At 39.4% G+C, this 72,089-nt stretch overlaps 2 protein-coding genes across 5 annotated transcripts; one reads left to right on the top strand and one right to left on the bottom strand.

The window, feature by feature from the left end:
- Positions 1-5,988: 5,988 nt before the first annotated feature.
- Positions 5,989-6,767, top strand: LOC140773076 (UBA domain-containing protein Mud1-like). The gene is made up of 2 exons (XM_073115437.1): positions 5,989-6,426; positions 6,594-6,767. Exons 1-2 carry the CDS (start codon positions 5,989-5,991, stop codon positions 6,765-6,767), a joined length of 612 nt encoding a protein of 203 aa, XP_072971538.1.
- A 19,455-nt stretch (positions 6,768-26,222) lies between these two features.
- On the bottom strand, positions 26,223-56,934 carry LOC140770521 (uncharacterized). Of its 4 annotated transcripts, none has more exons than XM_073111755.1 (6): positions 56,712-56,934; positions 56,087-56,141; positions 54,304-54,410; positions 29,132-29,327; positions 28,583-28,616; positions 26,223-26,532 (listed from the first exon to the last, which is right to left on the bottom strand). In XM_073111755.1, the coding sequence occupies exons 3-6, from the start codon at positions 54,381-54,383 to the stop codon at positions 26,477-26,479; spliced, it is 366 nt and encodes a 121-aa protein (XP_072967856.1). In that variant the 5' UTR covers positions 54,384-54,410; positions 56,087-56,141; positions 56,712-56,934; the 3' UTR covers positions 26,223-26,476. The 4 variants fall into 4 exon arrangements, with proteins under 4 accessions (XP_072967856.1, XP_072967848.1, XP_072967863.1 ...); XM_073111747.1 differs by having other exon boundaries at positions 56,755-56,934; XM_073111762.1 differs by having other exon boundaries at positions 56,087-56,136; positions 56,755-56,934.
- Positions 56,935-72,089: the final 15,155 nt, after the last annotated feature.

Genomic DNA, 72,089 nt, shown 5'->3' with positions numbered 1-72,089 from the left:
GATGCACTCTCGTGCCAACCTGATGCCGGCTAGCCACCCTATCGATTCCAACCCTCCCTTTGTTGGATCGAATTGAGGATGCCATCTTGAAGGACCCAAGCCTAGTGGAACTTGTGGCTCAAGTGACTCAAGATCCATCAAGTCAGATCGAGTACAGCAGGAGAGATGGACTAGTGCTCAAGGGCGACCGGATCCTAATCCCAACTATGTAGACTCACGAACCACCTTGATTAGCCACTTCCATGACTCTCCCCTCGCGGGCCACGAGGGCATCTTTCATACCCACAAGCAACTACGCCACTAGTCCAAGTAGGACTCGTTGTAACCGACTTCTATATATAGAGGGGTTGGGCTCCTGTTAAGCATCCTAGCATCGAGAAAGTATTCGAGCCTTGAGTTTATTTTAGAAGTAAGAGTAAGACAAACCTAAGAGTGCAAGTAAATTAATCTCCCTTCATCACCGCCAACGCCGCCTATCATCTTCATCACCATGACCACTACCATCATCCCTCCTTCCACCCTCTCCATCTACCTTCATTCACCCTAATCAAAGCATACATTCCCCTGTTGTGGATCATCTCTAGTCTTTCCGTAACATACCAAGGGACCCAAAACCACCAGAAGGTCCTAATAGCCTCATTCCACTTGGAGGATGTCGCGATGAGATGGACCCAAGCGGCACAACGAACTCAACCGTTTCCGTCTTGAGATGATTTTGCGTCTTTCATATGAACTCAGTTCAGTCCAACTGAGTATGAAAACTTTCAGCAATCTTGACTAAAGCTAACTCAACGGACCACAGTTTAAGCTTAACAAGAAGTGTTTGAGAGAATTTGCAATCATGTACCGGGTTGGTCACGCTCAGCCCTTCACAACACCTTCATCACTGGACTCAGGTCCAACATACAAGCGAAGGTCCAGGCCATGAGGCCTAGGTCATTGTTGGAGGCCTTTCCTATAGTAGTCATAATAGAGGAGATGGTCAAGGAGCTACAAAGAAGCTCCAAGGTGCCATGGAGCCCTAGGGATTGAAGGGGATCCTTGTTGGCTCCATCGAGCAATGCTGGATTTGGTCCTCCCACTCGATCGCAAGGGGGAAAGTCCCTACCACCTTGTGCTCCTCTCATCGACTTCAGAGGGCAATGGAAGAGCTCCCCTTCTCTCGATGGGCTAACTCGGGCACAAATCAAGAAAAGGACGGCCAAGGGTTTGTGCTTCTATTGCGATGAGAAGTTTGCTATGGGACACAAGTATGGAAAACAACTTGCGACGATCATGTTCCTTGGAGGAGATAAGGAGCGCGAAATGGAGCCCCTTGGGGTGATGAAGAGGAGGTAGCAGATTATGGAGGCCGCAGACCAAGAGGATGAGGTGCATGTTGAGTTTAGCTTACATCTTTTTCGGCTCGCAAGCACCTTAAACACTACAGGTAGAAGGTTCGATCAAGAAGCACCCTGTCAAGATACTAATTGACTCGGGAAGCATACATAATCTTATGCATGAGAAGTTGGTGCATGAAGTTGGGCTAGGGGTGACTCCGACCATCGGATTTGATGTAGCCATCGGAGATGGCACAGTCTTGCGATGGAGTTGAGGTGCAGATCCAAGGTGTGATGTTCTGCTTGGACCTACACCCTTTGCCGCTCAAGGGGGCCGACTTGGTCCTAGGAGTTCAATGGCTTCACGGCTTAGGCCTAATCCTAGTTTATTTTGGGATAATGAGGATGGCTGAACCGTAGGGCAGCCTTCAAGCCCTAACGAGTTACCACAAGCCGGCTACCATACCTTGTTAAAAATATCATGGTTTTATCGACAGCTGCACAGGATCAGAGCATTATCGTGGAATAGACGAGATGGAGGTTGTCGACAGATGGTGGAAGGCCTATGGGCACAAAAAAGGCCTTATGACGTGAAGGAGGTGTATGAGATGGTGTGGGCTAAGTTAGGGTCGAGTTAGAGAAGAGAAGGGAGGAGGACTAGTCGAATAGAGGAGAGAGGAACCTAACCATGATGAGTTAAGTCCAAGATTGATAGAAGTGGGCTCAAGCCAGAAGTTTTATAATAATTGATCCATGATGACCAGCCCTCTTATTTATAAGATATGGATACAAGTGTGCTTGGCTCCTAATGTGGGAGTAAACAAAAGCAAATGCATGTAAATGATCAAATAAATTGGATAATTGTATTGAGCTAGCCAAATGCCCCTTAGTGGGCCGACTTGGCCAAAGGCCCATTTTACTTATTTTATTCTGTAAAGTAAATTAGATAGCTTATAGCCCTTTCATGAGCATTAGAATATATCTATAGTTTTGTATTTTGGGGCTTATTGTGGCCTTTAGTATTATGGGTTTCTTCTTGTTTTGTATTATTTGTGGAAATATGAGATTTTCTCTTGTTTATTGTGTTAAAACATTGACCAACAAGTCACAAGGACATCACATGGATTCTACCTAGGTGAGGGCCACGTGTATTTGGTGGCAGGTGTTACAATCATCACAATAGTTACATTACTATCCTCGACATTGAGGCTTCTCTTGGGTCTCGAGATCCTTCTCGCACAATAAAGGGTCTAATAATTTATAGAAAAATTAAATAATACATAAGAAAGATGAACTTATAGAATAAATTAAGTTTGGCTTTCTAGGACCACATAGGTTTGACTTGGTCTTATGCTTATCCTTCCCTATTTGTAATATTATTTTATATTAATTACGTTGGGTCATTGATAGTAAATTTGAATTATACCTAGCTGCAATTTTCAAATGCATACAAAAATTATAAGAGTTTATAAGTCTAAACTTAGTTTATATATCTTCTAAAATTTAGGTTAATTAAATGATGTAGGAAAAATATAATTTATGTGGAAAAACTAATTACCTAAAATAACTAATAGGAGAAATGACATGATATGGACTGAGCGTTTGCTACTCGATCAAGCTCAGATGCAGGAAAGCAGTCCGCATAGTCGGAGGAAAATAATCTCAGAATATTCTATCGTAGATAGGAAATTACAAAGCCAATGGTGGTTGATCCGTGACTTCCTGATCTACATTTTTGGTATTCACGCCCTTCACAAATTCCGACTGCACTTGGGGTGAAAATACGCAAAAATTGGGTTGAAGGTGGAGGTGACCGGTGATGGTGATAATGGGGTAAGAGAGATGATAATGGTAATGTATTGGATTGGGTGGCACGGGGTGTTGAGATGGCACACGGCTAGGGCTTGACCGAGGAGGGAGAAGAATTAGAGTAGAGAAGGAAGGGAAGGGAAGGGAAGGAAAATCAATATTCATTCATAATAATCCTTTAGGTTGCCATCCACATCTTAAGTGGTTAACCTAACAAGCCAAAATGACAAATAACCCTAGAAACAATGAATTCTCGCCGAGCGCGTTCAAACGCGCAATTCATGTTCACTATCAATGTAAACGTATGCAAGCGTCTACACGCGGGCGTTCGAACGAGGTCGAGTGCGTTTGAACGGACAAATTGTGTTCCTTGTCGATGGGAACACCCATTTGCAAAGGGTGTTTGAACCGCGACTCCACATCCCGCCACCCCCCCAACCTGCCCTGCGTTCAAACGCGACATACATAATCCTTATTTTTTTGAAGAAAATAACTAGAACAAAATAAGAATAGATCCTCCACAGGTTGTATCCATGTTCGAGATGACTCAATGTGGTCCAAATCACATCATTCCACCATGCTTCCGCTCACTTTGTCCTCAAAGTATAAATTCAGGATAACTGTCCATCAATGTTGCTTCGGATTCCTAGGTGCCTTCCTCCTATGTCTGACTGACCCAGCTTACCAACACCCTTGTGACTATTCGTCCTTCACGTCTGACCTTCCTTCGTGCTAGAACCTTCTTTGTAACAAGCTCAACTGACTCCGATTCAGGCTTGGGTAGTTCTGCCGCAACTTGCTCAATCGGAACAACTCGGACTTTCAAGTTAGATACATGGAAAACCGGGTGAATTCAGGTAGATATATATGCAACCGCTCCCACCATCCCTAAAATCTGAAATGGACCAAAGAAGTGATGTGCTAGCTTTTGGTTCTGAATAGTTCGTACCGAGATTTGCTGGTACGGTTGAAGTCAAACATAGACCTAATTGCCAACTTCATAGCATCTTTCCTGGGGTTTCCGATCATACACTTGTTTCATTCAGTTCTGTTCCACTGCTAGGTAAAGCATGAGCCGCTTGAGTACTTCATCTTGTTCTACTAGCACTTTGTCTATGTTGGTTTGATCTGGTTGGCTTGGCTGCTGGTCATAGGATCAGAATGTTAGGGGCGCGCTGCTAGGACCGTTTTGTTCACTCTATTGTATTTACTACTTTTGAGTCTGTAAATGGGATGCCAACCCCATGTCTTTTGTATGCTTTTGAGTGTCTTTTGGTTTCTTTCAAGAGCTCCTTGCGAAGCAACCTTGGGATCGCAATGTTAGTGTCGTGGCAACACTAGATTGGAAATTTCCCTGCACATGCCTACAATACTCATGGACCAAAACCGAAATGGGGGCTTACTTTCAAAATGTAACACCCCACAAGACCTTTGCAGAATTGGGGATGCTCGTACTTAGTAGTAGAGGAGAAATATCAAGAAGCATTTAGTGAGCCAACTTTGTAACCGAAATGCCATTGGTTCAATGGTGTTTAATTTGCCCTCAATGGGTATCCTGCCCCTTTAAATTTCTTATCGTTGGCATGTCTTGTAACTTCTATTCTAATTAATAGAGAATGACAATCTTTATGCCAAACTATGTATTTTGCTTGTCTTTACTTTGTCGCAATCCAAAATAGGTGCATCGCTTGCGAAGTGATTGGCTGAGTTGACTTTGCAACTTGGAAGTAAAGTGCTGCGCGGTCTTTATCCCTCTCAAAAACTTAGTCCGTGATTAGTGGTATCATAATGGGTCAACAAGAAGAGCATCCTTGCGAAATGGGGCACCATAAGCAAGGTGGAGAGACAAGTCAAGCGGCAAATGCAGCAAGCAGATTTGGGCAAAGGACCAATAGTGCCAGTGCTGATTACAAGGCCACATCTGAGCAATTCTGAAAGGCATCGAAATAACAGGGAGCGGCTTGACTACATGGAGGCACATATCGAAATTAAATGCCAATTTGCTCAAATATGCACTCTTGGCGATAGGGTGGATCGCTTGGAGACGTATCAGCAACACATGGACGGCGAGGTCTAAACATTGCAAGACAATACCAAGGAAGCTGTCCAACATCTCATAGAGCAGCTAACAGACCTCTCCGCAAAGGTGATGGTACTCACGCAAGCCATGAGCACCATGCAACTAGCCTAACAAGCAGAGGGAAATTCTGAAAGGGTCAGAGTGTCAGAACCACGTTGCCATAAGGGCGCAAGGTATGCCAAAGAGTTGGAGAACTTTCTTTTCGTTGTTGAGCAATACTTTCGGGTGGTACGACTAGACTCGCAAGAAACAAAAGTCACCTTCACAACGATGTACCTCGACGGGGATGCCAAGCTATGATGGTGGACTCGTTACGAGGACATCCAAGATGCCTACTGCAACATCAATACTTGGGAGGATTTGAAACGGGAGCTAAAGGTGCAGTTCCTTTCTGAAAATGTGGAGTTCATTGCAAGGCAGAGTTTATGACATCTCACACCGATGGGATCGATTCAAGAATATGTCTAGCAATTCTCGATGCTCATACTGGACATTCGGGACATGTCGGAGAAGGACAAGCTTTTTCACTTCTTGAAAGGCTTGAAGCCTTTGGCACAAACAGAGTTACGATGTTGGGACATTCCTGACTTAGCGGCAGCCTAAGCTGCAGCGGAGTGCTTGACGGATTATTCAACCCCCGAAAACCCAAAGAAGAAAGGGTGATACAAAGTGAAAATAAGGGATCGCGGCAGAAAGGTGTGAAGCAGAGTCCCAAGAAGGACTGTTTCCTATGCGAAGGACCACATTTTGTGAAGAATTGCCTGCAACAGAAGTCACTCAATGCAACGCAAGCCCAAGAGCAAAATTCAAAGAGCGACGTTGAGAAGTCAACAGAGGGCCCTCCTATGGGGGGCATTGCAACTTCTAAACACCCTCAAGGCTCAAGTGGGGAAGAAGCAAAGATCCTTGCCTTCAAAGAATCGAAAGCCTAACAAGCTAATATTTGTCGATATTGAGATCAATGGAAAGTTGACCAAGGCGTTGGTTGACACTGGTGCAACTCATAACTTCGTAGCGGACCATGAACCACGACGACTTAGGTTGCTCCTTTCGAAGGACTCAAGTCTAATGAAGGCAATGAATTCGAAGTGTCAATTGATCGTCGGGCAAGCGAAGGTTGTGCATATTGCTGTTGGGTCTTGGAGAGGCAAAGCCAATTTCATGATGGTTCCCTTGGATGACTTCCAAGTCATACTTGGGATGGAATTCTTGCAAACGGCAAGAGTCAATGTCATTTCTTAACGCTCTTTGCATGATGGGGTTTGAGTCCCCTTGTGTCATCCTGGTGACGAAGACAATGACAAAGGAGACAAAGCAACTTTTAGCACTTCAGCTGAAGAAAGGTGTCAAGAAGGGTGAGGCAAACATTCTTGGTGGCATTGAAGCTTGAGGTGGAACCTTTGGAGAATGGCCCAATGCCACTTGGGATCACGAAGGTTTTGAAAGAGTTTGGGGATGTGATGCTTCCCGAATTGCTAAAGACCTTGCCTCCTTGCCAAGCGATGGATCACAAGATCGAATTGGAGCCAGAGACAAAGCCACCAGCTCGTGCGCCATAATGCATGCCTCCTCCGGAGTTGTTGGAATTTCAAAAGCAAGTGATGAGTTGCTTAACGATGGATTGATTCGCAGCTCAAAAGCATTGTTTCAGGCACCGGTGCTATTTCAGAAAAAGCATGATGGAAGTCTATGACTGTGTAGACTATCGCGCCTTGAACAAAGTGAGGATAAAAAACAAATACCTAATCCCTCTAATTGCTGACTTGTTTGATCAACTTGCAGGAGCGTGGTACTTCTCCGATTTAGACTTACGCTCGGGTTATTGGCAAGCCAAAGTTGCAGAAGGTGATGAAGCAAAGACAACGTGTGTGACATATTATGGCGCATGAATTCTTGGTGATGCCATTCGGCTTGACAAGTGCCCCTACAACCTTTTGCACACTCAAGAACTAGTTGTTCCATGAGTACCTTGGTAAGCTCGTGGTGGTCTACCTTGACGATATCGTGGTGTATAGCAAAACGTTGGAGGACCACATCCAACATCTCAAAGCCATCTTCAAGGTGCTACGGGACCACTCCATCTATGTAAAGAAGGAGAAGTGCTATTTCGCACAAGGGGAAATCATGTTCCTTGGAAACCAAGTTGGCAGAGGTCGCATTCGCATGGATGAGTTTGTGCCATTCGTGATTGGCGAGTCCCTTCAAAAGTTACAGAACTTCGCTCATTTTTGGGACTTGTCAATTACTATTGGCGGTTCATTGCAAGCTACTCGCGGAGAGCTGCGCTGCTGACAGATTTGCTGAAGATGGACCATTCATGGGAGTGGTCAAGCAAATGTCAAGAAGCCTTTGCTGATAAGAAGAGAGCGGTGATGGAAGAACCCGTGTTAGCAGTTGCCATACTACTCTCTTCCGTTTGAAGTTCACACGGTACCCGTGTTAGCAGTTGCCATACTACTCTCTTCCGTGTTAGCAGTTGCCATTGCTTATGAAAGTCGCAAGCTGAATGATACAGAGTGGAGGTATATGGTGCACGAAAAGGAGATGACAGCGGTTGTACATTGCCTTCATGTTTGGAGGCATTATCTCCTTGGGTCTTGCTTTGTCGTGAAGACCGACAATGTTGGCTGGAGTTATTTCCAAACTCAAAAGAAGCTCTCTCCAAAGCAAGCAAGATGGCAAGAGTTGGCTGAATTTGACATGGTTTTGGAGTACAAACCAGGTCGAACAAATCAGGTTGCGGATGCATTAAGCCACAAAGCTGAACTTGCTGCTCTCAAAGCGGCGGCGAACAAGAGTATGAACCAAGTGCAAGCATCGCTTCAAAAGAAGATTCACGAGGGAATGATCTGATGGCGGAGACCCTCAAGAAGCTTATAGACGAAGGGAAGACACGAGGTTTTTGGGTCCAGGATGGACTCATCATGACAAAAGGAAACTGCATGTATGTGCCTCGGGCAGACAAGTTGAGAAGAGAACTGCTCAAGGACTGTCATGACACCTTGTGGGCAGGTCATCTGGGCATACATCGGACCTTGGCTCTTGTGGAAAGAGCTTACTATTGGCCAAAGATGGGAGAAGACATTGAAGAGTATGTGCACACTTGTCTCATTTGCCAACAGCAAGGTGGAGTGAGCGAAGCCTTGTGGGTTGATAGAACCGCTCCTCGTTCCTGAGCGGCTATGGGAAAGTGTCTCTTTGGACTTCATTTCGAGCTTGCCAAAGGTCAGGGACATTGGCTTAGAGTTGTTTGTGGTGGATCGGTTCTCAAAGTATGTGTGACCTTTACTCTGGCTCCGCTGCATTGCACTGTTGATGAAGCAGCTCATTTGTTTCAAAGGCATCTGGCAAAGTATTGGGGAGTTCCACAAAACATCATGAGCGATGGGGATCCTCAGTTCTTAGGTCGGTTTTGGATGGAGTTGTTCAAACTCTTGGGGTCAAAACTCTTCTTCTCCACAAGCCTTCATCCCCAAACTGATGGCCAAACCGAAAGAATAAATGTTTTTCTTGAGCAATACTCGTGGCACTTTGTTACCGCCAATCAGCGAGATTGGGTCAAGCTACTTAACGTTGCCCAATTCTGGTAGAACTTGCCGAGGAGCTCTGCATCCACCAAAAGCCCCTTCGAAGTTATTATGGGACAACAATCTTCCACACCGCATAAGTGATGGGTGGGTTACACAGGCAGCAGCCCTTCCAAAGAATGGCATCGGAATGCGGAGATTGCCAAAGCCTATCTTGAGAAAGCAGCATAAAAGATGAAGAAGTGGGCAGACAAGAATCGAAGGCCGTGAACTTCAGGAAAGGCAATTTGTCGCTGGTCAAGCTTCAACCAGCATCGCTCAAGTTCTTTCTCAAGGTGCATAAAGGGCTTGCTCACAAATATGAAGCCCCCTTTCCTGTTATCGACAAAGTAGGCAACATGTCCTAGCGAGTGCAACTCTCAGCTTGGCTTAAAATCCATCTGGTCTTTCATGTGAGTTGCCTCAAACCATACATGCCTATCACGAAGACCCTTCTCACAATGTGTCAAGCCGGCCAAACCCTACAACAGTGTCGTTTGAAAGGCAGGTTGAATCTTAGCGGACAGAGTGCGGACTTTGCCCAATGGAGTTACGGAGACCGAATACTTGGACAAATGGAAGAATCTTCCAATGTCAGAAGCTAGTTGGGAACTTGAAGAAGCTCTGCGGGATGAAGAAGGTAGAGTTCAAGCATACTGGAAGAAGAACTTGGCGAGTACATCAAGATGAAGTCAAACATCACTTGGTAGCAGTCGAAGATCACCTCGACAGGGACGTCGAGAGTCTAAGCGGGGGAGTCTGTTAGGACTATTTTGTTCGCAATGTCGGTCCTTCCTATTGCACTTACTGCTTTTGATTCTACAAATGGGATGCCAAACCCATGTCTTTTGTATATTTTTGAGTGTCTTTTGGTTTCCTTCAAGAGCTCCTTGCGAAGCAACCTTGGAATCGTAATATTAGTGTCGTACTTCAAAACGAACGCCCCACAAGATCTTTGATGCCCCCAAGTTGCAGAATTGGGGATGCTCATACTTAAGTAGTATATGAGAACTATCGAGAAGCATTAAGTGATCCAGCTTTGCAACCGAAGTGCCACTGGTTCAATGGTGTTCATTTTGCCATCCATCTATCCTGCCCCTTTAAATTTCTTACCGTTGGCATACATTGTAACTTCTTTTTCAATCAATAGTGAATTGCAATCTTTATGCCAAACTCTGTATTTTGCTTGTCTTTACAAAGTGAATAACTAACTTGACTTTACAACTTGAAAGTTGAGTGCCGCACAGTCTTTGTCCATCTCAAAGACTTAATCTGTGATTGTGCACCCATAGACAGCCTCCGAATGGGGTCCTCCCAATAGCGGTGTGGTGAGCCGTGTTGTATGAATACTACACCTAGGGTAGGTAAGTTAGCCATCTCTTCGGTTGCGCCCCGGCGAAGCACTGCAAATATTGCTCGAGGCAGCAATTAATGACATCGGATTGCCCGTCGATTTGTGACTGATACGCCGAGCTAATTTTCAGTTCAGTACCTCGTTGTTTGAAGTACTCTTGCCAAAAGTGACTTATAAAGATCAGACACAATCTAAAACTATTGACTTCGGCATTCCATGCATCCGTGCTATTTCCTTCACAGAAATTTCTGCTACCTTGTTTGTAGTGTGTGGGTGCACTAGAGCTTAAAAGTGCACACTTTTCGTCAACTGGTCGACCACCACCATTAGCACCGTATGTCTTCTAACCTGGGGAAGTCCTTCAATGAAGTCCATCATCACATCTTCCCAAATTTGCTTCGGAATTGGTAGGGTTGCAGCAGCCCCTACCAATTTCACATGCTCAAACATAGGATAGCATGTTTTTTCTCTTTGAAGGTTCCTTCATGTCCCACCATAGGAGTGTCGTGGAAGTGGCGAATGAAAGTCACTCGCAGTTCAGGTTTGGCCAATACTCATACTCGCCCATAGTCTAGTAGTAGACCGTCCAATTAAGTCATGTAAATCTTTAAGGCAAATCCTAATTCAAGTCGTGTCAGCCTATAGGGATAGTACTAGTGGGACTCGTTGTAACCGACCTCTATATATAGAGGGATTGGGCTCCTTTTTAAGCATGCAAGCATTGAAAAAGTTTTCTAGCCTTGGGTTTATTCTAGAAGTAAGAGTAAGATAACCTAGGAGTACAAGTAAATTAATCTCCCTTCATCACCGCCATCGCTGCCCATCATTCTTCCTCACCATCACCACTTCCACCCTCTCCATCTATCAACATTCACCCTAATCAAAGCCTACACTCCCTTGTTGTGGATCATCTCTAGTGGTTCATAACAATTTGGTATCAAAGCCATCGTTATCCTCCTACCAGATGACAATCACACGAGCGATCGCAGCAAGAGTGACCACGGAGATTTCTACGGTCAGGGATCCACCACCGACGATGACTACCCAATTACCCGAGAACACAAGTCCACCAACGGAACTGTTGACCTCACCACCCTCAACAGCTCAACCGAAGGTTCTTCAATCCTTGCAATCAATACAAGCAATCATGGCTAAGAGAATCCGCTATTCACGAACTCTATGAGCACAAATAGAGAGGAGTGTTGCAGAGGAGGATATTGTAGGGTTAGGCACACAAGATGCAGTTCAGTGCACTAAAACTCCACCCCATCGAATGGCTAGGGCTTGGCGGTGCCTAGGGCTTGGCCCGAACCACCTGCGCTTAGGGCTTGGACCAAGCCACCTACGGCTAGGGTTTGGCCCAAAACAGACAAGGTAGACCCTGTCATGAATTGCTCGCACCAAGACCAGAGCTTGAGCGGCCTGTGGCTAGGGCGGGCAATAGTCCGAACCAATGGGTCATGGAGCCGATGCCACAGTGGGGCCCCACACCACGTAACAGAAAGGACCCATGTGGGGAACGAGGACATGCCATCCAAGAAGATGGGCCATTTGTAGGGGGCCAAGTTTGGACCACATGACTTGATTTCCCCAAGTTTGCGAGAGGCGATCCACTAGATTGGCCCTATCGAGCGGATCAGTTCTCAACCTACCAAGGGACCCCAGACCGCTAGAAGCTCCTAATAACCACATTCCACTTGGAGGAGGTCACAATCAGATGGTTCCAAGCGGAACAGTGAACTCAATCATTTCCGTCTTGGGATGAGTTTGCGACCACCCTATGTACAACGTTTGGTCCGACTAAGTATGAAGGCTTCCAAGCAACCTTGACTAAGCTAACTCAACGGACCACGGTTTGAGCTTATCAAGAAAGAGTTTGAGAGAATTTCCAACCGTGTACCAGGTTGGTTAGTGATACATCTAGTTAGAGTCTTTTCTTATTTTATTAGTTACTTGTTTTCATTAAAATAATTTTATTTGTAGGTCGCATTCAAACGTCTGCATTAGGTTCACAAAAATAGAGAATGTGAAATGCACGTTCGAACATGGTCAGTCACGTTCAAATGCCACATTCGAATGTCTACATCACGTTCACATCGACAAAACGTATTTTGTGCGTTCTAACGCAATCGGCGGGAGTCCACTAGAATTAGGGATAATAATTGTTATTTTGGCTTGTTGGCTAACCTCTATAAAGGAGTGGATGGTGGCCAAAATCATTATGCTATTGGAATATTGGTTTCTTGCCTCTCTATCTTCTCTCTAGTCTCTCTACCCTAATCTCCTTCCTCCCTCTTCACCAACCTACCACCTCCACCATTGACAAGGTTTTTCCTAACTTCTAATCTACCTCGTTTGTCGAATCCTCCCTCTTCCTTCGGATCTCGACCACTTCTTTCCCTTTGTCTTTATCCCTTAAACAACACTAACTATCCACTATCATCTCCATTATCATCCATAACCCTAACATCCACTCCACCCGTCACCACCACCATCATCTGCACTATATTGTGTTTTTGTCCCAGTTGAAGTTTGAATCTTTGAATAGAGTAAATACAAAAAACATAGATCAAGGAGTTAGGATCGATCCCAATTAGTTTCGTAATTTTTTGACTATGGGAGAATATTTCGTGAATATTTTTCCTCGGTTATGTAGATTGATTCCTACAATAAATCCAGATCTTGAAGGAATCGTTCCATAACCTATCATTGGTATCAAAGCCAGGCGAACCTCAAACCTCCACTAATGGTAGAAACAAGGAAGATGGCATCAACAAGGAGATTAATGGAGAACACACTGACAAGGGAAGACTCAATTCACAATAACCCTAACCATGAGGCCGATTCCTTTGTGCCAGCCACGGCAAACTGAGTCAACCAACGTCCATGGTAGAAACAACTCAAACCTGCACTAATGGTAGAAACAAGGAAGATGGCATCAACAAGGAGATTAATGGAGAACACACCGATAAGGGAAGACTCAATCCACAATAACCCTAACCATGAGACCGATTCCTTTGTGCCAGCCACGGCAAACTGAGTCAACCAACGTCCATGGTAGAAACAACTCAAACCTCCACTAATGGTAGAAACAAGGAAGATGGCAACAACAAGGAGATTAATGGAGAATACACCGACAAGGGAAGACTCAATCCACAATAACCCTAACCATGAGGCCGATTCCTTTGTGCCAGCCACGGCAAACTGAGTCAACCAACGTCCATGGTAGAAACAACTCAAACCTGCACTAATGGTAGAAACAAGGAAGATGGCATCAACAAGGAGATTAATGGAGAACACACCGATAAGGGAAGACTCAATCCACAATAACCCTAACCATGAGGCCGATTCCTTTGTGCCAGCCACGGCAAACTAAGTCAACCAACGTCCATGGGTGTGAACATAGGCATGGCGGATGAACATGGAGGCTGCATAGGGTTGACGCAATGCAAAATGATCATAATATTTTAAAGGAATATGTCATGAACCGATCAGCTTCATCATCTCCTCGACGTAGATCAGTGTCTCAAGAAGGACTAGCGGTGTGATCACACCGAACCAATATCCTACAAGTCTAGGTACGATATGTTAATGTCAATGATCCTCTTTTACCTATTCCTAGACATCATCACCCACCTTCGATACACAACCCAAGACCAGTGGTGGTGGAACCCGAGAGGCGTGCGACACCGATGCGCTTTGTCGATGAAGAGGATTGGCAGTTAGAGGATGATGTTAATCCCTTCAGAGATGGTGATGGACGTGCTCGAAGATTTAGAGAAGGAGATCAACAAGCACAAAGATTCAAACTTGAACCAAGGATCTTATGTGATCCCGACAATGTTGTTCGAGGGAGAACCGTAAGCTTGGACTTCCCAAAATTCTAAGGTGGTGATTCGACAAGTTGGGTGTTTCAAGTGGAATAGTACTTTGATTGTGATGGGACAGCGGAGGATGCAAAGGTTCATATGGCAAGCTTTCAACTCTAAGGAACAGCATTGCATTGGTATAGATCAACTATTCATGGTGGAGGATTTACTAGTTGGGCTGACTTTTGTGGGAGGATTACATGTAGATTTGGGACAACGTCATATGAAGATTTGGCTGCCATATTAAGTTAAACAAGATGGTTCAGAGAACGACCGTATTGGAGTACCAAGCAAAATTTGAAAGAGTTAGTAATCGTTGTGAGCCACCTTGGCTCGAACCGACATTGATGAGCACATTCATTTCAAGGCTGCGAGAAGAGATACAAGCAGAGGTCCATGCTCTTTGTCCTACCACTCTTGAGGAGGCCTTTGAGAAGGGCGTGAGGATGGAGTAAAAGCACAAGGCTCTCAAGATGGCAGCGAAACAAGTTAGGGCAATCGAGATGGGTGGTTTATACCTAAAACGCCAGCTGGAAATTCTGTGAACATAGACAACGGCTGCTAATACTAGACCACAACCACTTTTGAGACCTTCTTCCAAAGTTAGAGGAGGCACAAGACCCCCTCCCTCTCCCCCCTCCCCCCGCCCCGTTCAAAACTCTCACACCTACCCAAGTGGAGGAGCGAAGGGCCTTTGCTTTCGATGCGATGAACGTTTCACACCCGGTCATCGGTGTTCCAAACTTGAGGAAGATGATGAGGTTGTTGGGGATGGAGAGTGTTCAGAGGAAGTCTATGAGGAGGCCGTGGAGAAGGGCGCACAGAGGAAGATATCCAAGCTAAAATATCGATACATACATATTCAGGTACTTCCGCGCCGAAGACATTACAGGTGGACGAACTCGTTAGAAAGCATTATGTGCACATTCTCATTGATTTAAGGGAGTACACACAACTTTCTAGACGAGAGGTTAGTGAGGAAGTTGGCTTGGATGTTGAACTGACTACGGGGTTTGATGTTGCTATTGAAGACGGCATGAAGCTTACGGCGGAGAGCTTATGTCGCCAGGTTGATATACGAATGCAATGACATGATATCATTGTGGACTTGTATTCGTTAGTGCTACGAGGAGCAAACATTGTTCTTAACACTTAATGGTTGTAGAGCTTGGGGCCCATCACTTTTGATTTCTAGAACATGTGGATGAAATTTAAGCAAGGAACTAAAGATATGCAGCTTCATGGCATTCGGTCTCCGCCGATTCCGACGATGCAACCGATGGTGGGGCTGCCTTATTCGAGTGATTTGGCCTATCTTCTTCAGTTAAGACCAGCAGGAGACGAACCTCAAATGAGTCCAGATACTACCATTGAGTTGTCTAATTTATTAGATAAATTTGCTGGACTGTTTGAGGAACCAAAGGAGTTGCCACCAAGGCGAACGGTGGACTATCGCATAGAGATTGTACCTGGGGCTGCACTGGCGAACGTGAGGCCATATCAGTATCCACATGTGTAAAATGAAATTATCTCCAAGATGGTAGCTGAGATGTTGGAGCAAAGCCTCATACAACCAAGTCATAGCTCTTACTTATCTCCCGTGCTATTTGTGCGAATGAAGGATGGGATCTGGTGTTTTTGTGTCGACTACAGGGCATTAAATGCTATCCCCATCAAGGAGTGGTATCCCATTCCTGTTATAGAGGAGTTGTTGGACGATTTTGTAGGGCGACCATATTCAGCAAGCTTGACATGAGGGCGAAGTATCATCAAATTAGAGTTCACCCGGCGGATGTGCACAAAACTGTATTTAGGACTCTGGACTGACACTACGAGTTCCTAGTGATGCCCTTTGGTCTCACCAATACTCCAGCTAAGTTTCAAGGCCTCATGAATGATATTTTTCGTCCTATACTGTGAAGGTATGTCTTGGTATTCTTTGATGACATTTTAATGTATAGCACGATTAAAATGGAGCATTGGCGGCATTTGGAGGATGTGATGAATTTGTTGAAGCAAAACCAGTTGAAGATTAAGAAGTCTAGGTGCCTATGGGGAGTACCACAAGTGGAGTATTTAGGCTACATCATCTCAGCGAAAGGTGTTGCGACGGATCCTCAATAGGTAGCATGCATGACTGCTTGGCCGATCCCTACTGCCACCACAAGATTGCGAGGATTCTTAGGGCTGATTGAATATTATTGCCACTTCATCGCCGGGTATGGCAAGATCAGTGCTCCTCTCACTTCTTTGTTGAGAAAGGACTCATTTAGATGGACGGATGAAGCTATAGCTTTTGAAAAACTGAAAATAGTAATGACAACGGTTCCCGTTCTAGCTCTACTGGACTATACTAAAGAGTTCGTTGTGAAATGCGATACGTCGGGAGTTCGAATAGGAGCTATACTAATGCAAGGAGGACGTCACATAGCCTTTCTTAATAAGGCTTTATCACAAAATTGACCAGGTTGTTGAGGAAGGACAGCTTTGTCTAGAGTGAGAAGACTAGACAGCGTTTGAAGCCCTCAAGACTGCCATGCCAGCAGCTCCTGTACTCACATTGCCCGATTTCACCAAACAATTTGTGGTGGAGTGTGATGCTTCATGGGTTGAATAGGGGTAGTGGATGGCCTATTGCTTATCTTAGCTAGGCTTTATACGATTGCTCAAGGCATTTGTCAATGTATAAGCATGAGATGTCGGCGATTTGCATGTGATCACCAAGTGGCGATCTTACCTCATTGGTCGATGTGTTTTAATCCGAATGGACTAGTAGAGCTTACCCTACTTCTTAAAATAGCGAGTACATACACCCACACAGCAAAGATTGGTATCCAAACTCATGGGATACGATTACAAAATGGCGTATAAGAAGGGGACAGAAAATAGGGCCATCGATGCCCTATCGCACAACCTATGGAGTTGGCGGCATACTCCGCACCTGTTTTTCCTTTTTTAGAGGAGTTGAGACTTGCAGATATTACTGACCCTGCATATGTAGCAAAGTTACAAGAAATAAAGGTGGATCAAGGCAGCATGAAGAGACTGAAGAGAGAGATCGGTTGCTATTTTTTTGGGGTCACATACTTGTACCCGGTGATGCTGAGCTCGAACGGTGATTATTAGAGTACTTCCATGACACTTCTACAATTAGGCATGAAACAGTGTTGAGAACATACAAGTGGCTGTCCCGAAGTTGCACTTGCTAAGGGATGAAGGCTAAAGTGAGATACTAAGTCAACGAATGCGAAATTTGCCAATGTGCCAAAACAAAAGCCATGAAACCTGCTGGACTGCTCCAACCTCTTATTTTTCTAGAGAAGATTTGGGAGGACATATCTATGGATTTCATTAAGGGACTTCCAAAAGTTAAGGGATATTCTATGGTGTTGGTAGTGGTGGATCATCTTAACAAATATGCCACTTTTCTACCTTGGCACACCCCTTTTTAGCAAAGAGGGTCGCTGAAATTTTTATTTGGGATGTTGCTAAATTACATGGGATGCTAAGGACGATTGTATCCGATATAGATCATATATTCATCTGCAAATTCTGGTCAAATTTTTTCAAATTGCAAGGTACATGATTGGCACTCAGTTAGGCCTACCATCCGTAAATCAACGGCCAAACGAGGGTTGTTAATCGTGGATTGGGACAGTATTTGAGATGTTTTGTCGTGGAGAAACCAAAGGAGTGGTTGAAATGGGCGGAGTGGTCCTATAACACCGCATACTATCATTCTATTCATGAGGCGGTGTATGGATGGACGGCACTGACATTGCAAATATATGACATAGCAACGGTAACAGAACGATCGAAGGTGGAGTTAGAGTTAATTGACAAGGACGAGACATTGTGGAGATTGAAGGAGCATCTCATAGCAGCTCAAAACCGCATAAAACAGGTTTATGATCAAGGACATCGCGAGCAAGAGTTTGTTGTGGACGATTTGGTTTATGTACGGGCACAACCTTATCGGTAGATTACCATAAGACCCGTAATGAATAAAAAGCTATCTTTTTGGTATTTTAGACCCTATAGGGTCAAGATGAGCATTGTGCCTATTGCATATTTGTTGGACTTAACTAAGGAGACACGAGTTCATCCAGTGTTCCATGTGTTAGTTTTGAACGCGTAATTGGACCTGATATCGTTGTGGGGACTGACTTGCCTAAGACGATTGTAGAATAGGAAATTAATGAGCCAGTTTGGATCTTGGCCAAGCGTCGGTGACAATATATGATGGGTGCTTAGAGACAAAGGTTTTGGTGGAATGGATGGGTTGACCCACTAACGAGGCGACATGGGAATTGGACGATGAATTGATGGACAATTTTTCTCATTTGACACCTTGAGGACAAAGTAAGGAAAATGTGGTGAATTGTTGTGGTTCTTGATTTAGGTGCATAGTGAACACATGATTAATCGCTTCAATTTATATCAATTTATGTTTGTGTTTAGAAAAATAAAATAGTTTCTAGCAGGTGCGTTCGAACGCCTAATTCATGTTCGCACATATAAAAAACATATTTTGGCAGTTCAAACGCGATAAGGGTGCGTTTGAACGCATGATAGGTAAGTTGAGTCATAATAGGATTTGTTTAGAGTTTTTGGATGTCTAGCTAGCCTCCAAATATGTGAAAAGGTAGACTCTTTGGATAATGGAACATTGGAATTGGTTTTCATCTAGGCTTGAGCCATCTTCTCCCTCCTCCTTCCTCCCTCTCAGAATCCAACCCAAGTTCTTGTCTACGGCCGAGGTTAATCCTTCATCACTTCTCTCTCCTCCCTCTAGTGCCCAGCATATCTGGAAACTCCCTTCTCCCACGCCATCTAGTTCAAAGCACATTACATACACCAAACTATAGTCATTTCCCATAACCCTAACCACATATTCCACGTTCATCCCACTACCTCTTGAAATCCTATCACTGTTTCATACGTAACTTTCTATCTACTCATCCGATTGATGAGATTCTGATTGCGTTGGATTTCTAACTTACAGAGGAACAACATATTCAAATCTTATATCGTTCCAACAGTTGGATTGATCTCAGTTATTTTTGCAATTCCGTGCTGAGTTTTAGATTATTAAATCAGATAGAAAATCTTCACCAAAGGTGAACATAATATGGTGCGCCTCCTACACAAGCCCTCGGCCATCCACACTTGCTCAACAACCATAGCGGCCATCAAGGGAGGGTAGACCCTAGCAATAGAATCACCTGCCCGTAACCCGACGAGCAACATAACCGGTCATCTGCCTCTATAGAATAAAAACCCTAGTCATAAGCCCATCACCAAAGTCAATATTGCACATATTGCACAACAATATGACCATCTGAGCCTACGGCTCCACATCATCTCACCATGGTGAAGTGAGCTATCACTCAGGGACGCTTTTACCATGGGTGATGATCAACCACTAAGTCTACATCATCCTACCCCTACTCTCCAATTTAAATACCCTAAAGGGGTTGATTCTCATCGATCGCTAGTAAATCGGCCATCACTCGGCGAAATGGCTGTCTGATTGTCTAGTATCCACAAGTTGAAACCTCACGCTTATGCCCTACTATGTAATACTATAAATATCCCCTACCCCTAACCTTGGCTAGGAAGGTGTCGGAAACTATCAAGATGTATAAATCATCCCCTTTTAGGTCGTGCACGTGTGCAAGTGGCTTGGTAAGATGAACATGACTAGCATAATATGCTCATGTTGTCATTCATCACATCAAGTGATAATCCAGGAGTTGATAAACCACTTGCCTAGATTCGCTAAAATTCCTAGCGCTGAGTAGTCCCCCCACCTAATCACGACCGGCTCTGGGGTGAGTGATAGTCTCAAGGTGCTATGACATGATCACTAGGTCAGCACCAAAATCCTAAATTTATGAGGTACAAAAAGAGGGAATAATCAATATTAATGTTATAGATCATGATGAGGAAAAGAAAATCCAGTTCAATCTCTAACCAACCCAGAATGAGTGAAGCAAAATCCCAAAAGGCTCGGCCTGACAAGCGTGGTTAAACTGACCCCAAAACAGAGCTTGTCGGGCTAGGCCAAGCCCAGCCCGTAGCCAAGTGCTCAGGCTGGCCCAATCCGAGGCCGGTAAGCTCGGGCTGGCTACCCAGCTCGAGCCTGACATGCTTAAGCGTGCTTGGGTTAAGCACCAACATGCTCGAGCCCGATGCGCTCAAGCATGCATCGGGTGCGCTCGAGCTGGGAATGACCTAGCTTGAGCCCAGCACACTCGGACGCACACATGAGCACTCGAGTTCCATCGCACTTGGGCTAGGCATCCCTATCCCAAGCTCAGTAGTCCCTAACTGGGGGCACTACCCTAGAGGGGAGGCACCACCTCCCCTCCCCCCCCTCCCCCCCCCCCCCCCCACATACCACCACCCCCATGAGCGGGGAGGAGTACCGAAGTCGACGGCCAATCGCCGCTACCCCGCCGGGTAAGGAGGGATGGTGACGACGCACAACTCGAAGCGCCACATCGTCACTACCTAGAAAAGAAAGGACAAGACACGACACACGGGGCACACGCGTAGGATGGGCAGGGCTCGCTATGCATAGATACACCCGTGTGCACACATAATCCATCATAAAATAAATCATGACATCGTCAAGATAAACTTATAACATATCTATATTTAAATCCACAACAATCATACTAGACAGCTATATAATCTGGTAGGGCCCATATAGGCCATGACAAACCATCAAGATACAACTTAAAATCACTACACACGAGTACACTATAATCCAATCTGTATTATACAATTCATCATCTATACAAAGGATTATAAATATTAAATAATGGTACAACTCAATATTTAGATAGCTATCTTTTATACCATCTCACGTCTATAAGCTCTCCTCATCATTCTAAAATATCTTCTCAGGATATCTCAAGTCGCTATCACGTACCACATATCTAAGGGGGTTAGAAAAGAAATAAAGAGAGTCATGAGTAAAAACTTTAGCGAATAGACTTTACTCTAAATCAGTGATGCTAAACAAAGAGTAAATCATGTATTAGATAATATGAATCACATATGAGCATTATGTCATGAATGAGTATATGAATATATAAATGAAAGGTAGATATCATATCATAACTGATCAAGTATACAATTCTCGATAAAATATAAATAAACTTCCATGTCATACTATTATCATATCACTCTCAAATATAACACATATGATTTATGCCAACTATGACCATGTCATGATGTCAAATGCAATGGTACTTGAAGCATGATAACTACTCGATAATTATATATAATTCTTAGTATCGCAATTATTATCAACATCTCGATATAAACATCATCATACTAGACCACTATGCATGGTCAACACTCAATACCCGGTCTCATAATCTAGCTCGAAGGCTCATAGCATACCTTGCTAACCGTTAAGGGTATCTCAATCATATAATCATACTCTACCAACCGTTAAGGGTATCATCATCATCCAGACTCGGGTACTCAACTAGCTGATAGAAACCACATGAGGATAACTTGCCACATATGCCTTGGTGAACGGTATGTACAGAATGTCTGCTGCGCATACAGACTACTGACCTTAGATGTAAGGCCAGAGGAAATCGCAATTGTATCGAGCGATCAATCACTCTAGGCACACCCTAACCCTCGGGCCCACTCGGGTATCGTTATGCTTTCTACCATATCAATGAGATTTTATACTTTCATTCTAAATGACAGATCATATGCATTTTGTTTAGTACAATAACAAGTCATACATACTAAGAATTTAGGTGGTAAGAGAATCAAAAGAAGTATATGATGCTATGAAATCACTAATGGTACGTGTATCACATGCATATTCATGCTAGTCTATCACATGTATACTCATGCTAGAGATCTTCTCTGACATAAAATCATAACAGTATAGTCATCTCCAATTATAGATAAAAATCTAATTATAATTAAGTTGTGGTTCTCACTCTATCTTGAGTAATTAGGTACTATGTAGTCTTTACTTTGTAAAATAATAAATAAATAAATAAGCCTAGTATTTCATATGTTACAAACATATATTTGAATTACTTAAAATGTATATCATAAGAATATTAGTACATAAATCTAATAATTGTAATTTACAAATCTATCTATTAATCTAATAGAAATATAAATAACTAAATAAATAAATATAAGTATTACCTTATAAATAGCTTATAGCCTAATTAATCATTAATTTTACTAATTATAATTAATAATAATCATATTGAAGAATATATATTACTGTTAAAATAATTAATATCTAAATAATCCATTTGCATTAATTAAAAAAGGAATACCTAAATAAATAAACAAAATAAATAAATAAATAAAAATATTGTCACTAGTGCTTGGCTCGACCTAGCACTGTTGTAGAAATAGGAGAAGAAGCTGAGAGAGAAGAAGAAGAGAGTAGGAGAAGAAAGGAAAGAAGGGGAGGAGCCAGGCTAGCAGGGAGGGCCTCATCCTCTGCTGGCCAACCAGCGGTTGTCCTCTCGCCAGCGGCTCGATTGTGGCGAACCTAAGAGGGAAAGAGAAAGAAAGGGGGGGGGGGGAGAGAGAGAGAGAGAGAGAGAGAGAGAGAGAGAGAGAGAGGAGGGAAGAGGCTCACCGATGTTAGTGGAGGTGGTGGCGATAGTGGTAGTAGAGAGAGAGAATGTTTGAGAAAGAGAGAGGAGAGTGAGACCAAAAGAAAGAGAGGGAAGAGAAGAAAATGAGAGAGGCAGTGCTAGGGGAGGAAGGCGGCGACGCGAGAGCCAATTGCGACATTGCTAGGGGAGGAAGGCGGCGGCGCCGGGGCCCACCATGACATTACTAGGGGAAAAAGGCGGTAGCGCCAGGGCTCGCCGCTGCCAGTTGGCTACAACCAGTTGGCTACGGCAGTCGTAGTGGGGCGCATGGTGTCCCCCATGCAAGCTGCCTCATGTAGTTGTAAGGGCATGAGGCTAGCCACACTGTGGTCGGCCACGTTGTGCGCATGAATTAATTTTTTTTAAGGTTGGGTTGTTACAATAATAGAATCATATGTAATTCTCAATATCACAATCATCATCGTCATCTCGATATAATATCATTATACTAGACCACTGTGTATGGTCAACACCTGGTACTTGGACTCATTGTAACACCTCCCTAAAAAGAATAATGGACCCCCGTCTCTCTCTCCCCTTATTTCTTCTCCTCCTCGAGGAGAACTCGGCGCATCATCCCTCTCCCTCCACTATTCTCCTGTCCTTTTCGATTGTTGTCGTGATCATTGTTGCCATAGTCGGGCTAGTGAAGTCATCGTCATCATCGGTGAATCCCCCTTGGGCGTGCACGTGCCTGTGCTGGGTGGGGTTGTTACAATTATCATTATATATATATAGGTGTATGTCATGCTTTAAATATGGTTGATTACATTTGACATTATAGCATAGTTATGGTCGGCATACATCATATGTGTTATATTTAAGAGTGTTACGATGATAATATGATATGGAGATTTATTTATATATTGGCGAGGATTGTATTCTTAGTCACTCATGATATGATATCTACCATACATCTAATGTTATCGAGGACATGCTTATATGCTCATTCATAGCATATTACTTATTTTTTATTCATAGTATCTATTATATAGTTTACTCTAATACATATTTTAGGGTTTGTTGTAACCTATAGTGTTATAAGCTCTTTTATTTGTATTATTGTGGAAATATAGGAATATTAACCAACAATTTACGTGGAAATCATATGGATTCTACCAACGTGAGGAACACGTGTATTTGGCGGCAAGTGTTACACCTTTAGTTGAGATCGAAAAAAGTGGGAGAGAGAACGTTGTGGGAAGGATGAGAATGGAGAGTGGTGTGTTTTTTCTTTCTAATGCTTAGGTTTGGTTTCAAAGTTACATAGAGAGAAAGCAGAAAGAAGCCTCCAAAAAATGCTATTCTAGAAAGGAGACAAATAATTGAAATTATATATTAAAAATAAATGATTACCTATTGAACGGGTAAAACTTTTTAATTTTTTTTGCATTTCTAAAACCTTTTAATTTTTTTTGCATTTCTATTATACCCTTAAGGATCTTAACCATTAGATCTCTATCATACCAATTGATATGCACGTACCCCATACTCAATTGATCTATAAGTTTAAATTTATTATGAGTTTTAGAAATATAATTAAGATGATATGGTTTTAAATGTGTGGAAGCCCTTACCACAATTGATGAGCTTGTGACAATAAAGCTTATTGTATTGTGATCCCTAAGGGTGGTTTTAATAAATATATATTTTCAGTTCGTGTAACCCATCAGTGTGAAATTACAAAATGTGAAAACCATCCCTTGGAAGTTCCCAACCATCTTCTACATCTTCATTCTGACGTCAACGGCAATGACGGTCAATTTAGATTAGTTTTAATATTTTTAATATCTTCATAATTATATCTACATAATTCATCTGATCCTATTTTTGGATTCAAGAAATTCTTACATAGTGTCTCATGGAAACCAATATTAACCAGAAGCTAATTGAGGAAGCATTGAAATTTTTCGGGGAAATGCAATCAGTGCGTCTCAATATTGACCACCATGCATTTTCTGCCATACTCCCGTCATCCTTAGATTTGGCTATCATTCAATTGGGTCAAGAACTCCACGGATTAATCCCCAATTCAGGTTTTCAAATGATCTTGTAGCTAGCTCATTGGTGTTCATGTATCGGCTTCATTGACGATGCAAGAAGTACTTTCAACGAAGCACTAAGGCAGCTCAGTAACATGGAATTTAATAATTTTTGGTTTATGCACAACATCGGCGAGCGCAGATTGCACTTCATCTCTTCGGTGAGATGCAAGAATTGGAGGTTCCACCAGATCACATAACTTTTGTCGGCTTAATTTCTGCATGCAGTCACATGGGTCTAGCCATCTAGTAGAAGAAATCCAAGTTTCTAAAAACAATGAAATCAAGCTACGAAATTCCACTTAGGATGGAGCATTATGCATGTGGGTTTGATCTCTTTGGTAGGGCTGGACCACTAGATTAGAGAACTTAGCAGAGGGTGGTGAGGAACAGAGGATTGAGCAAAGTTCCTAGTTGGAGTTGGATTGAGGTCAAGAACAAGGTGCACATATTTAATGCAGAAGATAGATCTCACCCTAAATCTGAGGGCATCTATGGCTATGAGTAGTTAAGAGTGTTTTTTTTGAAGAAAACTTCCCCCGGTCAAGGGAAGCTTTATTCTAGGTTTTATATTCTCTGTGTAGGAGAAGGCCTTCCACTACAAAAGGCTCCTACTAAACAACTATGAAATCTTAGTAACCAACTCCAGTAGAGTTGGTACTTATCATTCCTTATAATTAAAATCGAATGATCAACTCCAACCTCAAAAAATTATTACGAAAAAAATTATTTAGTAATTTAATAGCGCTTAACAACTTAATTCAATTTGAATGTACAACTCTTGCAGCAAGTTTCTAACCCATATGTAACCTTCAGATTCTTAAATGATAAAAGAAAAGGACAATTGCAAAATCCCCATACTTTCACCTATTATATTTCTAAGTTGATTTTTCGATTGAATCAAGGATCTTTCCGTTCTTTTGTACAAGGCAAAGAAAATATATGAAAAGTCACACCAGTTGTCAGACTTGATTTCATTTATCCATTGATCCATGATTGCTTTGGGCACATAGCTTCCCTGTATACTCTTATTTGTTGTCTCTTCATGAGAAGTTAATGGCATTACTCAGTAAAGATTACTTCAAAATATCCTAAATCCTGACCTCAGCAAATGACTATTTCCAAAAATAGTAATGTAACCAAAGGATTCTGAATATCTACGTAACTTGAATGTTCCAAGGGTCTAATACAATTTCAGATATGGATGGATCCATGCAGTTTTTCATGAAACCCGAACTTCTTTTCCTTGATATGAAAGCTGTTTCATATCAAAATTTCTGTTCAAATATAAATAACTCTTGAGGGAAATTTTCTTCTATGATCAAACGAGGGTCTGGATGCCCATTCATCTCGTTACCAACAGCATGAAAGGCAACGGCACACTCGGAAATAAAAAATGGAAAAAGTCAGACCTCGACCTAACGAGAGCAAATATTTTAACATCTCAAAAAGAGAGAGCTCTGCCTTAAACATAATAAGTCACAGAAGAATGTCCACACAATACCAATCACAACCCAGTGTTGGGTGTTCAACCAAGCAGCAACTTTCTCAAATCTCAATAAAAACATTAACAACAAGAGCTTCTAAGAAACAACAATGGTCATAAAGTCCTAAAAGTCAATAGAGAAGTCAAACTTGTTCACAAAGTAAATTATTTCTCTTCCTCACAAGATGAAAGTATTAGCTCAGCAAGTAACAAGGCTTTCTGGGAACATGGTAAGGGTTTGACAGTAATGAAAAGAGAAAATAGAACATCTCAGCTCCACAAAAGCTTTCAGCATGAGCACAACTTTCCTCCCTCAGAATATGTGAACAATGTCATAAGCAAATCTGTATTTGTTAAAGATCAACTCAAAAAAATAAAATATAAGGGATATTATTGTAACTAAATCAGTGCAGAAATATCAAATAACTGTGACAGGTCAGGTCGAGTCTATTCATTGAAGTCTTAGAAGAAATGTAAATCAAAATTGCAAGCAATGAACTGTAAGCGAGACTAATACTGAGAATTTTGTATCAGTGGCTTACATGAGACTACAAACAGTACTTATCTTGAAAATTCTTACTGAAGAACTCTGAAAACTAAATCACCTCGGAGATACTTAATTAGTAACTTTAATCAGATCCTAATTCTTCTGTTGGACTTTGATTTATAAACTTGGGATCCAGAAACAAGAGTCTCGTATTTGCTTCAAATCCCTGTGATACTATCTGTTTATCTATTAGGCATTGTTTGATTACATATGGCCTATCACCATTCTACCAGAATCATCCATCTTCTGACATAGAGAAAACACAAAGGTTTAAGATATAATTTAAGTTATATATGTAAATCCTCAAATTCCTTCAGGATGCCAAGTTGAAAAAGATACACACTAATTTTAATATATTACATTAGGTTGCTATTGTTGTGATGTAATCCGAGTCAGATCGAACCACTTCATGAGACAATGGGTTCACAAGATCGGCCTCATTTATCATAGATTAGTCATTTATTATTTTAGCACCTACTATTTTGGTTGAGTCCTAGACTCAGGTACCTACTAATTATGAACTGGAGTTGTTAAATCGATTAATTAGTCTAGTCAAGCTGATTAATTGGTTTAGTCAAATTACTTGAAGTTTAGTAGGAGTCCGAATTTAAGTCGGTTTAAGGTCAACCACTATATATATATGGAGAGCAACCTAACCTATGATATCAAAGAATATTTGCAATACCTCTATCTCTATCACTCCCTTCTCCATCTCTCTATTTCTCCTCCCTAGCCTCCCTCGTTAGCATCTATATAAATGTGGAGAGCAACCTAACCTACGATATCAAAGAATATTTGCAATACCTCTATCTCTTTCACTCCCTTCTCTATCTCTCTATTTCATCCACCCTAGCCTCCCTCACGTTATCTCAAGCCAAGCCAACACTCTCCTCCCCTACAGGCCGAAGCTTCTCCTCCCTTTTCAACCATCGATCCCTCTGGTACTGTAGAGCTGGCCTACTTCTCTCTCCTTTCTTTTCTAAAATATTGATCTACCTATTCATCACCACTATCATTAAGCCTCCACATTGTCTCCATCACCGTATACAAGCCAATCCACCATTGCTGCCCTCTAAACCATAATCACCACAACTGCCACCAACACCATCAGCCTTCCATCCAGATCAGACCTAAATAGAGTCCAAATCCGAAAAGAGCCTAGACACTAGAGACGTAGATTGACAAGTTACGAAGCGAATCCATCTAGTTTCGTTATTTTCCGACAACGTAAGAACATTCGGCGATTCTCCCCACGATGCGCGGACCAGCAGTTCTACGACTAACCTAGATCAACCCTCCGAGTCGGGTTCAAGTGGTATCATAGCAAGCATTCTTTAGACCACCACGCCAACTTGCTAATCCATGGCTTCACAACCACACGAGGGCATCTCTATGGAAGCGTCAAAACTCGAGGAGACTTAGACTTATTCGAGTCCCGTCTCACCAAGGATCGCTTCACCACATAGGATGCCTAGATCTATAGATCTGGTCCAGATGATGAACACGACAGAAGCTTCAATCCTTGCGTCACAACGTGCCATGCAAGTGTCAATCGAGGCATTGACGAGAAGATCACTGAAACATGGGATTCAAGGCCTCACAACAGTCTAAATGGAGTAAAGAAGAGCTGCGGGGTTGAGCATCTATAGCAATGAGAAATTTGTCACGGTGAAAAACTGAGCAATGAACTTACAATATTGTATACGCACGCTAAATTACCCATCAAAGCAGGTTACTATTTTAAGAAAAACAGAGATAAGTTACCAAATTTGATTAGCATGCGATGGTGTAAAATATGGAACTATGTAAAAAATTAGTGTAAAAAATGAAAAGCATAAGCTTCATACTGATCAAAGGATACGTCCAAAACAGCACGAATGACTGCAAAAGTATAATTACAATCATGTCAGAGATGTACAATAAGAAGTTACAATAGAAGAAAAATTAATTATCACAGTGTCAAGCAAAAACACGTGTGGGTATATAAAGATATAACAGTTAAACAAATCAGAATGGATCAGGTAACTTCTAAGGAGTACTAGAAGAAGGAACTCTAAATATTACCTGAAATGAAACAATCAAAGATCTCTTCTGGGGATACTAATAGGGGATGTTCAGCATTTAATCTTATATAAGTTTGTTATCTCATACAATAAGCTAAAGAATTCTACTGACTGACAAGGCTGTAATCTTCTAGAAAGAGCTAAGAACAATGAATATCCTTATTCGTAGCAAACTTAACAGTTTTCTTTGGATTAGTTGATTGGGTATATGACTAGCACAGATACTTGTGAAAGAAACTATAACCAGAACACCACAAAATTCAAATTCGAGTATCATATCCTTGAATCACTATAATAGAATCTAACACTAAAAGATAAAGCATCAAAGCATACCATGAGACCACCCAGAAATCCATCAACTATAATCCTGTTCCAAGAATCAACGTATTTGTGGACAGAGAATTTTGCCTTCGCTGCCAGTCCGATTGATGCAGCTACCATTATCAGGAAATAAAAAACAAAGCCTGTCAAGCCTGTGAATCCCCAAATTCCAGCAACAACTCCACCAATGATGGACAAGAAGGTACGACTGCAATGACAGTGTCCTGAAGTTATCTACTGAACCAGATCACAAAAGGAACCAAATACTGCAGACACTGCCAAACTTATTATAAATAAAGATACAAGGATTTCTAACCATGTCTGACAACAGCATATAGTAACAAATGAAAGGGCACTGTCCTCTAGTAAAGAAAGCTTGCATCTTCCAACTTGCAAGTATCTTGAAAAAGAAAAGAAAAGAAAAGAAGAAATATTGGATGAGCAAATAACATCACCCGTTCTAAGCCAAATAAGAGTTGTTAAATAGTTATGGCCCTTCAATTCCTAAGAGGCGTATCCAAATTTCTTGATCAAAGCATTTATGATATAATCATGTCTATTAGATCATCACTAAGGTCTAGGGTGACTGACAGGCTGTAACAACCCAGAATTTCAAATAAATAAAGATAATTATTTAGATAATGAAGGATCTAGTTTTATCCTTTAGGATTTGGATAAAATCGAATTAACTTTTTTAGATTAGAATCCCTATTTTAATAGGACTCTTATTATATATATATATATATATATATATATAAAAGGGAGGCAAAAAACCTGGTGGAAAGTCAAAAGAGGGAGGGGTCGGCACTATTGCTACAGTGCCGTACCCGAGAGAGATAATATGAGAGAGTGAAAAAAAAAAGAGAAAGGGATTTGTACCAGAGAAAGAAGGATGAGGAGAGAGAATGGAGGGGAAGAGAAAAAGAAGAAAAGAAAAAAGGAAAACAATGGTGGGCATCTCAAAATCTATGCAAACTATGATTAGGATTCAAAAATTAGATTATTTTGGGATTAAGCAATCATGAGAGAATGATGTGGGCATCATCTTCAATTTGACCAAAATAGAATTGATTGAGTCCAATTTTGGTCTAATTGTTGATTTTTAATTCAAATAATCAATTGAATTAGTCAATTGATAAATATGGTAGCCTATATGCGTAGGATGTCCGTATTGAGTTATTACCTAAATTGAATTAGTCAATTTAGGTAAGACTTAATCAATTAGGATCCTATTAGAAAATGAATTCCTATTAGAATCTCAATTGATAATTATGGTAAGCTTATATATGGGGGATGTCCACATTGATTTATTACCTAAATTGGATCAGTCAATTTAGGTAAGATGATCAATTAGACTCCTATTACGAAACAAGTTCCTATTAGAATCAGCTAGAATCAAAGTTGTTAACATATTTAAGGGTTATTGCATGAGAAACAAAGACAAGTTGGAACAAGATTTATTTGAGATCTCTCACTTTCTCCCCTGTAGTCGTCTTCTTCTTCTTCTTCTTCTCTCTCCCTTTCTCCTACTCTGTATTAAGATTCTTCTCTAATCTCTTCTACTTCCTCTCTAAACCTCTCTTCTTCTTCAATCTCTACTTTTTCGTTGGTTACTACTGCTGTCCAAAAGATTCCAGTAGTGAAAGAGAATTTTTGGGTGCTCAGACGTGAAGAGGAGGACTTGGTTTCAAAGTAAAAGCACTACTATTCCATTTATTGGTAAACCTATAACTCTAAGGTCTTTCCTTACACCATATTTTAGGCCTTTCTACTATCAACGTACCTATTTGAGAGTTGAGGAAGCTATTGTCTTATCTGAGTGGTTTTCTCTCCTTCCATCTAGTAGTGATCAAATCAATTAACTTCTTATCAGTTATTGTTTACTATATTTTTCTTTAGTTACTTGTTTGGGTCGATTGTTCTCCAAAACATTGCATTCATACTAGATTTGCATCAATTGGTAGCAGAGCAAGTTTTCCTTTTCTTGGGTTTGCTTGCATATAGATATAGTTTAGCATCTTTTCTATAAAAAAAAAAAAAGGTTCTTTATCTGTCTAGCTTATTTTGGAATCATGTCAAATGCAAATTTTAACACAACTGATATTAGAGAAGATGTCACCCAATTACAACATCAAATTCTACAACTATAACAAGGAATGGATCAAATTTTACAACACTTAGGTAACATCCAAGTCAATCCACAACCAGAGAATATTCCTAAAGCATCTAGACAAGGCAACACTTCTTCTGTCCAAGATATAGGAAGTGATGATGATAGGAATTATTATGCACATCACATGAGACATAGGTCTGTTGATAGGTGGGATCAGGGAATTAAGATTAATGTTAGCGAATTTGAAGGGCAATTATTACCTGATGAATTTTTGGATTGGATCGACCATATAGACCAATTTTTTGAATGGAAAGAAATCCCAGAAGACAAAAAAAGTAAAATTTGTTAGCCTCAAATTGAAAGGTCATGCGTTAATTTGGTGGAAACAAATCCAAAATGATCGAATCAGAAAAGTAAAAGATAAAATTAATTCTTAGACCCGTATGAAAGAAAAGTTTAGGGAAAAGTTTGTACCTATTGATTATATACAAACATTTTTCCAAAAGCTTCAAAATTTGTGACAAGGATCCAAAACTATACAAGAATACACTGAAGAATTTTATTCTTTACTTGCACGAAATGAACTACAAGAAAGTGAAGAGCAAAAGGTTGCCCGTTACACCAATGGGTTGCGACCTCAAATCCAAGATGAGTTAACCATGTGTGATGCCTTGCTCCTTGACATAGCTTATAGCAAAGCCACAAAGGCTGAAGCTAAACTTAGAAGACAAGGGTTTCGTAAAATTGATTCAGATAAAGGCACAACTAAGATGCAAGTTGTTGGGAAGGAACCACCAAAATTAACACAAATAGTCCTTCCTCAGTCTAATTCTGATGTATATGCTAAGAGTAGAGGTATATTAGGACTTACACCCTTAATTTGTTTTAAATGTAGGCAACCTAGTCATCGTTCATCTGATTGTCCTCTAAGAAAGTTTACACACCAATCTAATTTGATTGAACAAGAAGATGAGTTAACTAATGATGAAGGTCAAAATGAACATGAGAATGAATTAGAAGATAACATCTCTAAAGATGAAGCAATTGGTGATACTGAAGGCCAATTACTAGTCATGCATCGTGTAATGCTAACGCCAAGGGCTCCACATGAGGATATGTGGCTCAGGCGAAGTCTCTTGCGCACTACTTGCACATCGAATGGAAAATTATGTTCAGTCATCATAGACAGTGGAAGTACAGAAAAATTTGTTGCTCAGGAAATGATCGATAAGCTTAATCTGAAAACTGATAAGTTGCATAAACCTTATAAGATTGCTTGGTTTAAAGGTGGGGGTGAAGTTCATGTTACAACTAGATGCCTAATTAAATTTTCAATTGGTAAATCATATAAGGATGAAGTTTGGTGTGACATAGTACCTATGGATGTATGTTATATCTTGTTAGGTCAACCTTGGCAATATGATAGGAAGATAATGCATGATGGGGAGAAAAATACATACACTTTTATTAAGGACAATGTACAAGTAACTTTACATCCACAAAGGGATGCACCATATCCTAGAAAACAAGAGACAAAAGACCATGTAAGTCTTGACAATAAAACCATGTTAATTCTTGAAAAGAATAAATTCCAGCATGACATGACTAAATTACCCTAAGTATATGTTTTAATGAGTAAAATTGATTCAATTCTTATAGTTGTTGACAGATTCACTAAAATGGCATATTTCATTGCATGTCAAAAATCATATGATGCATCTCGCATAACAGATTTGTTTTTCAAAGAAGTAGTTCGTCTACATGGTTTTCCAAAATCATTTACTTCAGATAGGGATACAAAATTTGAGTCATTTTTGGAGAACTTTATGGTCTAAACTGGGTACTAAATTACAATATAGTAGTGCATATCATCCTCAGATAGATAGTCAAACTGAAGTAGTTAATCGATCATTGGGTAACCTATTGGGGTGTTTAGCTGGAGAGAAACCCTCTTAGTGGGATCTAGTTCTTTCTCAAGCTGAATTTGCTTACAATAGTTCCATTAATAAATCCATTGGAAAATCACCCTTTGAGAGTATATATGGCCATCCTATTTCCCACTACCTTGATAGAACCCCAATACCATATAATGGAAGAAATAGTGCTGATGCTGAAACCTATGTTCAAAGAATTCACCAAGTGCACCAAGAGATTCTTGAAAAGCTGCAAGTATCTACAAACAAATATAAGGAAGCAGCAAACCAACACCACAGGGAGAAAGATTTTGCCGTAGGTGACTTTGTGATGGTGTACCTTAGAAAAGAAAGATTTCTAGTTGGGATGTACAACAAGCTAAGCAGGAGAAAGTTTGGCCCTTTTCATATTTTGCAGAAGTTGGGAAGTAATGCTTATTTGTTAGAACTTCCATCCAAGATGTCTACTTCGCCGATCTTCAATGTTGCTAATTTGTTCACATATCATGGAGGCCCAATGCAACAGACAGATGTTAGCTCACTATATTTTGAGCAGTCGACAGATACTGACCAGATCGATGATATACTTGATGTGTGTGAGACCAAAACACGACGGGGTACACATCGACGATATCTAGTTCGATGGCGAGATCGCTCCATTTCTAACGCTAGCTGGATCGAAGAAGATGAATGACTACGAGAAGATCTATACCAGAAATATATGGAGGCTATCTCATCGGAGTCGAGATTTTTCCCACCCACAGGGAATTGATGTGGGCATCATCTTCAATTTGACCAAAATAGAATTAATTGAGTCCAATTTTGGTCTATTTGTTGATTTTTAATTCGAATAATCAATTGAATTAGTCAATTGACAGATATGGTAGCCTATATGCGGGGGATGTCCGTATTGAGTTATTACCTAAACTGGGTTAGTCAATTTAGTTAAGACTTAATCAATTAGGATCCTATTAGAAAATGAATTCCTACTAGAATCTCAATTGATAGTTATGGTAAGTATATATGTGGGGGATATCCACATTGATTTATTACCTAAATTGGGTCAGTCAATTTAGGTAAGATAATCAATTAGAGTTCTATTAGGAAATAAGTTCCTATTAGAGTCAGCTAGAATCAAAGTTGCTAACCTATTTAAGGGTTATTGCATGAGAAACAAGGACAAGTTGGAACAAGATTTATTTGAGATCTCTCACTTTCTCCCATGTGGTCTTCTTCTTCTCTCTATCTCTCTCTCTTTCTTTCTCTCCCTTTCTCCTACTCTGTCTTAAGATTCTTTTCTAATCTCTTCTACTTCCTCTCTAAACCTCTCTTCTTCAATCTCTACTTTTTCGTTGGTTACTACTACTGTCCAGAAAATTCCAGTAGTGAAAGAGAATCTTTGGGTGCCCGGACGTAAAGAGGACTTGGTTTCAAAATAAAAGCACTACTATTCCATTTATTGGTAAACCTAAACCCTAAAATCTTTCATTACACCATATTTTAGTCCTTTCTACTATCAACGTACCTATTTGAGAGTTGAGAAAGCTACTGTCTTATCTGAGTGTTTTTCTCTCCTTCCATCTAGTAGTGATCCTTTTAATCAGTTAACTATTTATCAGTTATTGCTTACTATATTTTTTTTTAGTTACTTGTTTGGGTCGATTGTTTCCCAAAACATTGCATTCATACTAGATTTGCATTAGAGAATTTTCATAAAGCAGAGGAAAGCAAATAATTAAGAGTTATTTCAAGCAACTCCTCTATAATCTAAAGATAGTATAAACATTAGACAATGATGCTAGTATTTTAATTTTGTAATAATATTATGACATCCATATTCATGTGTTATATATAAAACTTATGTATTATTATTTCATGAGGACTATATACATGTTTGCATATTGTATGCGCTTTAGATATGATGATCATGCTATGTGCATTAGACATTGCACCATGTACACGTATCACCAAGTAATTAGATCCCACCTCGGTAGTACATTTGTACTCACTCAACTAGGGTTAGTGGTAGTGTATATATATATATATGTCTACGCCTAAGATCATTAGTCCTAGCAGGACTAGTAAACTATACGCCAAGTTTGAGCAGGCATGGTTACTGCCGAATATGGAGGTCAAACACTTGCTAATATTGAAAATGATGATTGTGAGACAGAGTTTATAGTTCTAGTGGTACCCGATAACCAGGGGTGTCAAGCTTGTCGAGCAGCTCAGGCTCGGCTCGACTGGAGCTCGAGTCCAGCTCGGCTCGGTCAGAGCTGAGCCGAGCCTGAGCTGCTCAAAGAGGCTCGAAATCAATATCCTTTTAATATGGTTGAGCATCCTTTTAATATGAGAAGTGATGATGGTACATGAGTATCCTTTTAATATGGTTGAGCATACATGGTTCAATATTCTTCTGAAAGTTTTTAATCCACGTTATAAACGGATTTCTAAAAACACAATGAGAAGTGATGTCATGAAAGTATATGAATCTGCAAAAGAAGAAATGAAATTGCTTTTGAAAGGAACTAATAGAATTAGTTTGACTTCAGATTTGTGGACCTCAAATCAAAATATTGGGTATATGTCTTTGACTGCTCATTTTGTTGATTCTGATTGGACTTTACAAAAACGCATTATCAACTTTTGTCAATTAGAACCTCCACACACTGGAGTTGTTATTTCATATACTATTATTGATTGTTTAATTACTTGGGGAATAGAGGATAAAGTATCAACTATTACCTTAGACAATGCCTCCGCCAATGATGTTGCTGCTAAGACTATTATAAATAACTTTCAAGTTAGAGATAAATTGTGCTTCAAGGGGCTTATTTTTCATGTTAGATGTTGTACTCACATTTTAAATCTAGTTGTTCAAGATGGGATCCATGTCATTCAAGATGTCATTGAAAATATTAGATACAGTGTTACTTAAAAAAGAGTCCTTTGCGTATGTATAAGTTTGGTGAAATTACAAGACAACTCTCTGTTCCTACTTCTAAGGGTTTAGCTTTGGATGTTGCAATTCGTTGGAATTCTACATATGTTATGTTAGAGCATGCTTTTGTGTAACAAAAAGTTTTTGAACAATATGCAACGAGAGATGCAAATTACAAATGACTACCTTCAGAAGATGATTGGTTTAAAGCTGCAAAAGTCTGTGAATTTTTGAAAAAATTTTATGATGTTACTCAAATTATATCAGGAAGTTCATATCCTACTGCAAATCTATTTTTGATTGATTTATGGAAAGTGAAAGAAGCTTTAAATAAAGGATGTGAAAGTGAATTCTACTTTTTAAAGGATATGGCTATAGAAATGAGAAAGAAATTTGATAAGTATTAGGAAGAATGTGATATGTTATTGGCAATGGCGTATTAGATCCCCAATACAAAATGAAGCTTATTAACTTTTGTTTTCCAAAAATATATTGCTTTGCAGAAACTCAAATAAACATGCAAAGGGTCCATAGAGTGTTGTATACTATTTTTTAATCATATGAACTTGAGAATGCATCAGGTGAAAATAATGGAATGAATGATAGATCTCAACTTGATAAGAGTGATGACTTGATTAGTGCTAAAGGATCAGAAAGTCAAGCAGAGTTTAAAAATTTTTTGGAATCAACAAATGCAGTTGAACCTCTGAAATCTGAATTAGAAATATACTTAGAGCAGACTACAAGTTTGATTGACAAGTTTGATGCTCGAGAATGGTGGAGACTAAACATGTTGAAATTTCCTATTCCTTCCAAGATGGCTCGAGATATCCTTTCTGTTCCTATTACCACTGTTGCATCTGAATCAGCTTTTAGCGCCGGCGGTAGAGTTCTAAATGATTTTCGAAGCTCTTTGTCTTCCGAGACAGTGGAGACTTTGATATGTGGAGAAAATTGGATTAGATCATCAAAAAAACAAATCAGCTCCTCTAGGGTGTGTACTATACTTCTCATAATAAATTTTTCTCATTTTATGCTTTTATAAACTATTGCTAACTTCTTTTTTATAATCTTATTTTCTTTAAGTATCGGCGATGGATAATGTGTTTGTGAGGATTCCAAATGTAGTTTGATCTTTAGGTATTATATATTGTATGTCTTTTCCATTTGTATAGCATTTTCATTTGCATAGATGATAGAAGAGGCAAGGATATATTAAAAAGTATTATTTGACTTAATTGGTATGCCATGATCACTGAACATTTAGATTATACATATTTCTTAGTTTCTTGTGCATAAATAATGATTGTAAGTATATGTGCCAACCATTAGGCCAAACTAAGATCTTTTCTTTTTATATGTTCAGTGATCATGGCATACCAATTAACAACTGAATTTTTTGAATTTTCCTATCATTGTTTGTTTATACTAGTTGCAATGATGTTTAAGCTACAATTAACTTATTTCCTTTTTTTTTGCAGTTATAGGATGAAGCTTCTTTTTAGTGTTGAACTTGAGAGTGCCAAATAAATTTAGTTGTAATATTTGGCATGTTATCAGATTTTATTGTAATATTTGGCAAGATATAAGTTAAGTACTTTATATTGTAATATTTAGCAAGTGATAGACTTATGATTTGGATGTCATGTCAAAATTTGGATTTATTTTAAGCCAAATTTCGATGAATTATCATATGTTAATATTTTACAATTGGTGTGATAATTTGGTTGGCTTTAGTAAAGTTTTGTATAATTTAAGTTAAATTCATTTGGTTGGCTTTTCTTATATTTACTAGTAAAATTTTTGAAATTGGTGTGATTGCTTTGAGCCAAATTTTGATGAATGGTACTATGTTAATATTTTGCAATTGGTATGATAATTTGGTTAGTAATGTTTTGTATACTTTAAGTTAAGTTCATTTGGTTGACTTTTATTATATTTACCGGTAAAAATTTTGAAATGGGTGTGGTTGCTAATCACTGATTAATTTTAAATTTTATAGTCAATTTGGTTGGCTTTTATTTTATTTACAGATAAAATTTGTTATTCAATTTCGGCTTTTTTTTCACTTTAAATATGTTGTGGCTCGGCTTGGGCTCGAATTGGCTTGGCTTGGGCTCGAGCCAGCTCGACTCGAAGTAAGGCTTGATAATAGGCTTGTTTCAGACTCGGGCTCGGCTCGGGCTCGATCAAGGCGAGCCGAGCCTGAGCCCAATAAAGAAGCTCAAAATTAATTTCGAGCCGAGCCTGAGCAGCAACCGGCTCACTCAAGCTCGGCTCGTTTACACCCCTACCGATAACGCAGAGTTACAACATCTTTTCGAGCAAGGGGCTCGTGATTTCTCGCACAGGGTGCGGTGACGCTTGTGGGGATGGGCTTACGACTAAGCCCCTAAATCTGAAGTCATAGAAAACCAGTCATATGCAGCATTGCCAGGCATGTACAAGCGACATCACTACTAGATGCATATTCCTCCTCAATTAAGGCTTTGACAGCTTTGATGTTATTTATTATGATATGGAGGCCTTGGGAGAGCATGTGATATTGCCGTGAGTAATGATCTTATTTTATCGATGAAGCTTTGTTATTAAACTTATGAGCTTAATACATTGTCATTTAAGCATGATTTATGTTATTGCATTTTGTATTATATTGTTCTTATATTATATAAGAATATACTTGACGGGCTTTATGCTCACCACCCTTTAGTGGAATATTTTTTTTAGATTAATAAATGTGATTGAGGTCATGGAGAAGCAGGCAAGGACTAGCTAGATTTGTTATTTAATTTTCTGTATAAGTTATGTTCAATGAAGCACCGTGTGTCTGACACATGTCCGGAATATCCATAACTAAAAAGAAATCGAACACGGGCAAGACACAAGCGTAATCGAGTTGGGTCAAATTTTGTTAACCTGGATCTAAACTCAATAAGAAATAACTAAATCTCACCCAGCCCTTTATCCCCGATCTCACATCTCACTGCTGAGACGATCGAAGCCCTAAAAGCCGAGCAGAGCTGCTAAGCGACAAAACAAGGCGACGAGCGCGATGGCCGACGAGCTGCTGAGCGAGCGCAACAGGCTGAGCACGGCGAGGACGACAAGTTCTCTCTCTTTCTCTCTCTCATTCTCTCTCGCTGTCTCTCTCTCTCTAAGAGTAGTGAGAGGGCTTAATCTTAAATTTAAATTTCTATTGGTTATTTTAATTCTAATTAATGTAATAAACTGTTAGTTAATTTAATTTCTATTAGTTATTTTAATTCTAGTTAGTATGATAAACTGTTAGTTACTTTAATTCTAATTAGTATTAATCTGCTAATACATATCTCTCTACTAATGTAGTTTACTGTGGTTGAAGGAAAATGAATACTAAACATAATCCTGATTCTAGTCAAAATATGTTTCTTCTGTGGATAATAATGCTCCTTTGTGGAGATATGTTACTAAGATGGAGAAATTGAAAGAAGGTGGAGGAAATCATAATTTTAGATGCAATTATTATCAACAAGTCTATAAAAGATCATATTATAGAGTAAATGCTCATTTGCTAAAAATTAGTGGGAATGGAATTAGAGGTTGTCCAAAAGTGAGTAGTGAACGTGTTATGGAAATGAAAAGGGTTGTTGATATGGCCGAGTTGAGAATTAAAAATTTGATGCTTAAATAAATTCCTTTGCCAAAATTTGGACAAATGGCATCTTCTAGTAGTTCAGTTGGACGTGTAGGTTTTGATATAGGAGGGACATCAAGGAAAAAAAAAGAGCAACAGAAATAGCACCTATTGAGAAGTCATTTAATTTTGATACTCGCAATCAATTATATTGTGAGATTGCAAGAATGTTTTATTCAACTGGGTTGCCTTTTCATCTGGCAAGGAACCCTCACTATGTTAGAGTTTTTCAATTTGCAGTAAATAATAATATTTCTAACTTTGTGCCCCTTGGCTACAATATGTTGAGAACGACACTACTTCAATAAGAGAAAGCAAATATTAAAATGTTGCTAAACCCTATTAGAAGCACATGGAGGGAGAAAGGGCTGAGTATTGTATATGATGGTTGGACTGATGTATAGAGGAGACCGCTTATAAAATTTTTTTTGCAGTGACTGAGAGTGGCCCTATATTCTTGAAGGCTGTGAAATTGTAAAGGAGAATATAAAGACAAATTTTTTATTTCTAATTTGATCATTAAAATCATTGAAGAGGTTGAGCCTCATAATGTAGTCCAAGTGGTTACGGATAATGCACTTATTTGTAAGGCAACAGGGATGCTTCTTGAATCAAGGTTTTCTCACATTTTTTGGACTCCATGTGTAGTTCATACTCTCAACCTAGCTTTGAAGAACATATGTGTAACAAAAAACACTAAGACAAATGAGATTGTGTTTGATGAGTGTAGCTGGATTTCAGTAATTGCAGGGGATGTAATGTGCATAAAAAATTTCATCATGCAACATTCAATGAGGTTGGCTATCTTTAATGAATTTGTCAACTTAAAATTGCTCGCTATTGCAGAGACTCACTTTGCTTCACTAATTATAATGTTGAAAACATTTAGAAAGATCAAGAAGAGTCTTCAATCAATCGTAATCAGTGATAAATGGAGTTTTTACGGAGAAGATTATATTGGCAAAACACAATTTGTCAAAGATAAAGTCTTTAATGATGTTTGGTGAGATAAAATTGAATATGTACTTACCTTCATAGAGCCTATATACAGTATGCTATGAGTTGCAGACACAGATAAACCATGCTTATGTTTGATATATGAAATGTGAGATACAATAATTGAAAAGGTGAAGAGAGTCATACTTATGCATGAAAACAAGAAGGAAGGTGAGGTATTTATTTTTTATTCAATGGTGCACAGATCCTAGTAGATAGATGGGACAAAAGCAATACACCACTACATTGCTTAGCACATTTTTTAAATCCAAAATTAATTTAATTTCTATAGTCCACTTTCTTATGATTAAATATTTTATTGTTCTTTCATTGCTATTGTTTACTAATTAGATGATTATATTAATAGATATTATAGCTCATCATGGATTCAAGAGGATCCAAATCGTGTACCACCGCATAGAAATTTGGAAACTTCTAATATGAGAAATAAATACTTAAAAAGGTCATTTCCTCCACATCAAGCAAATTTTTGCTCAGTATGATCCAAACATGTGGTGGGCTGCTCATGGTGCTTCTACTCCTATTCTTTATAATTTAGCACTTAAGTTACTTGGGCAACCTTGCTCTTCTTTAGGTTGTGAGAGGAATTGAAGCACCTGTTCTTTCATCCATTCATTGAAAAAGAATAAGATAACTCCAAAAAGAGCTGAAGATTTGGTATATGTGCATACTAATATTCGTCTTCTATCAAGAAGGTCTCCAGATTATTTGAGTGAGGAGACCAAGATGTGGGATGTCGGAGAAGATTCTTATAATAACTTTAATGGTGCAGGAATGTTAGAGTTTGCTGAGCTCGCAATTGATGAACCGGATTTGGAGACTAATGTTTATTGATGAAGGCAATGAGCACGCTAAAGATGAATGATCTACCTTATGTTGCTATTTTATAATGATTGTTAACTTTTAAACTTTTATGGAACTCAATTACTTGGATAGTTGGACATGTTTTACACTTTTGGGGCTTGTAATGATAATTTGATGCCTTTTTAGAATTTTGTACACTTTTGATTGTCCTTCAATTTGTTCTTATCTTTAAATTAGTTCCTACAGCTTGATGTATACTTTTTAGTTCTTTAAATGATAGATAGTTTTTATAGCTTGATGTATGTGTATTTAATAATATTAGATTGCCAACTTTTACTTCAAATGTATCAATAATATATATATATATATAGATTTATTTATTTATTTATTTATTTTGTCGTGTCGCTCTGTCCATATTGTGTCATGTCAGCGTCCCATGTTTGTATCCATGCTTCATTAGTTATGTTGCCCCTACATAGGTATTAATCTTCTATCAGATATGTTATGGACATATATTTTACAAGTTTATCACGGTCTGTGGTAAATTTAGATTCTTGTTGAATTAATTTTGCTAAATTTTGGTTTATTATTTTGGATACCTTGCTAAAATGTTTGACTAACAGATCACGTGAGTACTATGTGAGTTCTATCTACGTGAGGAGCATATGTGTTCGGTGATGGGTATTTCACAGGCCCCACTAACCTGAATGAATTTTCTCTTGACAAGTGTATCAAAGGCTCAACTTGTAAGAATCTATAAGGATAAACACCACACAAAATGATAAAATAGGTTGCAAATCGTCATTCAGGATGTCTCCATCAAACAAGACTAAGGATATCACCATTCCAAAGAAAACCTCATAAATTATCTCTTTTTTTTAAGAGCCTTGTTTTCTTTTATTTACTTGTACAATAAAAATGCCTAAAAGGAGGATTTTTGGAAGTATGCAAGCCTTCATCAAAGGGAGGCATCTATAAAGTCCCAGATGATGTTCTCATTTGATCCCTAAACCTTTCCCTTCAAGTTATACGTTATTTTTGCCCATTCTACTTCATGATTCCTACCATATAACTAGATCTACCAACCACTGAAAAAGCAAAACTTTTGACTCCTTTGTCCGTAAACCTTTGGTTCTAAAATCAAACCTACTTCAAATGATACATATGTTGCAATCCCTCTCAAGGAAAATGATAGTCGATTCAAGTTACTATTTTAGACAAAACTAAACACAAAACTTTTGAAGACAATAGGAATCGATCTAACTGTTGAAATGATTTGATATTTGGACATGTTGTTCCTCTAAAAGTTAGGAATCCAATGGAACTAAAATCTTATTGATTAGGTAGGTAGATCAAAAGACATAGGAAAAATAATGACCAAAGATCTTGAGATAGCAAGATAGACATGTATGATGAAAATTAGTGATGTGGTTAGGGTTAGGATTATGAAAAATAATGATGGCTATGATGGGTGGAATAGTATATTGAACAAGATGAGGGGAAAGAAAGGAGGTTCTAGGTATGGCTAGTCGCTAGAGTGAGGAGAGAGAAGTAACGAGGGATTAACCTCGGCCATTAAAGAAAGCTCGAAGTAGACACCGAAGAGGAGGAAGTGGAAAGGAGACAGTCAACTCAAGCCTAGATACAAAACAAAAGCTCCAATAATTATAATTTCAAAATGGCTGCTATTCCACATATTTGGAGGCTAGCTAATCGTCCAAAAACTATAAACAAACCCTAATATGAAACAATGTAACCAACAATCACTCGAATGCCCCTCAACTGCGCTCGAATCCATCACCATTATCATCCCTCTTTTCTCATCACCACTATCACCTGTCATTACCGTCTCCACCATTTCGTACCAGTTGGGAGGAAGATCATGAAGATCCCATGGGTGGTCATGCCAGCAAGCTTTTCACCGTGACCAAGCACCGAATCCACCTCTGCACGATGACGATGACGAGTGGGCAGAACACGAAAAACCAGCGACCCCTCGATACTATCCTAGGGATGCTAAATTAAACCCAAGGGAAAGAAGGCCCAATCAACATGAAGAAGAAGAATGCGACGTCCGTGCAGGGACTATTCGCCTCAACTTTCCATCCTTTGACGAAGGAGATCCGCTCAATTGGGTTTATCGAGCAGAGCAATTCTTCGAGTACCAAAGAACACCTAATGCACAAAAGGTGTTGTTAGCATCCTTTCATCTCAAAGACACTACCATCCGATGGTACCAACCAGGCCACGAATCGAACTCAGCCCTATCAAACGTGGGAGGATTTCGCTAATACTATTTGCATCCAATTTGGACCCTCCAATTATAAAGATTTTCAAGCTGCTCTCACCAAGCTAACCCAAAGGACTACGGTGAGAGCCTATCAAGAGGAGTTCAAGCGTGTTAGTAATCGAGTGCGCGGCTGGTTAGATTTCCAACTCAAGAGCACATTCATTAGTGGCCTTAAGCGGGACATTCAGTACGGGGCTACTCGACCAACCACATTGCTTAAGGCATTTGCAACAGGGGGCCGGAGCACCATGGAGTTTAGAGAGTGCCTCGGCAAACCGCAACCACAGATCATGTGTCAGTAGCTCCACCAAGAACAGCAGGTGCAAGATTGCCTACACGACCACAACCAGAGATGAGGGGACCTCCCCGAACTACCATGAGAAGACTTACCCTAGCCCAAGTTAAAGAAAGAAAAGCAAAAGGGCTGTGTATTTGTTGTAATGAGTGATTCACTCCTAAGCACAAATATGCCGGACCGGCGTCCATGGTGATGGTGTTGGATGAAGCAAAGGTTGTGGAGAAAGAGGAAATGGTGGAAGATGAACTGGAGGACTTGGCAGAAGATTCGGAAGCCTTGGAAAGCAGCAAGGAGATCCATGCCGAGATATCCATGCATGCCTATACTGGCGCTAATACACCTAGGATGCTTTCGATCAATTGCACCGTGAAGAATCAAACAGTGAGGATCCTCATCAACACCGAAAGTACCCACAACTTCATGGATGAGCGTGTGGTCAAGAAAATAGAAATGGCTATAGATGCTACCTCCGGATTCGATGTAGCTTTGTAGAGACGGCACAATGCTCCGGACGAACAACGTATGCTGAGGAGTTCTTTTGAAGATTTAAGGCAATTCCTTCACCTTAGATCTTCACCCATTGGCCTCACGATGGGCTGACATTGTATTGGGAACACAATGGATGCAAAGTTTGGATCCGGTGACCTTTGACTTCTTGGAAATGTGAATGGGCTTCAAACGAAGTGGCAAACGAGTGCGGTTAGACAAAATTCGACCAGAACTTGGAGCCCAACTTCAGCCGATGGTGGGATTGCCAAAGGCTGGATGCTATAAACTTCTAATGCAATTAATCCAAAGTCAAGTAGACATACAAAGAAAAAAGAAGTACCCGCTGATCTGTCCGCCTTACTAAAGGAATATCGCGAGGTGTTTAAAGAACCACGCGGCATACCACCGACTCAACCCCAAGACCACCACATTGAGATTACTCTCAGAGCTGAACCGACTAACGTTACCGGTACCCTTTTGTGCAAAAGGGATTACAAGGCTTGTTAAGGAAACGTTGGACAACGGAATCATCTAACCGAGTCAAAGCTCGTACTCATGACCGGTGCTTCTAGCGCGAAAGAAGGACAGAACATGCTGATTTTGCGTGGACAACCGTGCACTCAATGCCATCACAGTGAAGGATAGGTATCCCATCCCTGTCATTGAAAAACTCTTAGATGAGCTCTTGTGGGCCTCCTACTTCAGCAAGTTAGACTTGCGAGCCGGCTACCACCAAATCTGCGTGAGACCTGAGAATGTGCACGAGACCGCATTTAACACATATGACGAGCATTATGAGTTCAAGATCATGCCTTTTGGACTCACTAATGCTCCCTCCACCTTCCAAGAGTTGATGGATGACATCTTTAGGGTGCTATTAAGGCGGTTTATACTTGTCTTCTTCGACGACATCCTTGTGTATAGGCGTTCATGGAGGGAGTATCTTGTTCACCTTCGCAAAGTATTGTAGATTTTGAAAGACAATGAGCTGAAGGTGAAGGAGTCCAAATGTTTATGGGGCCAGCCGATACTGGAGTATCTCAGCCACATCATATCAGCGGCGAAAGTGGAAGTCGATCCCTCCAAAGTGCAAAACATGGTGCAATGGCAAATCCCAAAGACACTGAAAGAATTACAGGGATTCGTTGGATTGACGGGCTATTACCGCCGATTTGTTGCCAACTACGACAAGATCGCCGCCCCTTTGACATCACTATTGAAGAAAGGGGAGTTTCAATGGACCGAGGCAACAACGAAAGCCTTTGAAGAGTTGAAGAAAGCAATGACCATAGCTCCAGTCTTAGCATTACCCGATTTCACCAAATCTTTTCTGGTGGAATGAATTGGGGTTGTCCTTATGCAAGAAGGGAGGCCGATGGCGTACATAAGCAAGGCGTTGACGATGAAGAACCAGATGATGTCTACATATGAGCAAGAGATACTAGCCATTATTCACGCCGTCACCAAATAGAGACCATACCTCATAGGGCAGCCATTCGTGGTGCATACCGACCAGTTAAGTCTTCCTTACTTCCTTGGGCAACAGATTCACACTCCAGCACAGCAGCAGTAGGTGACAAAGTTGTTAGGCTACGACTACTAATTGGTGTACAAGAAGGAAACTGAGAATTGGGTCGCCGATGCACTATCGCAGCAACCCGAATCAGCCGACTTAGTCATAATTTCTATCCCGATCTTTCCTTTCCTTTCAAAGATTAAAGCTGCATGTTTGGAAGATCTAGAGATGAGGGAACTCATGAAAAAGGTAGAGGAAGAATAATCTAGCTATCCCAGATTAGAAGTGAATGACGGTCTACTACTAGATCGAGGGCGAGTATGAGTATCGGCCAAACCCGAACTGCGAGTGACTTTGATTCGCCACTTCCACGACATTCCTATGGCAAGGCACGAGGGAACTTTCATAACCAATAAGAGATTGACAAAATTGTGTACGGGCAGGATTGGAAAAAGAAGTGTTGTCCTATGTTCAAGCATGTGAAATCTGTCAACGCACCAAAGGGACTCGACGAAACCAACGGGGCTGCTGCAACCCCTACCAATTCCAAAGCAAATTTGGAAAGATGTGACGATGGATTTTATTGAAGGGCTTCCCCAGGTCAAAGGACATATGGTGATAATGGTGGTGGTCGACCGGTTGACGAAGAGTGCGCACTTTTTAGCTCTAGCGCACACGTACACTACAAAGAAAGTAGCAGAAATTTATGTGAAGGAAATAGCTCGGTTTCATGAAATGCTGAGGTCAATAATTTCAAACCGTGATCCGATCTTTATGCGTCACTTTTGGCAAGAGTACTTCAAACAACAAGGTACTGAACTGAAAATAAGCTCAGCGTATCATCCACAAACTGACGAGGAATCCGAAGTCATTAATCACTGCCTCGATCAATATTTGTGATGCTTCGCCAGTGAGCAACCGAAGAGATGGCTAGCTTACCTACCATGGGCGGAGTACTCATACAACACGGCTTACTACACCGCTATTGGGATGACTCTCTTTAAGGCTGTCCATGGGCGCGCGCCCCTAACATTGTGCTCCTATGACTGACCGAGCATACCTGACCATACCAACATAGATCGGGTGCTAATGGAACAGGATGAAGTACCCAAGCAACTCAAGCTTCACCTAGCAGTTGCATAGAACTAAATGAAGCAAGTGCATGATCGCAAACACCAGGAAAAAAGCTATAAAGTTGGCGATTGGGTCTATGTTCAACTCCAACCATACCAGCAAATCTTGGTACGAACAATTCAGAACCAAAAGCTAGCACATCACTTCTTTGGTCCATTTCATATTCAAGGGAAGGTGAGAGCGATTACATATAAGCTGGATCTACCCAAATCGTCCTAAGTTCACCCGGTCTTCCATGTATCTAACTTGAGAGGCCAAGTTGATCCAGTTGAGCAAGTTGCGGCAGAACTACCCAAGCTCAAATCAGAGGTAATTGAGCTCGCTCCAGAGAAGATCTTAGCACAAAGGAGGGTCAGACCTTAAGGACGCATAATCACAGAGGTGTTGGTAAGTTAGGTCGGTGAGACATAGAAGCAAGCCACATGGGAATCCGAGGCAACATTGATGGACCGTTATCCTGAATTTGCACTTTAAGGGCAAAGTGAGCGAAAGCATGGTGAAATGATGTGAATCGAACCACATTGAGTCATCTCGAGTATGGATATAACCTATGAGATCTATTTCTTATTTTTTTTAGTTGTTTCTTCAGAAAAATAAGAATTCTAGATGTCGCGTTCGAACGCGGGAAGATTGGCTTCAAACCCCCTTTACAAAAGCCTACAAATGTTCGCATCGATTAAGAATGCAATTTGTGCATTCGAACGCGCTCTATCCCGTTCAAACGCATGCGTGCAACGCCTACATATGTTCGCATCGATAGTGAATGCGAATTGCGCGTTCGAACACAATCAGATAGAATTCATTGCTTCTAGGATTATTATTTGTTATTTTGGTTGGTTAGGTTAACCTCTTAAGATGTGGATGGCAACCTAAAAGAGGATTATGAATGAATATTGATTTTCCTTCCCTTCCTTTCCTTCTCTACCCTAATTCTTCTCCCTCCTTGTTCAAGCCTAGCCATGTGCCATCTCGTCGCCGGTTACCTCTAATCCCCCTCGATTGTCAAATCCTCCCTCCTTCTTGGGATCTCAACCAACTTCTCCCCCCTTCTCCTTATCCTATCAACACCACGTGCCACCCAATCCATCACCATTATCACCCCTATTTTCTCATCACCATCTAAACCACAGTCTTGCGTATTTTCGCCTCATGTGCAGTCAAAATCTATAAAAGACATGAATACCAAAAACATAGATCAAAAAGTTACGAATCGACCACCACTGGTTTCATAATTTTCTGATGATAAGAGAATATTCTGAGATTATTTTCCTCCGACTACGCAGACTGCTTTCCTGCATCCTAGTTCGATCAGGTAGTGGACGAACGATTCATATCAAGTAGTATCAGAGCCACCGTTCCTCAGACACCATGCCAACAACCAGACCTATGACATCAAGACCCAATGAAGGCACCTCCGCTGAGAAGAGGCCACGAAGATTATCAAATCGAAGGCCAACCCAAACACACCGGTCGGGACTTCTCCAACGACCTCCACGGTCAACACAGATCTGATCAAGATGTTCGCAGATATAATAGAGACACATCGAGCCATGCAAGCATCAATGGAAGTCATGACTTAAGTTCTATTAGGCGCACCAAGAGGTACAGCGGCGATCGAGTTCCCTACTTGAGCCCAGGCTGCACCATTGATGGAACCACATTTTTGCTAAGGGACACCACCTCCACCATTCCATACCAAGCGGGAGGAAGATCATGAAGATCCCATGGGTGGTCATGCCAGGGGCTGGGAGCCCTTGCTGCTTACGCCACCCAAAAGGTGCAACGTACCACCGCAGGCTTTTCACCACGACCAAGCATCAAATCCACCTCTCCACGATGACGATAAGTGAGCGGAATACGAAAAACTAGCAACCCCTTAATACCATCCTAGAGATGCTAAATTAAACTCAAGGGAAAGAAGGCCCGATCAACATGAAAAAGACGAATGCGATGTCCGTGCAAAGACTGTTAGCCTCAACTTCCCGCCCTTCAACGAAGGAAATCCGCTCGATTGGGTTTATTGAACGGAGCAATTCTTCAAGTACCAAAGAACACCTAATGGTCAAAAGGTGTTGTTAGCATCCTTTCATCTCGAAGACACCGCCATCCGATGGTACCAGGCCACGAATCAAACTCGGCCCTATCGAATGTGGGAGTTCATTATGCTATTTGCGTCCCATTTGGACCCTCCAGTTATAAAGATTTCCAAGCTGCTCTCACCAAACTAACCAAAGGACTACGATGCCACCCAATCCATCACCATTATCACCTCTTTTCTCATCATCACCACCTACACTCCAGTCTTGCGTATTTTCGCCCTAGGTGCAATCGGAATCTACAAAAGACGTGAATATCAAAAACGTAGATTAGAAAGTTACGAATCAACCACCACTGGTTTTATAATTTTCTGACTACGGGAGAATATTCTAAGATTATTTTTCTCCGACTGCGCGAACTGCTTTCTAGCATCCGAGTTTGATCGGGTAGCGAACGCACGATTCATATCAAATGCTATCAAGCCGCACTCTCCTGTTGTTGTGCTTGAAGGTAAGGCACATCTCACCAAAATCAAAAGTGACTTGCCCTAAGCTCTGTAGCCACTACGTACCCAAGACAACATCTACTTCCTGGAATGTAATTGGATACAAGTCGATATGATTCGGGCTTCACCAATATCGTCTCGAGCATGGATACACTTTAAGGGTGTCTTTTATTTTTATTTTAGTGTTTAATTCATAGAAAAATAAGTTTTTTATATGTCACGTTCGAACGCAGGTGGAGTGCGTTCAAACGCGTTTGTGAACGCCTATATGCAAGTGCAAAATGCAGAGAGTGCAAAATGTGCATTCGAACGCACTTGCGAACGCCTGCATCACATTTGCACATACAAAGAACGCAAAATGTGCGTTCAAACGCGATCGAGCGCGTTCAAATGCGATCGGCAAAAATCTACTGTTTTAGGGTTAATTATTGTCATTTTTGAATTATTTTGCTAGCCTCTAAAGGTGTGGATGGCAACCACGGAATCATTATTGAATTAATTGAATTTTGCCTTCGTCTCCTTCGTCTTCTTCTCTCCCGTTCTCTCGTTCCCCAGTGACACTGCTTTTAACCCCCCTCGACCGACCAATCACCTAGTCCCTTAGGAGCAGCCCACTCCTCCCCTTTCTTCCAATCTATCTATCACTTTGCCCTAACCCTACCATCACCCATAACCCTTCCACCTCCACATACCCACCGATGCCACCCCATTAATGTCGGTCCACCAACCTTCACCAACACCAAAGATCTCGTGCCTCTATCCACGGATCCAAAGACGGACTTCCTGACGTTCGTCTACTAATCAGACGATATCTCGAGATCCCACCGTCTGATTCGCTTGAAACTTGATTTGTTAGAAAGCTCTTTTTCGGAGCTACAACATATCAAAATTTTATGTCGATCCAACGGTTGCATCTTTCGGGATCTATTTTCAAAGTTCCGTGTTAAATCTTGTCCAGATCTGAAAATCAGGATAGATCGAGCCTTGGCCAAATAGGTGATCGTATCACAAGTCCATGACGAATGAATGCCCATGAACTCGCACTTGAATATCACTACAAATATTGTCAGCTCAGAGCGTCGTCCCATTGCCAATGGTGACATCCAATCCTATCGTTGCTTCAGAACCAGAAGATCATCTAGGAAGTTGTGAGTACTCCCCATGTCAATAACAGTATGCTTCCTAATGATGTCGTCCACCCGTAGGGTTGTCGACGATGTCGCAACTCCTAGGTAGGCATGTAAAGAGATGCCTGCTTATATCTCGTCCGAGTCTAACTCCTTTTCGGTCACCAGTTGTTGCTTATTTTAGTGATGGTCGCCAACTACCTCATCCTCGTGCACATCCTCCTCGAACTATCCATCGATCAGCATTACCATATTAGTCAGTCGTGCATAACAGTGTCCCAGGGTGAACTTCTTGTTGCACCGAAAGTACAACCCTTTGGCCTGTCACTCCACCTGAGCAGGTGTTAGAGTTTGCATAAGTGTCCTATGGGCTATTTTCACATCATTAGAAATGCGAAAAGGTGGCCGCTATCCAACTGCATGCATGTAATCCGAGCTGTCAAGTGCATGCATCGGCTTTGGTTGTGGCTTGCTAGCATGAAAGTCTTTATAGCCTAACGATCCGAACTATTTGTAGACCACGCAGTGAAACTCTGCCCACGTTTCGATTTGCCTAAGTAATAGCCAACCAAAACCACCGTAATACCGCATCCTCGAGATGGAAGGATGCAAGGAGAACCTTTTGGTCCTCCTTTATGTCTTGGAAGATAAAAAATTGTTCAGCACATAGAGCCAATCAACCGGATCTCCACCTCGAAAAATTGAAAACTCTAATCAAACGGTGTCTACGGATGCCAGTATCGCGGTTGGAATCGAATCTTGCTCCATCTCGAATTTGAGATGGGTGCTCCTTTAGACGTACGTGAATGATTCCTCCGATGTCCTCTATCAGCTTCTCAATCTTTCTCATCCCTCCCAACCCAGGGATCGTGATCTCATCGTCTTCAAACCGCGCTCACCGGCGAGGCCCACCTAGCCTCGACTCAGGCGTGGTCTCTCTCTCGTCCTTGGCCGACTAGTGGAACCATCATAGGGGGTTCTAGTGTGAAAGATCTTGGTACCTCATGTCCTTGGATTGGCCTTTCTCGGATCGCCCGCAACAAATCGGCATTTTGTTGCGTGATCGTTTGACTCAAAGTTTCAATAGTTCGAGCAAGAATGATGATCTGTCCCAAAGCTTCAATAGACTTTGATAGCATTTCCATATCTGGATCCATGCAGAAGGGTGGCAGCGTTGTGTGCGTGATCCTCTTGCCATTGGATGCCTGCAGATGGTGTAGAGTTCCTCTCTCCCACATGCGTGGATGTCTTCCCTTCTTCTCTCCTTCGTGCTGCCACGGATCTAGTGGTTAGTGTCATTGCGGATGCGCGTCAATGAAAGCTAGCTCTGATACCACTTCGTTACATGATACACTTAACTATAGTCATTTCTTATTACATTAGTTAATTATTTTTATTAAAATAAATTTTTTGTAGATTGCGTTCGAACGCAATTGGGGGCGTATTCAAATGGCTTTGCGAACGGCTACATCAGGTTCACAAAAACAGAGAACGTGAAATGCGCGTTCCAACGCAGTCAGTTGTGTTCGAACGTCTGCATCGCGTTTGCATCGACAAAGAATGTCTTTTGTGCGTTCGAATGCGATCAGGCGCGTTCGAACGCGTTCGGCGAGAGTCCACTAGAATTAGGATTGATAATTATTATTTTAGCTTGTTGGCTAGTCTCTATAAAGGTGTGGATGGCAGCCAAAATTAGTATGCTATTATATTATTAGTATTTTGCCTCCTATCTTCTCTCTATCTTCTCTACCATAATCTCCCTCCTTCCTCTTCAACAACTTACCACCTATACTGTTGGTAAAGTATCTCCTAACTTCTAATCTCCCTCGTCTGTCAAGTCCTCCCTCTTCTTTGGGATCTCGACTATTTTTTTCCCTTTGTCTTTATCCCTTAAACAACATCACCAATCCACCTTCATCTCTATCATCTATGACCCTAACATCCACTCCACCCATCACCACCACCATCACCTGCACTAAACCGTAATTTCGTCACAGTTGCAGTTTGAATCTACAAAGGGCGTAAATACAAAAAACGTAAATCAGAAAGTTACGGATCGATTCCACTCCGTTTCGTAATTTTCTAACTACAGGAGAATATTTGGTGAATATTTTTCCTCTGTTGCGCGAACTGCTTTTTACAATAAATCCAGACCTTGAAGGAATCGTTCCGTTGCCTATCATTACAATGGCCATCGAAGAAGATGATTGTCAATCTGAGTTGCTATTCTGAATAGAACTAAACACGAAACTTTCGAAGGCAATAGAGATCGTTCTAACAGTTGAAATGATCTAAGATTCGGATATATTATTCCTCTGAAAATTAGGAATCCAACGCAACCAAAATCTCGTTGATCAAGTAGGTAGATCAAAAGATACGAGAAAAATAACAACCAAAGATCAGGAAATAGTAGGATAGACGTGGATGATAGAAGTTGGTAATGTGGTTAGGGTTAAGATTATGAAAGATGATGATGGCTATGGTGAGTGGAATAGTATCTTGAACAAGATGAGAAGAAGAAGAGAGCTTCTAAGTATGGCTAGTCGCTGGAGTGAAGGGAAAAACGATGGAGTATTAATCTCGACCATAGAAGGAAGTTCGGGGTGGATACTTAAGGGGAGGAAAGAGGGAGAAGGTCAGCTCAAGCGTAGATGCAAAACAAAAGCTCTAATAATCAATAATCTCAAAGTGGCTGCTATTCCACATATTTGGAGACTAGCAAATCGTCCAAAAACTATAAATAATCTCTAATACGAAACAACTTGACCAACGAGCATATGAATGCTACTCAACCGCAGCCAAACAACCAAAAATAGTGCTTAGTATGTGCGAACGCTATACAAGCATTTAAACGCAGAGTTCGAACAACCCTTCTTGGCTTTCAAATGCACCAGCCAGAATTTCTTATTTCTATCCAATACAAATACAAAAATAATCCAATTCAAGGGGAATTGGTCATGTCCAATCTGTATCATAAGCAAGAATTACAACAACATATCCTCTACCAATATATAAATTCTTCTCACTTCAACTTCACATCTAAGTTCACCGCCTAAACTAATCAAAAACCCTAATTCATCTCTATTAAGAATTTAAAAAATCGATCAAAATATTGAATTTTACTAAAAAGAACTATAGGATTGGTGAATAAGATTAGGGAATACCTACAACATATAAATTCTACTCGCTTCAACTTCACATCTAAGTTCACTGTCTAACATAATCAAGAAACCCTAATTCATCTCAATTAAGATTTAAAAAAATCAATCAAAACATTGAACTTTACTGAAAAGATCCATAAAATTGGCAGATAAGATTGGCAAATACCTGTAATAGATGGATCTCATGTTACTTTGCAAATTCTCAGCATTAAAGAGTGGCAAATCAACGGAATCGTCCACTGCCATCCTTACAACTCACTTCTGATCTTCTTTCTATCGACAAAAGAACACGATCACTAGAAGAGAGTCGAGATCAAGAGAGTAAAATTTTTAAAAAAAAAATTAGTATCATTTTAATAAAATATATTACTTTAATATGGGATGCAAACTATTTACAGTTTTAGATTTCTCCTGCCAAACTATTTAAAATGTCAGCCTCTCTATAAGCTGCAAAAATTACCAAATTCCTCCAACATAAAGCTGCTGAAAATTTCAACATTTTTATGACTTGGCCCCACACAAGTGTTTGGAAGGACAAAACTTTGTAACCAATAGTCCATTTTGGATATATATGATATGTCATTGGCTCATTGCTGAGATGAAATAGAAACGAATGTATTGACAGAGCTTAATAGAACCTTAGACAAGAAAGATACACACAAAAAATATAAAGAAAAATTTTGAGCATCGTAACTTTACGCTCGGTTATCCATTTTAATCATAAAATATACATTTTCGAAGATATAGAAATGAGCAACGGGTGAGCACAAGAAACCTAAAACTATAAATAAAAGATGCATTCCTAGAATTAGAAGTGTTCTATCTTGCCAAAGGCCTATCTTAAGAATGTATTTCATCTTAATCCTTGTTCTTTTTTGGAGAGTCAAGCACAGATATTGATAATGATATGGAAATATAGTGATAAGGATATCGAGATACAACAAATTCTTAAAAAAATAAGATATGAATATGACATAGATACGACAGTAAATATATTAACAAAAATAACATTGGTAAAAATTGCATTCGTTCTCTAAAAGTTCATAGAAAAATAAAAGTCTCAGCATTAAATAATACATACACTAAATAAGTTCATGCACAATGCACTAAAAAGGCTCCATCATTAGAAAAATAAAAGTCTCAGCATTAAATAATACATACACTAAATAAGTTCATGCACAATGCACTAAATAAGCTCCATCATTAGAAAAACTCTAAGTTTCTCCTATTGCAGATTGACATTAATTCTAACATGGATAGAGAAAATACAAATATAAAACTAATGTACTATTGTAAGTCATTTACGAGCTTCAATTAATTCAACTATGAATAGACTTGTAAATTAAACATCAAAACGTGATATTAAGATAGTGAAGATAAAATTAGTGGCAATAGTAAGTAATTAAAAATGATCATAGTGGAGGATAACTGTTAAGGCCTGTGGCCTCAAACCATTACTTATGAAAATAATAAATATGTCATAGCTACTACTACAACAACAATAAACAAACAACATGAAAAATCCCCAAATTCTCCAAGTACAATATGAAAACTCTCAAATTCTCAAAGGCGCTAGGTTGAACTTATATCCTTGGTACTCATCCATAATAGGTTGGAGACATAACTGGCTGATATCTTCTAGTTAGAATCAAGCTAATCAACATGGTTAGCCTGTAAATAATAAGCAATTTTAACATGCAACATGAAGTAACTAATATTTGTAAATGGCCAAAAGACAACGTATGCAAACAAAATCAACATTACAACCAAAATATTAGAAAATGTACAAGACAATATATCCAATCAGAGAGAATAACTTCAGTTCTTGTCATATTGATAGCCAAATGCAGAATAAAGAAATAAAGAAAAGACGATACACAGTCAATTAAAAAATTACTAATAATCTCCACAAGTAGAAATTTGAGCCTATTCAGAGGGTAATTGCTTACTTTAATAAAGGAGATATAGTGACTCGATCCTGTAGAGTTGAAGTCTTAGGCTGTTCTGTTTCATAAAAAAGGAAAGTTGTTTAGGTCCATCAGATGATATTTCTTCTATAACAACAAATAGAAAACACAAAACATAAAATAACAATTATAGTCATGCTACCACAAAAATAACAAAATGACAAGCAGAGGGAAAAAAAGAGGAGAAATACTAGAATTTTAACCTAAGCTAAGAAAGTTGACACAATTCATCATACACATGATAAAACTCTTAAATCTATTAAAACAAGGTTACTATTTAGTATTTACTAGTCATGTATAGTATGCAGGCAATGAATTACGGACATGGACACAAGGACACGGCAAAATAAAGTAAATAAAATATGTATAATTATTGATAAATCCAAAACAAAAGTTTGCAATCTAATATTGTAAAATACACATACATCTTGCTACAGGAACTAAGACGTATTCATGAGAAGGAAAACAATAGGAAAAAAATGAAATTAAGCCCTATCTCAAAAGAAATTTAAACTATTGCTTTCAAAAATAAGAGGAAAAAATAAAAACTTTAATTTAAGCCTTATCTGGAAACTTAAATTCAAGCCCCCGAAGGAATGAAAATAACTGCTTGCGGAGGGGCGGAGAGAGAGAGAGAGAGAGAGACTCGCCGTGCTTAGCCGCTCATCGCGCTTGTCATGCTCAACCGCTCGTCGCTCTGGACTTGCTCAGCCGATCGCCGTCGCCGCACCGCCTTCTTCCACTCGAGCGAAGGGAGGCACTCCTCCGAGACCGGAGGGGGCTTGAGGTGTTTAAGGGATAAGAGGTGTTCTAATTGGGGCTGAGAGGTGAGGGTGTGATACTTACTTTTGGGTTTAAATTCGGGTTAATGAAAAATAATTCAAACCCTACCCAATATCCACCTCGTATCCATGCTAGGGGTGAAAATGGGTCGGATTAACTCCGACCCGACCCGCTATCCGACCCAACTTGGATCGGATTCGGATAAAAAATTTCTATCTGATTTGGATTCGGATTCGGATATGGGTAGAATTTTTGAAAAAAATTCGGATACGGATTCGGATACGGATTCGGATACGGGTCAGATATATTTTTCGGATTCAGATAGAGGTAGAATTTTTGAAAAAAATTCGGATACGGATTCGGATACGGGTCAGATATATTTTTCAGATTCGGATACGGATATCGGATATCCATTTACCCGCATATTTTTTTTAAATGATTTATAGTTTTTAGTTTGCTTATATTATTACTAATAATACGTTATATATTATTTATAGAGATTAATTTCTCTAATTTTATATATTTGACATACAAAAAAATTATTTGTTGTAAAATTCTTAATAATTTTGTGTTAATTATATTTAAATAAAATATTATAATTATTTTAAATTAATCAATATTCATTTAAGATCCGATCCTTTATCCAAAAATTATCCATATCCATTTAGTTAGGATATGGTTTTAAATTTTTCTATCCGTCCAATATCCGTATCCGAATCCATATCCGAACTAAAAATACAGACCCGGATATGGGTTGAGCACTATCCGATCCGTATCCGATCTGTTTTCACCCCTAAATCCATGTAGTATCCCTTTTATTTTATTTTTTTAAATCCGTATACTTCGATTCTGTATCGGACACGTGTCTTTATCAGAGACGGGCACCTCTCCCAAGTAGAGATGTCCATGCTTCATAATATGCAGGTAAACAAATATGATGGCCCAATAGAAACTGAAGATGACTTCGGAAAAGATGAACTATTTTCACTTGAGTCCTGTTTTGTTTTTATTTTCATTTGAGTCCTTAATTTCCATGTGATTAGCACGTGAGGAATTGTTAGACGTCCCTGTCCGCTTGTGGCAGTTGGTTAGAAGAGAGAGAGAGAGAGAGAGAGAGAGAGAGAGAAAAGAGCTGGAATGAGAGTATAAATACAACTTTGTGTTAAACTGAGAAGAAGGCAAGTAATGAAATAGCTCTCTATTTTAGTGGAGAAGACGACAAATTCACTGGAACTGGTGTCTCCTTACTCTCCTCCTTACTTTTAAATGCATTTGTGATTTGTGGACGTATTATGGTTGGTAAATTCGTACCTGACCTTAACAATTGGTATTAGAGCAATCTGATTTGGGGATTTTGATGTCGATCTCACTGAAACAGCTTCAGCAATGGCAGAATCGATAGAGCTTGCTACTGTGTCCGATCTATCTAAAAGTAACGCAGCCAAGATACATGAGATCACTAAGCAACTAAGAAATCAGTCATTAGATACCTCATCTAAGCTAGATGCAATACAAGCTTCTATGCAAGCTTCCATGGATAACTTTCAAAACCAAATAGGGTCACAGATAGAGTCAATGTTTAGAAGTTTTGCTAACAGTTTAATCAACCCAAGCAAGCTGATAGCAAGTCACCATAACCAATGTATTCAGGTCATCAAAGCAAGCTGAATTCAGATGGTAGGCGTGAAGGAGTATATGATTCACCACAGTACCTGGATGACCTGAACTTGAATGGATCCCTTCAAATTCAAGTAACACTCCTAAATTTCCTAGAGTTGATTTAACACAATTTGATGGAGATAAACCAAGAGCTTGGACTAGGAAATGTCGTTGATTCATCCTTTTTACTGACATTCCTGACCACCAAAAGGTTCTGTATGTGTCACTATACTTGAATGGTAAGGCAGAAGCCTAGTTCCATGACTACCAAGAGAGAAAACCTTACCTAGATTGGAAAGCTTTTGAGGAAGCAATATGTCTTAGGTTTGATGACCTAGGATATGACAATGTCATTAGATAGTTTAATAAATTGAAATAAGAAGGTAGTGTCACTGAGTATCAAGAGCAATTTGAAGAATTGAGATATCTAATGATACTTAAAAATAAATATTTCACAGAAGAATACTTTATTCAGAGTTTCTTAAGTGGCTTAAGGGAGGACATTAGGCCACTGATCCATATGTTTAATCCCACTTCTTTCCACCAAGCAGTATATCTAGCTAAGATGCAGGAAAGTGTCATTGCTAATGACCCTCGATCTCAGAAGAGTTTACCTAGACCCACCACCATCAATGCCTTAGCGGAGTACACTTCTTCTCACACTATTCAGATTCATGGACTACTCAACAAGAGGCCAATCTATATATTGGTGGATAGTGGTAGTACCCATAGCTTCTTGGACCCTAATGTTGCTAGAGAAAGTCACTGCATCATTGAATGTACAACTCCTCTTTATGTAACTGTTGCCAAAGGTCACAAGCTTATTAGCTCTTCTACTTGTTCACAACTTACTTGGACTATGCAAGGTTCTACATTCACAGCTGATATGAAAATCTTGCAATTAGGAGGTTGTGATATGGTACTTGGGGTGGATTGGATGCGTCAGTATAGTCCTATAGTATTTGATTTTGAGAAACTCACGCTGAAATTCCAAAAGGATGGCAAAGAGATTACACTTTCTGGAATGGACAATAGTACAACTTGACAACTTATTTCAAGCTCTTCTATGGCCAAACTACTTCAGAAAGGGCATAATGCTTTCTTAGGGCAGCTATTTTCTATTAATTCAGACCTTGAATCAGCTAATTCAGTTCAGCAAGTTGCAGTACCAAGTCTTACTTCACCAATACTCTCTTCTTTACTAGCTGATTTTACAGTTGTCTTTGAAGAACCGCATCATCTTCCTCCTATAAGATCCCAAGACCAACACATACATCTGAAATCAGAAGCAAACCCACCTAATATGAGGCCTTATTGAATCCCTTTTGCCCAAAAAGCTATAGTGGAATCTATTGTTCAGGAATTGCTTAAGTCATGGGTCATTCAGCCGAGCCAAAGTCTATTTTCTTCACCTATTTTGCTGGTCAAAAAGAAAGATGGAGGTTGGAGATTGTGTGTTGACTATCGAAAATTAAATGATCTCACCATCAAAAACAAGTATTCTATTCCTATCATTGAAGAGTTACTTGATGAATTGCAAGGCTCTACTATATTCTCCAAGTTAGATTTGAGGTCCGGATACCATCAAATCAGAATGCATCCTTCCGATATTCTAAAAACTGCATTTAGGACACATCATGGACATTTTGAGTTTCGAGTAATACCAGTAATACCATTTGGACTTTGCAATGCCCCTACTACCTTCCAATCTTTGATGAATGACATATTTCAACCCATCTTAAGGAAATTTGTCTTGGTATTCTTCGATGATATATTGGTTTATAGCTCTTCCATGGAACAATATTTACACCATTTACAACAAGTTCTGAAATTACTGTAGCAGCACTCTTTATTTGCTAAACTTTCCAAATGTTCCTTTGTTGTCTCACAAATTGAATACTTGGGCCATATTATAAACAAGGATGGGGTGGCTGTTGATTTAGAAAAAATTGCTTGCATTCTAAAATGGCCCAAACCGACAACTCTGAAGCAATTAAGGGGTTTTTTGGGATTAACCGGTTACTATAGAGAATTTGTCTTCAACTACGGGTTGATTACAAAGCCTTTTACTAACATGTTGAAGAAGGACTCCTACTCGTGGTCTTCAAAATCTAAAGAAGCATTCCAACTTTTGAAGCAAGTGATGACTAGTACCCCTTTTTGGCACTTCCAAACTTTAAGAAGCTTTTTGAAATAGAAGCTGATGCTAGAGGTACAAGTGTGGGTGCTGTGCTTAGTCAAGATGGCCATCCTATAGCATATTTTAGCAAGGCATTAGGGCCAAATTCCAATCCTATTCTATTTATGAGAAAGAGCTACTTGCCATAGTAATGGCTGTTACCAAATGGAAATTATATCTAGATGGACAACACTTCAATATCCATAAGGACCACCAAAGCATCAAGTACCTATTGGAGCAGTGCTTGCACACCCTTTTGCAGTAGAAACGGCTAACCAATTTATTGGGATTTGACTATGAATTGTATTATAATCAAGGTAAAGAGAACATAACTACAGATGCCTTATCGAGAGTACCATTTGTTACTTCTTCCCTAGCTTCCTTATTTGTGGTAAATCTAAGTTGGCTAAAGGAGGTATTGACATCTTATAAAGATGATAGTTTGGCATCCTTTCTCCTCCCTAAGCTTGCTATCACTTCCCCATATAATGACTTTTCATTATCACAAGGTATTATCAGGTACAAAAACAGAATTTATCTTGGAGCTACCACTGACATCCAATCTAGAGTTATTATAACACTGCATGCTACACCTCTTGGAGGACATTCAGGTCGACAAGCTACATATCACCACCTGAAACAATTTTTCTTCTAGTCAGGCCTCAAAAGAATGGTTACTAACTTCATCAAAGTTCGTGATGTGTGTCAAAGACACAAGCATGAGCAAACCCATCCCGCAGGCCTACTACAATCTTCCCATACCAACCAGATTTTGGGCTAATATTTCCATGAACTTTACAGAGTTCTACCTAAATCGGAAGGGAAAGAGGTGATCTTGGTTGTCGTCGACAAATTGAGCAAATACTCACATTTCTTCTCCATTGCTCATCCTTTCACAGCTCCTCAGGTGGCTACACTCTTCCTAGATAATATTTACAAATTGCACGTGTAACGCCCCCGCTCGGCACAGGCATGTGCACACCCACGCGCCCATAGGGCACGCGCAACTCACGTGGCAGGATGGGCAGGGCCCAGCACGCACAGATACACTCTTGTGCACATATAATCTAACATCAAATAAATCATACTATCAACCAAATAAACCTGCTAACAAGTGAATATCAAAGTCCACAATAATATACACTAGACCACTACATAATCGAGTAGAACCCACACAGGCCACAACAAAACATCAAGATACAACTAAACAACTGATATATGAATACACTATAATCTGACATGTATTATGCAAATCATCGTCTATACAATGAAGTACAAATATCAAATAATAGTACAACTCAATATCTAGTTAAATTATCTTCTATACCATCTCACGTCTATAGCTCACCTCATCTTTGCTCTAAAATATCTCCTCATGGTATCTCAAGTCGCTATCTCGTATCATAATATCTTAGGGGGTTTAGAAAAAAAATAAAAAGAGTCATGAGTAAAAGGATCAGTGAATAGACCCTACCCCAAATCAAGGATGCCAAATAGAGAGTGTAACAACCCAACCCCCCCCCCCCCCCCAAAAAAAAAAAAAAAAAAAAATTCATGGGCATGACGCGACCGGCCACATTGTGGCCGGCCTCGTGCCCATGCCAGCTGCTCATGCAGCTTGGTGGGGCGCCACGCACCTGCGGTCGCTGCCGCAGCCAACCGGTTGCGGCCAACTGGCCGCGGTGGGCCCCGGCGGGCCCTGGCGCCGCCACTACTCCTCCTCCACCGCCTTCCCTCTCTCTCTTTAAATCTCTCCCTCTCTCTCTCTCCTCTTTCTCTCTCTCCTCTCTCTCTCTCTCTCACATCGAGGCCGGCCTATCGTCGCCGTCGTCGCCGCCACCTCCACGAGCACCGGTGAGCTCTTTCTCCTCCTCTCTCTTCTTCTCTCTTCTTCTCTCTTCTTCTCTCTCTCTCTATCTATCTCTCCCTCTCTCTCTCTCTCTCTCTCTCTCTCTCTTCTCTCTCTTTTTTCTTACCTTGGGCTCGGGCCCGTCGGAGCCGAGCCGCCGGCGAGAGGCCGGCAGCTGGCTGGCCACCAGCTGCCGATGCCCTCCCCGCTGGCCCGGGTCCGCACCTCCCTCCTCCTTCTTCCCTTCTTCCCTTTTCTTTTCTTCTCTCCTTCTTCTTCCTTTCTTCCTTCTTCTTCTTCCTCATCTTCCTCAGCTATTTCCCTTCTGCAATAGTGTTGGGCTCGGCCCAGCACTGTAGCAGACAGTGCCGAGCCCAGCACTGTGGCAAGGGATTGTTCCCTTTTTAATTTGTTTATATTAATTATATGATTTAGTTTCTAAAATTTAGGTAAATCAGTTATCTAGATGATAGATTATTTTGATAATTTATACTCACTAGCATAAGTATTAGCTAAGTATTATTAGTATAATAATTTAGTAATTATAGTTATAAGTACTTGCATATGATTATATATAGTTTAGCCACTGTTTATTAGATTAATACATGTAATCATATTGATAATAATCTTATATTTTATATAGTTAGTTTTATTAAAAATAATTAAATTTTATAAGTTTCTATTAATGTTTATGTATGCTTATACATGCATATATTTAATACATTTGAGTATACAATGTGTTTCTAGCACCTTATTATTATTATTATATATTATTTTCTATGCAATAAAATGCTGAGCTCAGATAATTATTTTCATATTTATGAATAATGATTAATATATGTATGATTAGTAACTAGTTAAGTAAAAGTAATAATTGCCATATAATTGAATAAGGTTATCATAATTATATATATATAAGGTATATCAAGTTATTTAATAAAATCAAATAATTTATTATATTTTACACCAATGAATTCTAAAGGGGATAAACGGCTAACATCATATTATTTAAATATTTTAGACTCCGAACCCCCTTATGTGAGACCCCGTGGATCCTGACGATGAGTTGATGTTTGACTGACGGCGTGAGAGATGCGTGGTTCGTGTCTTCTGATCAGCGTGAGTAGTCTTATCCCCTAGATCCATTTCTCAAATTAGGTTAAATTATATATTATGTACATGCATGTTTTGGCCTCTAGCATGATTATATGACTTTATCTAGAGATGATTATAATCGAGCATATTTTTATCATGCATATAATTAGGCTGATCTTGGATATGAGTATGATGATGATAAATAGAGATGATGAGATATGATTATATTATGGTGAGGTTATGTTCAGTTGATCTGTAGCATGGGTATGCATATAATAGATTAGCATGAGTATGCAGGTGTTGACTATATAGTTGGAGACTACATTGCATCATTTTTCTCTTGATTCCTATTCCACCTAAATTCTTGTTATGCATTGATTTGTTATCGTACTGGATATATGCATATGATTTGTCATTTAAAAAGGAAAGCATGAAATGTGATTGATAGGATAGTTGATAGAAAGCGTGAGGATACCCGAGTGGGCGCGAGGGTTAGGACGCGCTTGGTGGATGATTGATCGCTCGACATGGTCGCGATCCTATTGGCCTTACGTCCGAGGTCGTTAGTCTGTGTGTGTAGCAGACATTCGGACACATGCCGTTCGCTAGGGCATATGTGGCGAGTTATCCTCACGAGATTTCTATCAGCTAGAAGGGTGCTCGGTCTAGATGGATGTTGATACCCTAGCGGATGGCAGGGTCTGGTTATATTTGAGATACTCCTTGTAGATGGCAGAGTATGCTCTGCGCCTTCGGGCATGATGTTGAGACCGGGTACCGGGTGTTGACTGTGCACAGTGGTCTAGTATGATGATATTATACCAAGAGGTCGGTGATGATTATGATGTTGAGAAATGCATATGATTTCATTATCATTTGATTACCTGATTATCGAGTGGTCAATATTCATCATATATGATTGCATTTGATATCATAACGTGGTCATGGTCGGCATGCATCATGTGTCATATTTGAGAGAGAGTTATGATGATAGTATGATACGGAGATTTGTTTACTCATGGTCGAGGATTATATACTTTTATCAGTTATGACATGTTATCTACTTTTCATTTATATATTATTGAGGATACATTCATATACTCATTCATGACATGATACTCTTTCTGATTCATATTATCCAGTACATGATTTACTCTCTGTTTGACATCACTGATTCGGGGTAAGGTCTATTCACTGAGCCTTTAGCTCATGACTCTCTTTATTTCTTTTCTAACCCCTCGGATATGTGGTACGGTGATAGCGACTTGTAATATCTTGAGAAGATATTTTAGAGCGATGATGAGGTAAGCTGTAGATGTGAGACGGTGCAGATGATAGTTTATATAGAAATTGAGTTATACCAGTATTTGATATTTGTACTCTTTTGTATTAGATGATGAGTTGTATAATACAGGTCGAATCATAGTGTACTCTTGTATCAGTTGCTTAGTTATATCTTGATGGTTTGTTGTGGCCTGTGTGGGTCCTGCCAGATTATGTAGTGGTCTAGTATATATTATTGTGGACTTTAATATTCATATGTTAACAGGTTTATTTGATTAACAGTATGATTATATATAGGGTGATGGATTATGTGATCATGGATAGGTAGCAGGTTTTATTTGATGATGTCTTGATTGTATGTGCACAGCATAGTATATGTGCGTGACGGGCCCCGCCCGACCTGTCGCGTGCGCCGCGCATGCCGTGTGGGCGCGTGTGCGTGCACGTGCCCGTGCCGGGCGGGGGCGTTATAGAGAGTAAATCATGTACTGGATAATATAAATAAAAAAACAGTATGATACCATGTATGAGTGTATATATTTGTATCATCAATGACATATATATAAATTAAATCAATTCTCATGAATGAGCATATTATATCATCAACCAAAAATATATATCATGATGAAATTACAATATAACATCACCGAATATAACAACATATGATGTATAACAATCACGATCCAATAATACTAGTCACATCAATGATGATGCATGATGCATGCCAACACTAGATAATCATATATGTCAGAGTTAGATATAATTCACATATATCTCACTATCACAATCATCCTTCTCAACTTTGAATATCATCCACCAATGTGGACTACGGTATCCGACCCAAAGCTTGATACACATTATGCCACAAGCTTAGAGCATACCCTGTCATAAGCTAAGAGTATCTCTAGAGATAAATCATACCCTGTCATACGCTAAGGGTATCTCAGAAGATAGTAATCATACCCTACCATACGCTAAGGGTATATCAATGATAGTTGTACCCTATCATACGCTAAGAGTACAACCATCAGCCATCACTATACTTTGTCATACGCTAAGAGTATGTCTAGTACCAGTTCGGACCAGATACCGTTCCAGCCATCACATCACATACACAAACATTTTTATGATTTTCTATACATGATAGATCATATGCATATATCCAGTACCACAATAGGTCATGCAACTCAGGAATTTAGGTAATAAAGAAGCCAAGAGAAAAATGATGTAATGTAGACTCCAACCGTGTATCTAACACATGCATACTCCTGCTAGTCTATCACATGCACACTCATGCTAAAGATCATCTTAATATAAAATCATAACAATATAATCATCTCCAATAATCTCTATATATCACCAATCTACTCATATCCCAGATCAGTCTAATCAAATGCATGGTAAATATGCTTGATTGAAATCATCTATAGATAAAGTCATATAATCATGTTGGAGGCCAAAATATGCATGTACATAATATATAATATATCTTAATTTGAGAAAGACGTCTAGATGATAAGACTACTCACTCTGATTAGAAGGCCTAACACACGTATTCCTCACGTCCACTAATCAACCGCCACTCATCACTAGTGAGATCACCGGGGTCTCTAATAAGAGGGTTCAGAGTCTGAAAAGTTTACGTAACATAAAGTTAGTTGTTTATCCGATTATAATCCGTTCGAGTAAAATATGATATTTTATTAAGTTTAAAATTGATTAGATTCATAGGATAAATTTAATTATGATAATATTAATATGTTATTACCATAAGTTATATTTATTTAATAAAAAGCCTAGTTTGCTAATTATAGAATAATTTATCTCCTTTCTGTAAATAATCAAAGACGACTATATATATATATGATTTAATAAAAATATAATTACAAAATAATATTACTAATAATTATTTTGTAATACTTACTCTCATTTAGCTAATCACAAATTATATGCAAAATAATCATTATCCTATTATACAAAAATAATTTGCAAGTCTAGTATTCCATTTTATACAAACTATTACATAATAATAATATACTAAAATAGTCATATAAAATATAAATTAAATATAAATATAAGATTATTATCAGTAAGACTACATATATTAACTAATAAAGAATAACTAAACTATAAAAAAATTTATAGGCAATATTTATAATTGTAATTAATAAATTATTATACTAAAATACTTAGTAAAATTATATTAGTGAGTATAAATTATCAAAATAATTAATTATCTAAATAGACTAATTTACCTAACATTAGAAAATAATTATATATATAAAAAAATAATAATCCTCTTTGATACAGTGCTGGGCCGAGCCCAGCACTGTTGCAGCAAGAGGAGGAGGAGAGACCGAGAATGGAGAAGAAGAAGAAAGGAAGAAGAAGAGAAAGAAAGAAAAAAGAAAGAAGAAAGAAGAAGAAGAAGAGGAGAAGGGGAAGGAAGGAGGGCGTGGACCCGAGTCGGTGGGGAGGGCACCGGCCACTGTTGGCTAGCCAGTGACCGGCCTCTCGCTGACGGTTCGGCTCCAGCGAATCCGAGCTAAGGAGGAAATAAGAGAGAGAGAGGAAAGAAGAGAGAAGAAGAGAGAGAAGGAGAGATAGCTCACCAGCGTGGCGGTTCCAGGGGAGGTGGCAGCGGGCTGGTGCTGGCAATGAGGAGAAAAAGAGAGTAAGAGAGAGTAGAGTGAGAGGGTGACCAAGAGAGAAAGAGAGAGATTTATAAAAGGGGAGAGAAAGAGGCGGTGGGGACGTCGGTGCTGCGACTACGATGCCGACAGACCCACCGGAGCTAGCTAGCCTAGCTTGGTTGGCTGAGCCAGCGGTTGGGAGTGCGCGGCACTCCCAGCTCACGCCAGCCCAATATAGCACAATTTGGCCGGCCACGTCATTCCATGCAATTTCTCTTTCTTTTTTCTTTTTCTTTTTTTTTCTTTTTTTTTTTTGGAATAGGTTGTTACATTTTCCTTCCCCCCTTATAGAAAATTTTGACCCTGAAATTTATATCACGCTGGTATTGTAAGAAAATCCATATATCGAGTTCCACTACCTTCTAATTCAATCGACAATTATTCAATCTCACTTTTTCAAATCCATAACTTATACTTCGTTTATTAGTTTACTCATTAACTCCTAACATTATACAACAACCGCAAGTAACTCCTTTACAAAAAATAAAATTCCTAGATCTAGGTCAGTTAGGTAATCATACCATGTCTATAGACATCAATAATACCATTGGTCTGCAAGACAGAATACATTCATTCTACAATATAAAAAGTGTTGTCATCTATTAATTGAATTATATTCTACTCTAAAATACCTCAAGCTGTCCAAATCTATCACTTTTTTTGCTAACTGTAACAATATAACAATGTAATGCCATAATCACCTATGATAATACAATACAACCTATTTAAGTAAATTATCTCCAATCTACTAAATGTATACTTCGATCCCAAACATACTCCATGGATTATCCCTCAATACTATCACTAATACTAAGTGGAACGATAAATACAAGTTATTTCAAGAGCATCCGAAATACTTAACTCATGCTTCTCTTTCTAGACAAATAATGTCACTAATCTAAACATACTCAGCATCATCCGATATGCACATAAAATTTTGGCAATAGCACAAACTCTCTTATTTAAAATGCATTGCTTATATGCTTAAACCATTATACAAATTACTAAATAAATCAATATAAGAGATCACACATGTCCATATAAGACAATAATATCAACTTGTATTCATAATACATTCTTCAAAATAACATATAGTTCATCAAATCCAACCTATCAATGTTAATCCTAATGCAACCTCAAACGAATTTATACACCCTTCTAATTCTCCACATTATCTTCCTTTTTAATCTGCAATATCTGAAAGGTTAAATTCAAACTATCTCAAGAAACATACATGGTAAACTTTATAATGATCTTTCTATCAATCATTTTCTATATCCAAACTATTCATTCCTCGATTCACATAATTCCAGTTTGATCATTATCTATTTAATTACTATCACTACTAGTATATCCACCCAAAATATCACTTAATGATAACGATATTCTAATCCAAAAACTATCTACTGAGTTCTACTAAGTAATCCAATAATCTCTTCAATATCTCGATGGATATAATATTTAATTTATAATATTAATCCATTGCCACACAACTATTTACTAATCCATCATACCTGATCTTTAAGAACACATAAACATGACTTAGACAAATCCACAATATTTTACATGAACTAAAGCTACTAAAATTAATCTTCCGAATTGGTCATAATATTATGATCTGCCAATAAAATAACTGATCGTAACTAATTTCATATAGATCAGAAGACATTCCAAAAATATAAATTACAACCTTACTAGTATATTTTCTATTTTACTTTAGATCAATTCGTAACCTTAACTTTGCAATTCATTAAAAGATCAAATCTTCACAAACTATAATGGGACTAATCATGAAATCATTATCTCTCAATCAAATATCTTTATTTTAAGACTTAAATACAAACCTGTAAATCTTTACAATTATTAAGATCAATCTCATCATTCTAACAGGCTCACTCAATAACTCTTAGTAATAATCAAACATGTAAGCTAACTGTTAAACAAATGCTAATATAATCACTTTCCTATGCATCATTATCTGTTTATTATCTAGTAGTATAATAAACATCTTTCGATACACTGTATATGAAATATCATAATCCTCTGTATTCCTTTCATTACTGTCCTATGAAGCAATTAGTTCAACTTCCAAATCATCTATTAGTCATAATAAATAATCATATCTATAGGCTCTATGAATAAGTCTATCAAGTTATCTCTCCAATTAGTATCATCAAACCAATTAACCTGTCAAAGCACATAACATCCCAATTTAACATCTATGATTAAGAACCAACCTATCTCATTTTTAATTAAATCACTTCAACCTTATATTTCTTTAAGAATCTCAACTTAATATTCTATACAAAGTCCACTATGTAACGTCCCCGCCCGGCACGGGCACGCGCGGCGCACGCGACAGGTCGGGCGGGGCCCGTCACGCACAGATACACTCCTGTGCACATACAATCATGACATCATCAAATAACACCTGCTAACATATCCATGATCACATAATTCATCACCAAATAAATCATACTCTTAACCAAATAAACCTGTTAACATATGAATATCAAAATACACAATAATACACACTAGACCGCTACATAATCTGGCAGGACCTACACAGGCCACAACAAACCATCAAGATACAACTAAACAACTGATACAAGAGTACACTATGATTCGACCTGTATTATATAAATCATCGTCTAATACAAAAGAGTACAAATATCAAATACTGGTACAACTCAATTTCTATATAAACTATCATCTACGCCATCTCGCATCTATAGCTCACCTCATCATCACTCTAAAATATCTTCTCAAGTCGCTATCACGTACCACATATCTGAGGGGTTAGAAAAGAAATAAAGAGAGTCATGAGCAAAAGGCTCAGTGAATAGACCTTACCTCGAATCAGTGAAGCCAAATAGAGAGTAAATCATGTACTGGATAATATGAATCAGAAAGCAGTATGATGTCATGAATGAGTATATGAATGTATCCTCAATAATATATAAATGAAAAGTAGATAACACGTCATAACTGATAAAAGTATATAATCCTCGACCATGAGTAAACAAATCTCCATGTCATCTATCATCATAACTCTCTCTCAAATATGACACATGATGCATGCCGATCATGATTATGCTATGATATCAAATGCAATCATATATAATGCATATTGACCACTCGATAATCAGGTAACCGAATGATAATGAAATCATATGCATTTCTCAACATCACGATCATCACCGACATCTCGGTATAATATCATCATACTAGACCACTGTGCACAGTCAACACCCGGTACCCGGTCTTAACATCATGCCCGAAGGCTCCGAGCATACTCTGCCATCCGCAAGGAGTATCTCAAAAATAACCATACCCTGCCATCCGCTAAGGGTATCAACATCCATCCAGACCGGGCACCCCACATAGTTGATAGAAACCTCGTGAGGATAACTTGCCACATATGCCCTGGCGAACGGCATGTGTCCGATTGTCTGTGCGCACAGACTCAACTGACCTCGGACATGGGCCACGAGATATCGCATATCAGCGACCATAATCATCAATCCAGGCACCCCTAACCTTGGCGCCTACTCGGGTATCCCCACGCTTTCTATCAACTATCCTATCAATCATATTTCATACTTTCTTTTTAAATGACAGATCATATGCATATATCCAGTACAATAACGAGTCAATGCATAATAGGAATTTAGGTGGAACAGGAATCAAGAGAAAAATGCTGCAATGTAGTCTCCAACCATGTATCTAACACATGTATACTCTCGCTAGTCTATCACATGCACACTCATACTAGAAATCATCTCGACATAAAACCATAACAGTATAATCATCTCCAACCATCCTTATTTATCATTATCATACTTATATCAGAGATCAGCCTAATTACATGCATGATAAAAATATGCTCGACGGTAATCATCTCTAGATAAAGTCATATAATCATGCTGGAGGCCAAAACATGCATGTACATAATATATAATATAACCTAATTTGAGAAAGGGATCTAGGGGATAAGACTACTCACACTGATCAGAAGATACAAACCACGTATCCCTTACATCCGCCCATCAACCGTGTGACACTTCTCGCTAGCAAGGACAACGGGGTCTCAAATAAGGGGTTCGGAATCTGAAAATATTTAAGTAACATAAAGTTAGTTGTTTATCCCATTATAATCCGTTCGAGTAAAATATGATGATTTATTAGATTTTAGAATTTCTACTTAATTTTATAATTGGCTAGATTTTTATTATAAATAAAATATAAATATAGATAAAAGCCTAATTATAATTAAATTATATCTTGATTAATTGGGATTATGTAGTCATTATCTTATTTGTTACAAACTAATAATGTATAACAAATTAATAGAATTATTAAAAATGTAGATCATAAGAATATTAGAATATAAATCTAATAATTATAATTTACAAATCTATCTATTAATCTAATAGATATGTA

This window comes from Typha angustifolia, chromosome 2 (genome assembly GCF_048772165.1).
Source record: "Typha angustifolia cultivar Huaian chromosome 2, ASM4877216v1, whole genome shotgun sequence".
NCBI classification, from domain to species: Eukaryota; Viridiplantae; Streptophyta; class Magnoliopsida; order Poales; family Typhaceae; genus Typha; species Typha angustifolia.
The sequence above is the reverse complement of the archived record's forward strand: the minus strand, read 5'-3'. Positions and strand labels throughout refer to the sequence as shown.

Coding starts and splice junctions, on each gene's coding strand:
- LOC140773076 (XM_073115437.1), top strand. CDS start 5,989: ATGCAACGCAAGCCCAAGAGCAAAATTCAAAGAGCGACGTTGAGAAGT. Junction 6,427..6,593: donor GGATGGAATTCTTGCAAACG/GCAAGAGTCAAT, acceptor GTGGCATTGAAG/CTTGAGGTGGAACCTTTGGA.
- LOC140770521 (XM_073111755.1), bottom strand. CDS start 54,383: ATGGCAGTGGACGATTCCGTTGATTTGCCACTCTTTAATGCTGAGAAT. Junction 28,617..29,131: donor GATTTCTGGGTGGTCTCATG/GTATGCTTTGAT, acceptor ATACTTTTGCAG/TCATTCGTGCTGTTTTGGAC. Junction 26,533..28,582: donor TTGGACGTATCCTTTGATCA/GTATGAAGCTTA, acceptor TAACAAATACAG/ATTTGCTTATGACATTGTTC.